The sequence below is a fragment of the Homalodisca vitripennis genome, chromosome 6, assembly GCF_021130785.1.
Source record: "Homalodisca vitripennis isolate AUS2020 chromosome 6, UT_GWSS_2.1, whole genome shotgun sequence".
Taxonomy (NCBI): Eukaryota; Metazoa; Arthropoda; class Insecta; order Hemiptera; family Cicadellidae; genus Homalodisca; species Homalodisca vitripennis.
Genome location: NC_060212.1, coordinates 89,692,992 through 89,765,080, shown reverse-complemented (window position 1 = coordinate 89,765,080; position 72,089 = coordinate 89,692,992). Strand labels below are relative to the sequence as shown.

General features: G+C 32.2%; 2 protein-coding genes and 1 long non-coding RNA gene across 4 annotated transcripts in view; 1 reads left to right on the top strand and 2 right to left on the bottom strand.

Annotated features, from left to right (window-relative positions):
- Nucleotides 1–32,905: 32,905 nt before the first annotated feature.
- On the top strand, nt 32,906–41,802 carry LOC124364543 (glucose dehydrogenase [FAD, quinone]-like). Its single transcript, XM_046820103.1, has 2 exons — nt 32,906–33,030; nt 39,234–41,802. Exons 1-2 carry the CDS (start codon nt 32,969–32,971, stop codon nt 41,125–41,127), a joined length of 1,956 nt encoding a protein of 651 aa, XP_046676059.1. The 5' UTR covers nt 32,906–32,968; the 3' UTR covers nt 41,128–41,802.
- A 1,043-nt stretch (nt 41,803–42,845) lies between these two features.
- On the bottom strand, nt 42,846–62,354 carry LOC124364544. 2 transcript variants are annotated; one of them, XM_046820106.1, is made up of 6 exons: nt 61,300–62,354; nt 57,346–57,557; nt 56,093–56,231; nt 47,872–48,005; nt 46,252–46,474; nt 42,846–43,427 (listed from the first exon to the last, which is right to left on the bottom strand). In XM_046820106.1, exons 1-6 carry the CDS (start codon nt 61,340–61,342, stop codon nt 43,351–43,353), a joined length of 828 nt encoding a protein of 275 aa, XP_046676062.1. In that variant the 5' UTR covers nt 61,343–62,354; the 3' UTR covers nt 42,846–43,350. The 2 variants fall into 2 exon arrangements, with proteins under 2 accessions (XP_046676062.1, XP_046676061.1); XM_046820105.1 differs by lacking the exon at nt 61,300–62,354 and adding an exon at nt 60,023–60,819.
- A 1,994-nt stretch (nt 62,355–64,348) lies between these two features.
- The window catches only part of LOC124364545, a 13,080-nt gene continuing 5,339 nt past the window's right edge, over nt 64,349–72,089 (bottom strand). Inside the window, exons 2-4 of the long non-coding RNA XR_006922626.1 lie at nt 67,814–67,988; nt 64,618–66,538; nt 64,349–64,512 (exon numbers count right to left, since the gene is read on the bottom strand). This is a non-coding gene — a long non-coding RNA (uncharacterized LOC124364545). The remainder of the gene's footprint in view (nt 64,513–64,617; nt 66,539–67,813; nt 67,989–72,089) is intronic.

The following is a 72,089-nucleotide window of genomic DNA, read 5'->3' as shown; positions in this document are numbered from 1 at the left end:
ATTGCGGTAAATCACTATCCGAGACTGTATTTTTTACCAAAGAATTATGAAACAGTTAAACGTTTATGCAAGCATAGTCTTTTCTAATAGTTATTAAGTAACTATTTATTAAGTAGTTATTATGTTAATGATTATTAGTAACATAATTAATTATGTTATGTAAACTATATTAAAATAAATCTAGTTTCAATTCAACATATTGCCGCAGTTAAACACAAAACATATTCTGTTCAGTTCCGGAGAAATTATATTTTTGATAGACAAGGTTGGAAAATTAAGGCTTCTGTCGAAGTCCAATGGTAAAGCCATCAGTATGTGGTGTAATACGCTAGGTCAATCATGTAACCTGAGAAGAAGAGGCATTTTCTCTATTTCATCTTCTACTAATCTAAGCACACTGTGAACCTGTAATCATGTTATATTTTAGTTGGACATAACTTTATAAAAAAATAATTTAAAACTTACAGTCCAAACTCTGGAATTCTGGTAATTTTGCTCAAAACAGTCACTAATGCATGTAGGATCTAAAACTTTGTCCAAAATGTTCTTTTAGAACTTAATGCATATTTTCTACAATTCTTCATTATATATCCAGTTTCACTCTCACTACGCTTGCTGTTATCTAAGTACTTGTGTCAAGTAAGCTTCTGTCCTACAATATAACTAGAGCTTAACCAAACTTCTAACTTCCAGACTGAGTAAGCCTATGGATCTGTCGTAAGCTCTTCTAAGAAACTGCGCAAGGCACTTAACGGAATTATCGGTTATCTAAGTGAAGGATTTACTGTGGCTCGAATAGAAGGTGGATATAAGATAAAATATCCCCGTAAAATAAACCAGAAGATTTAAACCAAAGGTTGTTTTTTACACGTACTTAATTCAGATTTCATGCATAAATAAAAAATAATTAGTATATAATTTCAATATTGAATCATGTTGGTTTATTGGTTAAGCGTTAGCGAACTAATTTCTGTTTGTCTGTCTATATATATATATATATATATATATATATATATCAGTCTGTCCGCAAGATGTCTCGAAAACGCACTTACCTACAGACCTAAAATGTTGCTCATATAAAACGTTTTAGGCATATGAAGGCAATACTTCTCAAAACTCTTAAGGCATTAGAATACTGAGGAGAAGCTCAGTCGAGGCGTATTTGTCATTTGAGTTCACCTCGCCCTCTTTAATAGTCGTAGGTCAGCTGCGAATTTATTCTCGTATTGAAAGCATTATTTGCCTGATTGGACTGTGAAGCAGTCGAATGATGTGGACTTGAAGATTTTTAGCCAAATAAGATTTTCGAAATTTAATTTCATATGAAATTGTTCAAACATCCGTTTCGATTCTAGTTTTTATTTTATTTTACACCCTTTTCTGTAAAGTTGTATCACTTGGATCTTTGAACACACAAACAATAAAATATTACAAAAAAAGTGAACTGTAAAAAGTAATTTTATGGCCATTGTAAGCTAAGAGAGAGTATATCCAGTGGAATCAAGTTTTTGGCTCAAACTCTCAAGAACGTGTCCCCATTCAAATGTAAATAAAGTAGTTATAAAGTGTTTATCACATAAGAGTTATATATCACTTTATACATAAATCAAAATATATAACATACACCATAATTTGTTAAAAAAAAAAAAACATTTTGTTTGGGTAATGACCCCATTAAATACGATCGCGTTTTATAATGCTAGTTCCTCTATAGAATGTGACTGAGCCTATAAGTGGGCTTACTGGAAAAAAATGAAATGATTTATTTAAAATAAAATAAATATTTATTTCAACCCAGTTAAATATACAAACTATCCATATATTTTTCTAAGGATTCAACTAATTATACGCATATTAATGTTGATACAAATTTAATTGCCACCACTGTTTATGTTACATCGCATCATTGATATTGTATAAAACTGATTATTGGAGTCTTAGGCAGAATCAATGCTGAGCAATTGTTGGAGTGGGGCCTGAGCCTGCATACTGATTGGAGCAATTAGAACCTTCAAGTGTTATGGGTGGAGTGGTGTTGGTGAGGAGCTGTGGAGAGGGGTGGTCGGGTTGTTGGTGGCAGGGTTATTAATGTCCAGACCAAATATATTGTTCATCTACCATTGGAACGTGATAACTCATACGGCGATATTATGATTTTCCTGTTCACTTTTAACCCAGAAAAATGTTCGTTACGAATTAAAGGTTTCACGCTTCAATTTAATATCCGTATTGCGTACCACTAAAGTTTATTACATAATGTTAATTTATATTTTTGACAAATCAATAAATTTTTAATTCAAAGTTGATATGCTTCGTAAATTTATAAGTATCTAAGGTATACTGCTCATTTGACTCTTTATTTTTATTTAATACTACAGTTAAGCTATTTATTAAATTATATTTAATTTCTGTGATTGAGTTTAAAAATAACGTATAACATTTGGCAATAAATTATTGTAAAGATAAAAAAAGTTCCAAGTTATTCCATCATAATATTATTTTACTATTTGAAACTATTTTCTTTTTTTAGGTACCGCATTAATATGAATAATACATAATATTGCACCAAATTATCTTCAAAGGTTAAAAAGTAAACAATACATGATGTACATTCCAATCAGATTGAAAATAGAAAACTTTTATTGTTCAACCATACAAGAAACTCTCCAGTGGTCGAGCACACAATAGATACATAGTGATGCAACACATCAAACAGGCTTAACTTATTTGTAAATACATATACAAATTAATTAATATGTAAAACTATTTATTTACCCAATTTAAACTATTCACATGAGGTATATGAACTCTTTTCCAACCTTTTGTTGAAAAGGATATCAATCTGCGAGAGCCTACTGGAACTATGTCCCAAGAGCTGTTCGTGAAACTGCGGCAACAGACACTCTTTAGACAGAACAATGCGATACCGAGAGAGTCGGTTGCCTAATTTCTACAGAAATCAACATTTTCAACATGAAGATCTCTGTTTTCAAGGAAGTTATACAAGGAAAATTCATACATGTTTTGAACCATTATACCGTAGTTTATTTGTTTATTTGTAGAGAATAACCTGTTACTGTGAATTTAAATAAATAAATAATGTTAATAAATGTTATAAAATAATATTATCAGTTACTCACATTAATTTAGAATCTGGTGTATTCCGACAAGAACATAATCAAGATACTCTGCCTACTCCTACCCAGTATTCCTTTCGGATTCTATTTTAGATCAATTTAGAGATTGCAATTATCGTTGTCCTGTTTTACTACTTTAGAGCCGTAGGTTTTTTACGATAAGGATTTAATCGGGAACCCCTACTTATACAACAATATCACTTCATGCACCCTGACACAATTAAAGGTTATAATGACCATTTATAGTATTTTAACTCATGTCAAATAATGTATTAGTTACCTTATTCTTTAGTGACTAGACTAGAGTTCCTGTACTTTTCGCATTTTACATATTTGTGATAAAAGTAAAAAGTTTAAACTATATTTTAATTAATAGCAATTGTGATCCCATGGTAAAAACATACGAGTTTCCTGGTGATTTGGAAATGCTTTGTAATTAGTGTATGCAAGCTTAATTGCTCTGTGAGTAAACACGTTTACATTTACACCACATAAAATCCAATTCATTTGGATACCTTACAAATTACTACAGGTTAACTGCTAAAAGCAATATACCCTTCGCAAGTGGAAGTTACGGATAGAACAATTAAAACGACTTTTAATTACTACAATAATGCTTGTTTACGTTAACGTTTACTCAGGTGCACTTTATGGCAATACTCTAGAAATGCGGAAACCTTTCCAAATGAGATATTATTTATAACATTCTTTGTTAGCTTCATTAGTTCTGCAACATTAAAAAGTTGCGGCTACTGGATTGAGGGCGTTCATAATAGCTTTTAGTGACTGGGAAAGAGTTACGGTTAATTGTATCGATTTATGTAATAGTTGCATACAATATTATCAGTTCCTCGCATTAATCTGCAAGCTGGTGACATCTAATAAGATCGTCATCAGGAATCCGTAGCTTGACTAGAGTTCCTAAATATATACTCATAATGTATATTTGTGAAAAAGGTGTTTACCTTAAAAAGTATCATTAAAATAAAAGTATTGAAGTACATTTCTATTTAATGTTAGTTATATCTCAGGACCAAAAACATACAACCAATATTCGTGTTTCCAGAAATTGGAAGGCGTATTAAATTTCTCTGTTCTTTGCTCATTTTTAGTGAGCACGTTTACATTTATACGATAACTAGTAGTTCTCATTTGGTTACCTTATACATTACAATAGGTTTTCCACCAAAAACTTCCTTCACAACTTTGCTTTATTGCCAAAACAGTTAAAATCAGTTTTAATTAATAGAATAGCGTTTTTTCATTGTTAACGCTTACCAATACACTTATCATCTTGTCTAAAATATTTCATATCTCTGCACCTGGTAAGACAATGAGAACATCTCTTCATTTAAACTACACTACTGCCCTAGTGTCTCTAATGTTCAATAATACAAGTATGTATGTTTTGAACGTCTTCGTCACCGATCTTTCATTATTCTTTTCAGGCAGACGGATATTCCACAGTCCAGGATTCAATCTGTAACAGTCTCAGATTTCAGACGCTACACTAACCGGAAGTTGAACCGGAGCCAACTCAATATTCACGTTGACACAACCATTCCACTATAGCTATGTTATAGGTTAGTTATTAGGTTACATTATTTGCAAATGCATGATAGAAACAAATAAAGACAAAATAAATTATAGACGAAATGTAAGGCGTCTGTGATGTATCACACACACTGCACACAAACAATCACAGACTTTGTTTTGTATATAAATATTAACGTTACTTTTGTTGGTATTAAAACCTTTATCTACTAATATAAATAAACTGAAATTTGGGCTTTTATTTCAGTTAAAGTTTTAAATAATATTCTAACTTTTGTTTGCATGAAACACAAAAAATAACCTAAGAGTATTTGTGGAAATGTTTTAACTTTTCTGTGAAACCTGATTTGAAAGGAATTTGATTGGTACATACGTGATAGACTACTCATACCAATATATTACTAATTTATAAATATAAAAATAATGTCACTTAATGTCATTTATGACCACGCAGTTAGAATGTTGGTTTGAAATGTCCTAAACGACACCTATCTAAGTAACAGTCAACTATATATTGCTATAGTAAACCCAAATAAAGCTGGAGTTGCTTTGCAACAATTCAGCTGATCGTATTTTATGATATTACACATATTAATTTTTTCAGATTTGATTTCTATTGTATAGACATACAAATTGGTCTTTCTTTAAAGCCGTAGAGAAATTTCCTCTGATAAAGTAATCGATCTTCAGGCGCAGGAGCTGTAAATAAAATTATATTTTTTTATATTATAAATTTTAGTAGTTTGGAATTCACAGCATCTAACCAACGTACAGGCCCTTAAAATTCAGACTTACAGTCTCTTCACCTGGATACATGATGGTGAGATAACTATTACCTCTGTCACCGACGCGAAGGTCCGTTTTTAGTCTATCTAGATATAATGTAAAAGAGAGAAATATTTATGTTTCAATCTTTATACCTTCCGGTGCACTTCCATTTAAACTCCACCAAAACTTAGAGTGACTGACGATCAATGTCAGTATTACTTTACCGATTTAAAGAAAACCCATGTTGTGTCCTTATACAGGGCAAAACATACCACATCAATTAGACTACATACTTACGCAGCATTCTGCATTACAGGACAAAATTGGTATTTGTACAACGTAAGTGATGCCATGCTGTATGTATCATCAATGTTTCCATTAAACAGTGTTCACATAATGTTTCATCTAGTTCTATTTTCAATATAATACATACAATAATTATTTCATTTTCAATTGCTCATTAAGCACCAGATATCAACTGCTTTCAAAATAGTTATCTAGTATATAATATTGATAAGGAATGAATAATCAACTATTATACTCTCCAGATGTAAGTGTACAAATACAATATGATCCATTCATTTCAGGATTTCATGTAGAAATTTTGTATGATAGCAGTTTGTATGCACATAAAGACACTATTTCGATAATGAATACTGTCCTTTCGTGCTAGATACGGCTGTTTAATATTTTGGCCAAGAATAGAAGGGTGATTAAATAAGAAAATTAATACAGTACATAGTAAAATTACTAACTGTAATAATTCCTGCAGTATTTTAAATTCATTTATTTGAGATTTAGCGATATGTATTAATTATTTTCCTAACAGCGAAAGATGGGTAAGTAAACAAGTATATGTTTCGAAGTGGGACAGACTTACATTAAAATATGAGATGTTGACCAGACGACCGGGTACCGATCTCTGGAGTCTCTCGTACGTAATAGTGGCCAATCTCGTATCCGAATTAGATATTACTGAGTTTGAGCTTAATTAAATCCCACTTATGACAATGAGTTTTTTTAGTTTTTAAATATAACTTAAAATTTGCGATGGAACAAAATTTATATACCTTGATAAACAATAAACCTCCAACTTTATAATACCTTATATTTTCAATGATTTACTTTACGTGAACTGAACAATATTCCGCTCTATGAAATAATTTCAAAATAATTATATATGAACGTAGGTTGCATCTGATGGAATAGCATACTCCACAAGAGGGTAGGGAATAAATCTAAATTTAAATAAATTAAGTAGTACTTATTCAAAGTGATCATATTAACTGTTGTATTAAAAACAAAATTACTTACTATTATACGTCTATTTTATTTATTTTTATAAATCTTGTGTGGGACTTCTACCCACTTCATCCCCCCGCTGTAGTTACAACACTGATTATATAACTACCTATACCATTGTTACCTAACACAGACTTTTGATTGCTAAAACAATTAAATTTTAGAAATAATTTGCATTACTTAAACGGAGTTGATTTACTAAATACATCAGTTTATTTTTGTAACTTTTGTTACTAAAATGTGTGAGTATTACATTTCAACCCGGAAATAACTGTACTACAACTACCGTAGTTGTATTTAGTAAACAATGTCATTTGCAGTAATAAAATATAAAAGTTATAATTCTTTTAAACTAATCAATTTTTTATCTAATAATTGGTATATAGTTAGAATACAAATTACACAAATTTTATAGATCAACTCGGCAAAACAACACGTTATGAAAAGAAACAAATTTTTATAAACATTAAGAATGCGGCAATAGTAAACATTAATTTCAAATATAAATTTTAACAAACTGGTGCTTATTAGACAGCAGTTAAACAACATTAATAACTGGATTAGTGTATTTTAAATGAGGGATGGCGCCCAGGTAACTTTTTTATTCTTCGGTAGTTATTTACCATAACGAAATATAGATTTGGAAACAACATTTATATTTTACAATTCTGTTACGAATTTCATAACTTTACCGATTCTTTTGAGTTAGTTCAGTTCTAATTTTTACCACTATTTTGAAATATAGTACGACATGTTTATGAATTTATATTCAAAACAGGTGACAATTAGACTAAACATTTCACCAAATGTGTATGCTATACCGATTAAACAAGTAAAATGTATATACGCTGTACTAATTCAAGGATAGTTATATAAAACATTACCTGTGAACATAGTTTAAAAATTATCGCAAAAATTACATCGCACGAAACTGTCTGCTTTAATATTGAGTGCAAATAGAGGATCTAGTTGGATTACTCCACCAGTTTTTGACCAAAAAACTTGTTTAGTTATAAGAGGATCGTTTTGCGAACGACCCGTGGAGTAATCGGACCGATTTATTTCTAAAAGTAAAACATAATATAAATGGTTCGTTTCGTTTGGACAACGCTCCTTATATACTAAGTAATTTAAACTCAAATTTCTTTGCCACTACGATTCAAAATTCATAAATACTAATAGTTTTAGTGGAATGTTGGGCATTTGAACAGCTGCCATCCTGTACATGTCAAAAAATCAGTACCAAAGGGTTTGTCAGTTAGGGCCAAAAAATTATGTACTGATAGTGCAGATTTTCAAAATTATCTAGAAAAACTTGGAAATGCATTTGTCAAAAGAAAATATCCTTCAAAATTTATAAATAATCAAATTAAAACACTCTAACGTTCATAAAATCCAAAAGAATGATGACGTAAAATTTATAACAAAATATTTTTTCTGGTTTATATAAAACAAACAATATTCTAAGAACGGCACACAAAATTCTTGAAACTTCACCAATTACTAAAAACTTATTTTCAAAACCACCCAGGCTAGTGTTTCGTAGAAATACTAACCTGAAAAATCTTCTGGTACGGCCCAAATTGCCACCTACCGACATTCAAAATTCAGAAAAGAAGAAAAATTTTAAGTGTCAACCCTGTAAAGACAAACGATGTAATACTTGCAAAATTATAAAATCGTCAAATTTTTTACCAGTAGTAATACAAAGAAAACTTACCCTATTAGAGGAGAAATTAATTGCAAAAGTAAAAATGTAATTTATCAATTAACATGTAAAAATTGTGCAATGGATTATGTTGGATTGACAACAAATCCATTGCACATAAGAATGAATAATCATCGTTGTTCGTCTAAAAAACAGGATGAAAACTTGGTTTCACAACACGCATTAGGCCACCAACAAAATTTTGAACAATGTTATTCACTGAAAGGTATTTGCAAAGTACCCGAAGATGGAAACAAAATTGACTTAGAAAATTTAGAACAGGCACATCAGTTAATATTAAAATCAAAAGTACCCTTTGGTCTGAATAAAAGATTAAATGATAAATTGCTTTTTATTATGTATTATTTTTTCTAAATAATTTTTCTAAATTCTTTCTCTGTTCATGATATTATTTATTTCTCTTTGGTGTTAATCACATGTTCAAAAATTCCTGTTTATTTATTTATGTTAATTTTTATTTATTAACTTTTGTAAATTTTGTTGCTGTGTTGTTATTTTTTATTATACCTTTTTGAAAACAGTAAAAGCCGAAATATTAAAGGAACTTTATATCAAGAAGTCTAATATTGATATAATAGAGCAATTCTGCTTTTATACACCCGAAGTGAATATATATATATATATATATATATATATATATATATATATATATATATATATATATATATATATATCACAGATACATTTTTAATAAGCACTGGTTCGTTGGGCGACCAAAGCTAAACTCAAAATTCAATCGAGTCTACTCTTCCTACTATAGCTACGTTATTTGTAGAAAAATTGGATGCTCCACCATGCTTAGAGATCGTGTCTATCACATCGCAGTGCTCTCAATTTTGTACCTGATGATACAATGAGACTACCACTTCATCTATTTAAAGGTGTCTCAGATTTCGAAACGATGTAAATATTTCGTTTTGGGCTTCTTCGTCGTCGGTTATCTTTGGATCTCTTCAGACGAACATGACTCCAGAATCCAAGAGTCAAGTCTGAGACAGCTGCACTAAAAGAAGATGAACTGGAGCTAAACTAAAAATTCAATCGAGTCATTTCTTTCTACTATAGCTACATTATTTGTAAAGGTTTTCACGTGTTATTGCCGTTTCTTTCTGGAAAAACAATGAAAGTTTTGTTTTAATATTACGTACAAAATTGGAACCCAAATAACTGTAACAGAAAAACAGCATACATAATTTAAAATAAAAATGTATTGTTCACGTGATTAGTACGTTCTTATAACATCAACACTAATGTAATTTGACAGTTTCAACTCACCTTGACAAATACACAAGAACACAATTAAGGTAAAAATCACTGTGCGAGAGCGTGTCGCAATCTTGCAATCACTTTTACAAAAATGTTTCTTAGATTGTTTCTTCCAAATATGCATTCCTAATAACATTTCAATAATACTCTAAGCTATCGATCATGTTTGATAAAAAATAATGGAATCTTATGTAAAAAGAATAAAATTCCAAACTTGTATCCAATTAGATTTCTTCCTTATAAAATTGAAATTAAACTTACTAACTTAAGCGGGTTTTACAGGCGTCGCCTACTTCGCATACAAGCTAAACGATATCAGAACGTCAGAAGTTGCGTTGCGACCAGTCTGAAATCCAAGCGAAAGAACATTGACTCTGTCTGGAGACTAAGTGAAAAGACATTGACATTGTCTGACTTTCACTTATCCCCCCCCCCCCACCTTCTCTATCACGTCACAGCAAGCGTAACCCCCCCCCCTCCACACTTATCACACAGGCCAATGAACTCCTAAATCACATTGACAGTCTTATCCAGTCCGCTGACAGTACCATTATTATAATGTTTTAGAGTCTCTTCCAAGGGTTGAACTGTGTCTTGAATAAATGTGTTTCGTTTCTTTTTAATGAATAATTTTCAATTAAATGCTTACGTGAAAAACGATCTTTATTTATGTATAAACTTTATAAGTTACCTAAATATAAGGTCCATGCAATCGTATTTTCAAATGCTGTTTATTTTTAAATGAGTTACAATAGCCAATCGAGTTTTCGTTAAAATTTCCAGAGCGCTTTACGTTCCACGGCAACACACAATTTTTTTAACTGTAAAATATTAAAAACTCTTAAGTTTCAGACATATTAATAATAATACCAGGTGAGGACGAATGCTATGGGGCACGCCATCTCAGTCTCCCGTAGCAACATTATTTAGTACTCTAAAACTAACACTACAAATATTCTGTGGCCTCAGACAAAGGGAATATTGTAAAGGATTAGAGCAGCAGGATGTAATCTTAACTGTTATCTCTTATTTGGAATTTTTATCTGTGTTTGTAATAATAAAAAGCTATTTCAATATTATAATAACTAAATGACACATAATACAAATCTAGCTGCATTATTTGTGAAGAAGTATATATTCTGCAATAACAGACCATATGGGTTTACTAAAACCGTTGTATGCTGTAACCCCTCGTCAGAAAAAAACAAAATATATGTTGTGAGGATAATTACTAACTGTGCTACGTAATTCCCAAATCTACTGACCTTTGTATCTATCACAACGTGAGCTCAATTGGCGCTAACTATCCTGTGCTCGGCTGGTGGCAATGAGCGTAGAATTAATTAATAAGGAAAACCCGTCCTAAGAGCGCGTTAGGAAATATAAACCAAGAATATTTAATATATTATTTACTAAATGCTCTTAAGGCAAATAAAACCTAAAATATTATTTTGTATTTGCTAATTTATTTACACTACTTCTCAGTTGCATTCTTATCCTATTGTAAAGAAATTAAGATTGGATGTGATTGGTCTGACTAGTTTTACAATACATCAGATGTTTACTAGTAACATTTCGATGCCGCCTTATTAAATTTTCTACAAAAGTTTCCTTGCATAACTTATACTTCACAGATATTGCCGTAAATTTTAACTTCCCACATTTTAAATTTAAACTTCAAATAAGTACCCTTTGTATTGGTAACTCCTGTAAAGCCTATGACTTTATTATAGTTTAAATTAAGTTGATTCATTAGTTTTTAAAATATTAAATTTTAAATAAAAACTCACACAGACAGATATGTGGTGGATAAAGGAGATGGCCATTGCTTGAATTTCGTTTCTGGCTCCTCTTAAAAAATGGAACAATACTATAATGTTTGCAGTGAAAATTTTAAACACTCTGTATCATTTTTATTATTATTGGTGTTATGTTGCACTTTATTATAATTGAAATTCATAACAAATAAATATTATCATCACTCTAATAAATAAATAGCACAATGATGTCTAAAGATTTCACTATTTTTAGTAAAATTTTTAAAGTGATATTGATGCATGTGAGTCCTTACAAATTGCATTTCTGCATACACCTGGCATTCTGTTCTAAGTATAATTTTATATACAAGATATGAGGAGTACGCCACACCACTTTATCCTTGTAACGGTATTACAAGGCTATAGATTATATCATTCTCGAGATGTCTTATTGACAGACAATCGTATGTGAAGGAAATGTTTACATCCTCTCGGCAGACAAAAAATCAAATTTGAGGATCATGCTAAATTTAAAGTCTGCAGCTAATATCTGCAGATAATAGCAGTGTTGAAAAAACTAATATTCCTGTGATGTAGGTAGGGTACTGCATTTTAAGAGGGTGCTAAGAAAACACATTTTGTCGAACTGTAAAAATGACAGTCGACTTGATTTCTTTTATTTTATGAATAAAATACAAGTGTTAGTACCATTAAAGTTTTACATGCTTGTTTATAATTTATTCTGAGAGTATCCCGTTAATATCATGGTTACTCTTAAGTCCAATATATGATAGTTAGCTTACTCTTTACCATGGGCAGGCATGAACCACTATCGAAAAAAAAAATTAAACTTAATGAAAAATTGCAATTCTATAGGTGATTACATTTTTGAGATACCTTGCGGACAGACAGACAAATAAATTTGTCAGCCCTACAAGTGATAAGCATCACTAAAGCTCAGCCAATAACGTTGTTTTTTAATAAATTCTTAAACTGTTAACGGTAGAAACTTGCTCTATGACAAACGCTGTGATTCATTTAAAACTGGAAGCAGCAAAGTATTCGTTTTAAAGTTCGTTAACAGAGGAAATCTGCACAGGTCAGGTATCTTAAGAGGATTACCTCAAATCCACTTGAGTCCAGATTTGTTGCTGATTCAATGTTAACCAGGATTCACCCGTGATAGTGACGTATTACAGGCTCTTTCTGAACCAATGTCTCCCACGCGTACTCACATACCTCACTAAGCTGTTATCTGGAACCCAAATCTGTACTCGGCATTTTTTCACTGTTCTATAATCACAGATCGACTTTTGATCACGGGTTTGTTAGGGAAAGCTCTTTACAATGTCACCGCTCGGCGCTATACAAACGAATCGACCGCCACCTAGGCCTTATTCTCCACTGCACCGTTAAGCAATGCAATCGGCCTGTTGCCGGGATTTCTTTTACGGTATTGAAGATTTGGTATTATACATTATAAATACGTATTATATTATACAACAATATTTAACATGAAATTAATATCACTCATATGTTCACTTTTAATCTTCGAATTGCCATTATTTCTGAATGGAAATGGACTGATGGAATTTAAACAATAAAGCATAAACCGTGGATTATGATACTGCCAATTTGCTAAAGTCACAACAAATATTATGTATCCACTGTAAAAAGTACTATTACCTCGTTGTAACACAAAGCACTTACAGTGAAGAACTGTTCTCTGTCACAGAAAGAAGTCACCTTTTATCACAGGTTCCAATCACAGATCACACAAACGGGCAGGAACGGCTATAACAGCTCACTTAAAGCATATAGGTATTCTGGACCATCAATTGCGTTCTCGATGTACTTTGAAGTTTTATTAATTGCCTACACTTTAACACACTTTATAGCAATTGCATTGCTGGGAAATGCCAGTTTTGTTTAATTATCTGTCCTAATGATATATCGTGAAAGAATTACCTTATAGGCTTATAATTTTGCATGACGCTTCATTTCTATATAATCACAGTTGAATTTGTTCATGGTGCATTTCAAGACATAGATTTGGCTGAGGTATGGTGAAACTTTTGGTCTTATAACCACGATAAATTCGTAAACAAACTGAGTACGACTATATGACATTTGACTTGGTAAAACATGCCATGTATAATACGCCAGTTTAATAAGCTACAATATTTAAATTGTACATGCACATCGGTGAATCCTTTGATTATTCTTTACGTAAGGAATCTCCACACGAAAATAAAGTTCAATATACTTATGGAATAATAAACGGTATTTTGAAATGTATAAGGCTTTGTTAATATATTGTATGTTAAGAAAAATCTGTATGTAAATAATGTTGAAGATTTGTTCCACCGCCTAAGTGGCGAAAGAAATGTATTTGAGTATGCTGTTCATCCGCATATGGAATTTAAATTACATTTTTAATCGTTGAACTGATTCTGCTCAGAATTTGTGTATATTTACTATTTTAATTCCCCAATAACTCTTTAATTTATGAAATAGTAAAGTGCTTTAATTCAAAGTACAGTTTTAAATTAAAATATGAGAAAAGTTTTAAACCATGGAACCAAAATTATTTATGAGTTTATTTCTAATTCACAAGTATATAAACATATTTCGTTTATGTTATAAAAGTATTTCGTTTATATCATATTATGCTCAAAACTGTAGTTGATAAATACTTAATTTTGTTTCTCAAAAAGGAAATTTTGACAGGGTACATCAATTTTTAGAGTTTAGTATATGGCTTACTGATATACGCCACAATCCCAAAATTATAATATATTTGTAATTGTATTTCCAAAAAAGTTACAACTAAACAACACTATCACCAAATTTAAACCATGAAATCTCAGATGTCCCATATGTTGTATCTATTTGTTTTTGAGACTTAATAAGAGTGTTAACTAAAGATAATCTAAACATAAAGAACACTTATTGACTTTATAGAATGTTAGAAAAAGAAGAAAATATTTATATTTATTGTCACAGTATTCGTTATATCAACTGTTTATTTAGAACGTGTTGACAAAGTAGGTCTAAGGGCAAGAAACGTCAATACTTGAGGCTGTGATTGATCTGCCTAAGTTAACGATACGGAACTGTTTACAGGCTGAGAAACATCTTTTATGTTGTAACTTTCCTTCGGAAACATACAATGACTTTCTGATTGACGATTTCAGTGATGATTTACAAAATGATTAGTTGATTATGGGATGGTTAACGTGTACTTTAAAATAAACCTGACCAAGTTTTTATAAAGTGAGACTCGGAATTGAGGTTGTTCTTTGGTTTTACTTCATTATACAAACTAGTAAGTACTGTAATTTTCCTACCTAAGTAAAGACCTACACTGTAATTACGTGTTAATTTGACAAAACGGATATACGACTTAGCGGAACTATTTTGAATAATGGTTTCTATTACACCAAACAACTCTTATTTTTACAATAATTATAAATCATAACGTTGTTAAGGACAGAATTAAGCCTACGAAGAAAAATTACTGAGCCATGTTAAAGAAATAATAACCAAATTTGTAAGAAAACTCACTGATACGGTAACGAACGATATTTCCGTTTTCAAATAAACACTATCACTTATACGTGTGATGAAACTATTTTTTAAATTTAATTTTTAGCTAAATTACTTCGACACTCAATTCAATTTTCGAATTGGCATTCTTCGAAAAAAGAAATTGTCTCTATATTGCTGACCTGAATTAAGCTCTAAATTTCATCACCACGCTGGGTAGTTAAAACATTGTATTTCAAGAATTAAAGAGTTTTTCTACAGACACGTAGTGATGATTTTCCACGGAAACTGTTTCGTTAGTAAATAAAGCCTAATTTGCAAAATCTAATCGGAAATCTCTTAATTTTAATAAAACTATTACACTTAGGCTACAAAGTATTATTAGAAGGCTATCAACAACCTGGGATTCTTAATAAAAACATATGAGGTATTCATTTTACTGTTCTCCAAAGATGCATATTAGTTATAGTTTCTCACGGGATGTCAGAACAAGTTGAGTAGCGTACTCCTCGTATCTTGTATATATAATTCTACCTAGAACATGTCAGAACATGTTGCAACTCATTATTAAAACTACTGTATCCTCGTATCTTGTATATATAATTCTACCTAGAACATGTCAGAACATGTTGAGTAGCGTACTCCTCGTATCTTGTATATATATAATTCTACCTAGAACATGTCAGAACATGTTGAGTAGCGTACTCCTCGTATCTTGTATATATAATTCTTCCTAGAACATGTCAGAACATGTTGAGTAGCGTACTCCTCGTATCTTGTATATATAATTCTACCTAGAACATGTCAGAACATGTTGAGTAGCGTACTCCTCGTATCTTGTATATATAATTCTACCTAGAACATGTCAGAACATGTTGAGTAGCGTACTCCTCGTATCTTGTATATATAATTCTACCTAGAACATGTCAGAACATGTTGAGTAGCGTACTCCTCGTATCTTGTATATATAATTCTACCTAGAACATGTCAGAACAAGTTGAGTAGCGTACTCCTCGTATCTTGTATATATAATTCTACCTAGAACATGTCAGAACATGTTGCAACTCATGATTAAAACTACTGTATCCACGTAACAAATTAACAACAATAACTTGTAAGGTAATTAGTCGTTAAATATTTCAATATCACACAATAATAATTTAACGTGTAACTGTCCAAATTTATTTAGCCATGAACAGTCAGAAATTAGTTTGGGTTCAACCTGATTTTGAAAATCTTTATGACAAAAATAAAGTGTCATTGCAATTATTTTTTTTATTTATATTGCTTATTTCTCAATATAATCAATTGGATTTGTTGAATGGTATTAAAAAGGTGTAATATTTATACTACAAACATTTGAGAAACTTCTTATTGAATCTCTCCTGCTAAATCTACAAATGTATTAGTTAAGTTTTGAATATTTTTAGCTTGAAACTAAAATAAACAGCATATTTTGTCCTGGAAAATTATAAAGAAACGTACAGCTCGGGAAGGAGTTCTCGACGAGTCATTAGCGTCCTACCACACACCACAACAGGTCATTTACAGCAACCTTGGCGAAACCGGTTCTCAGAGGACCTGCTTACACGCAGCGATCAACTCAGCCTACTTGTACAAGCGTCACTCTACTATCCTAACAATTGTTTTTGCCGGTAGATTGACCTATTCATTGTTTCTCATTTTATTTGTAGCTTTTATTTTTTCCATTTAATACAAATTGCGATTACGATTCCCATATAAACTGTTGGTTATCATTTTGGTACGCAGTGTGCACAAAAATGTGTAACAAATTATCTCAATCTAATACCTCATATGGGGATTAAAGTTTCATAGACGTAAACCTAAAGATATGCTGGAGAGGATGAATATCCAGGAATTGAATTCCTGATGAATCAAGTAGATATCAGAAGACTTGTAAGAGCAGTAGTTGTAATTGTGTGCAAAAACGTACAAATGCCGTCTAATATGAAATAATGATTTATTCCAATTTGTATACACATGATTAACAAAACTTAACAATCTCTGGAATGACTGACCACTTTTATAAGTAATTTGGTCAGTTAAAACAAAAATCTAAAAACCAAGTTACTTCTTGAGTCCATGTCTAATATTCATGTTGCTGCCAGTTGAGCCGCACTCTGTCAGGCTTAGCCGACTCTATTCCACTAGATAGGACTTAATACAAAACATAACTGCTTAGTGACTAAAACTGCAGTATATAAATTATTTATTACTCAGAGTACAATATTATGGGATTCGTACACATAAAGTAGAAAGATCGATTCAATTTAATTTAGCTCCAGTTCACCTTTATTTTTATTGCAGTGTCTGGTATCTGACGCGGTCTCAGACTTGACTCTTAGAATCTGGAGTCATGTTTGTCTGAAAAGATTTAAAGATAGTCACCGAGGAAGAAGCTCAAAACGTTTACATTTTGTTCAAATACTACCACACACCACAACAGGTCATTTACAGCAACCTTGGCGAAACCGGTTCTCAGACGACCTGCTCACATGCAGCGATCAACTCCGCCTACTTGTTCAAGCGACACTCTACTGTTCTAAAAGATTCTACTTTTGTACAAATGTACTAACATTTACAACGTTTTGACATCAGCGACACCTATACTACATAGGTGAAGTGGTAGTCTCATTGCATCATCAAGTACACATTATTGAGTGCACTACGATGTGATAGACACGATCTCTAAGCACGGTGGAGCAACAGATTTTTCTACATATAACTTAGCTATGGTAGGAAGGGTAGAGTCAATTTAATTTTGAGTTTAGCTTCAGTTCACCCTCATTTTATTCAGGATTACTCAGGATTATTCAGGACCCTCATTATTCCTATTATATCACCTTCATATACTAGACGCTGCAATAATAGGAGAGTAAGCGAGTCAGTCTAAATGAAGTGAAATATTCCTACTGTTCAGATTAGACAGCGTTACATCCGTAAGGTGACGGGATTTCGCACAAATCTAAAAGTTGTATATTGGATATGAGTTAATGGTGTGGTTAGCTAATCTTATGTGGGTTGTCCACCTTTTGGTTAAGGTTCTTGCCATTAAAATCCGACTCTCTTATATTAAAGGTGTTACTCCTATGGAGTATATTGAACCAATTAAAGTATCGATTATATCCGTTTATTCGAATTACAACTCTGATCTTCTTGGCTCTGTTGCTTTCCTAAACGTTTGTAGTTAGTAGTACTAATGATATTGCAAGACAATCTACTTCTATCTGTCGATCTGGCGAGTAACAATTAACTCCATCAAAGTTCCTTGGGAGAAAGTTCTTAAAACGTGTTATTATTTAAACTTTTTCGTAGGGTAATGTAAACCAACGTTATGTGGGAAATCCAATTTCGGAGGATGAAATCACTACTGGCGCTTACCGCACAATCACAATAAAAATATTAAAAGGCCGAAGGATAAAGACTGGAAAAATATCCATAAGACTTATATTCATTATATTATATTCATTTTATCCATAACTATTGGTTTTACAACAGAAAACAGAAGCAGTAACAAAAAACGTTCATACAAAAAAGAATTTGAAATATAAGTACAGAAAAAACGTTAATACAATACAAGCCATTAGAAAACAAAGCTATTTTACATTATTTTTTTACATTTTAAAAACAAAAATCTCCTCTTGATAAAATACATATTGGGAAAAGAAAAAAGAGATTAGTTAATTTAACAACTAAAATACACACACACACATAAGCAATTAAAAATGGCTGTACAATTCAGATGAAAATTGTTTGAAATTTTATAGTTAATAATAAAATAGCACTTTAGGTTGGATCTTCCCTGTACTTAGAATATGAAGATCAATATCACATTCCATATTAATAAATCTAAAGTATTGCATCTTGGAAAATAACACATAACTGGGGATATAAATTAAAATATGGAATGTAAAACTGCACAAGTAGGAAAAAAGAGCTATTAGCAAAGTCGTTTAGTAATAAAGAAGGAAATTAAACTTAAATCACGATTATCTTTCTTACAAAGAGCAAAAGTACTAAACGAACTTCTTAAATAATCCTTTAATCAAAACTGATTTAATATTTGAAATAATGACATGCGTTATATACCTCTTTAAAGGTGAGATGTTTTAAAGTTCATTTCAAAGGATACAGCATTGCATGTTTAGTAAGTGATATTAATAAACCTTAATTACAGGTTTTGGACACAAAAGCAAGAATACCTTTTTGATCGTACAAAACTGTAATGAACCAGTCATTTAGCAAAAATTTGCAGTTCTAATATCACGTCTTGTACAGTCAATTGGCCAAAAGGTAATGATTATAAACCCGATCTTTATTTTGAGTTAATATTACTCCATAATAGAGCAATGGAAAAGGTGTTAAATCAAATTTACATTATACTGTGTTTTATATAAGAAACCATTTCTTTCCCTAATACGTCCTTTTCTGCCCTTTCAAAGACTAATTATGTGTTGTAGACTTTAAACAACCATAATATGGAGAAGACTGAAGAGAAAAAGGCGGGCAGGTATAAGAAGATGGAACAGTTTCCTAGGTAGGATTTAAACTACACATCAACATCAACAACGGTTCCTTATTTTAGTATGTTAATTTGAGCATCGTGTATTTATTTTATATGATTTCGGAACCAGTAAAAAATAAATGTGTGTACTTTGAATAAGTTTATTTCTATACTAAAACAGTTATTGTTTATTTAATAATTATATTATACCGAAACATCGCTATAAAATTGTATAATTATACAAAAACCATACAGAATTTACATACACAAATTACAGTCATAGAGGATTACCAATCATTTAGCCATATATACATTTTTGTGTTTTCAATATAATATTGAAAACTTCCTCGCTTACACATTCAATTTCCAATCTTTTATATACATTCAGTAGCTGCATTACATTACACTATAACGGTGTGATTATTGCCACGCATTTAACATTATTATAAGAATAAGTTACAATACAATTAATGGTGTTTGAAGAAAGGAATTGCATCCGAAACACAACGAGTAACAACCGAAACGTGAAGGTAAGTAAATTTATATTTACAAACAATTCTATGGTTAGGAAATGAAGTATAATTATTTTAAATTTAAGGTAGAATGATTCGTATATTTATAGACCACGTTTTATTTGAATATTTTTATATCATTCGAGAGCAATATGGATTTTTGTACCTTGTTTCGTAAATTTTCAGGTGTTTAATACTGATTGTAAAATAAAATATGGGTCAATACCTAAAGTTTCTTTGGTACTTAATAACATACTTAATAAAATTATATTCGATAGAATCACTGAATATAACAATAAGATAAAACAATTATAAATATTTATCTAAATTTGCTATACTTATTGCTTTTGTTCCAAAACAATTATAGTTTTAAGTGTGTCATGCTTTTCTTGTAACATTATAACAGCTGTTGAGTGGAAATCACGTGATTTACTGTCTGCACAAACTGCTGTACTTGCGATAACAGTCCAAAGAGAGACCAAGTCAAGACAGCCTGATTGATTGATTCTGGTGCAGAGCAGCGCTCCTTGTCAGATCGACAGACAACAATGAAGTTCACAGACTATAGCATAGTTTAGTAAAATTTATGTTAGCAGATTGGTATTCAATAAAATACTTTTGATTATTCACCGACTGATAAATTATGTTGTGAAAACTATCTGCGAAATCGAAATGAGTTTGTTAATTCGGATAATTTAATACACTTTTTACTCATCGTATAGCACTATACAAAACAGAACTTAAAACTAAATGTTATTTTATTCAGCGATAAACTGAAAGTTCTATTGTGTTACCATATTATCTTTGGTGCAGTAAAACTGGGTCATGATAAGATCTGAACGTTATGATCTCACCTTCCGACACTGCATTGATCTATAATTCTTGATACTTTTTGTCATCCATTCAGAGAATATGTATCTGCTTTGTTTTGACAAAAGCAATTTGCTATATGCTTGGTATGTTTTATATAGTTTTTCTTAGTTGTTGGTATTTTTAGTAAACAGTTAAAACGACTTCATTTGTCTTCCAAGTTATTAGCTTATGAAATAAATATTTGGACCGGAAATATTTCGATTATTGTATCTTTAACTAAGATAAAAAACTTATAAAATGCACTTTTATTCCATTATTTAAATTTTTTTATTGGTAAATTTGTAACGTAACTGTTCGGTTTCAGGAGATATCTGGAGTAACTTTCTACGTCTGCCCTTGTTATTTTTTAAATTTTCTTAAGAATTTTATTTTATTTTTAAGCAATTTTACTTGAATATTCAATATGTTTAGAGTAAAGTTATATAGAAATTACTGTATTTATCATACTTAGTAAAGAAGATTAATAATAATTGTTTAAAGAAATGTTAGTTAAGTTTTATTTTGAAAATTAATTTTAATTTTTAAAGATAACCAGGCTCTATTTACTCTTTTGGTGTGTGAATGAATTTTATGTTTACAAGAAGAGTTTCAAAAACTTTGTAAGCTACCTTTGTTTTTCAAAATGTCTGAACCTAGTGTAAATGCCCGTATTTTAAGTGACTTAAATTTAAAATTCAATTTTAATTTAAAACTACACTTTTATTAAATTCAAATTACCTTATATCGTAATTATGAATATAATTATGCATGCAGTACAATGTGGTTATCACTTACTGGATATAAACATAAAAGTATCGAACCTTATCATGTCAGTTGAGAAGTCATTGCTTTCGTACGACCTTTGTGATTTTTATGGGTATAACCAGTGGTGTAGTGGGGCTGGAGCGGTCGGAGCGGCGCTCCGGCACAGCTATAAGAGACGGAGCTGTAAATTGGAGCACCACCCGTCTGTAAAGAGAGGTAGGCGGGTGACGAGCTCGATAATAAAAAGGCCAGAACAAACCCGCATCACTTATATGTCCGTTGAGTGGTATCAAGATAATTGTAGGCGCAGTTCAATAGACAACTCTTGTAACTCGCAACTAGCACCTGCATAAAAATTAGGGTGCTCTCTCGCACTCTCCCTCTACCCCTTCCATGACAGGTGTGCCAAACCCCCCCCCCCCCGCCACGACAATCACCTACTGACTGCAGGAAGTGTATACATATACAGACAGGTCGAGACTTGTTATTCGCGTTCCCGGTCTCTATGTTATTGTGAGTGCTTGTATAAGCTGTTATCGTCGACAGTCTTAGTCGTAGTGGTTGAGTTCAAACAGCGTACCGTATATACTGTTAGTTTTGTTTGAGTTGAGTCCTCTATAATACATTTGTGAAAGCCTATTACTAATTTTTTAATTATTGGTTTGTGATTTTTGTTATGTGATGGAACCAAAACCTAAAAAAAAATATATAACGTAATTTTTTAGTGCCCCTAATATGACTGACTCAAATCCTGTGCCTGGAACATCAAATACAAAAGCTAAAAATAAAATAAGTTACCTCGCTGAGCCTGAGCCTAATGAAAAGGATGTTCGATCAGATGCCCCCCCCCCCAGAACACAGTGGCCTGAAATATGGACAGAAGATATGTGGGAGAGAAAGAAGGCGGATTTCCCTTGAATAGACTCAAAAGAAGGTAAATTAGACTGTAAAATTTGTTTTGAAGTCGGTAATTTGGGAGCCTACAAAAAAGAACACGTTTCGCTTTCTTATGAGTGGCGTTCGTACAAAGTTTGTTTTTATGTCTCAAATAGAACAAATTAACTCAAATCTTTGAGGAAAAAGATTATTGAACATAAACAGTCGAAAGTTCACCAAATCCCACAAACAATTATTTGGCAAATCAAACAAACATTAGATGCCACAAATAATTGATCAAATGAATCAATTTCAGCTCGATTTAACTAAGGCTATTTAACAGAGGCACATTTTATTGCTTAAAACGACCGTCCGTACAGCGACCATTTCGGATTGCTTGAGCTACAAAAACTAAATGGGGTAGATATTGGCGTAGGCCTCCATTCAAGGTATAGCGTGGTCGAAATAATAGATCATATTTCAAAGGAAATTAAAATGCGCATTTTGAATCAAGTAAAGGAAATTTGTGGAAAACTGTCAATAATAATTGATGAATCCACAAGAATTAGTTCTAAATCCGTCCTCATTGTATATTTAAAATGTGAACTTGCAAGGATAAACCACCAAGTACTTTATTTTTGGACTTAGTCGAGCTTTCTGATCAAAAATCTGAGACAGTTTTTAACAGTGTTCACCAGTGCCTTGAAGGATATGTTTTAATGGCGAGTACTTAAAACAAAACTTGGTTTCCTTTACAGCGACGGGGCTAACGCCATGTTGGAAAAGCACTCAGGTGTAGCAAGGAGAATTTGATCTGTTTACCCTAATATTATCATATGGCACTGTGTCAATCACAGACTGGAACTGACTATTGGAGATGCCATAAGTGAAGTAGTCAATTATGGATAAACTTTATTCATTTCACAGCACATATTCAAAGAGTAAGCGAGAGTTAAAAGAATGTGCACAGGAGCTCGATATTGAAAAGAATAAAATCGGCGGAATTTTAAGCACGAGGTGGGTAGCAAGCAGTTTTCGTACTGTTTCAGCCGTGTGGTTTGGTTACCAAGCCGTAGCCAGCCACTTCTCTAAAGCAATGGATGTTCCTGAAAGAACATCCACTGATAGATGCAAATATAATGGTTTATTGAAGAGGCTGACTTCCCATAAGTTTTTGTTAAACTTAGCATTTATGTATGACATTCTTGCTGAATTGGATTTGCTGTCTGAAAGTCTGGAAAAACAGAAGCACGTCCCTTGTATTTGCAGACAAACTGTTTCATAGATCAATCAGGTATCTGGAATCTTTGAAAGAAAAACCTGGGACAAGAGTTAGAGTTCTGGAGGCACACGTCGCCATGAGGGAAGGCTGTTTTGCTTCTGTAAAGTTAAATGAAAACCCTAAAATCGTATCATTTAATGGTGAGCAGTTGATTTCTAGTGTAATAGCAACTTAAAGAAGAGAATGTTTACCGTTAGCTTAGGCGAAGAAATTGTCAAGAACGAGGAGTTTGTAGAGCAACTAAAAGTTTTGGAACCTGAATACTGGCCTACTGATATTCAACCAGGGTTTGGCCAAACTCAAGTGGAGCAGCTATGCAAAAGCTTCAAGTTGAACATCAACAGAGCTGTGACTGCTTACAGGGATTACTTGGACAACAGCAGGCGGGTACCTGATGGAATGCAAGTGCTTATAAACTGCACTAAAATAATACCCTGTAGTTCCGCTGACAATGAAAGAGGGTTCAGCAGTATGAATAACATACTCACACCATTAAGGAAGTCATTGACAGTAAGTCATGTCTCAGCCCTACTATTTTTTAAACTCCAAGGTCCCCCGCCCGCAGATGGAAGCCTGACCCCTATGTCATGACATGGCTAAGAAGACATCGTTCAGCAGCCGACACCCAAACAAGAATAGCAGAACCTCCAAAGAAAGGAAATGGGAATGGAAAAGAAGAGGAATTTTGGGACATACTTTAGAGGTTATCGCACAATATTCATTTTCGTGTTACTGTTCAAATATTTAAAAATATTACTTTTACAATATTTAATAGTTTTGTACAATGCATTTTTACGGTATTCTTTTTCAGGCTACAATAATGGATTAGCACGACAGCACAGTAATTTTTCAAAGTACCTATGTCTAAAACCCTAGCTTATCTGTTTGTCATTACAAATTGTGTTAGCTTTGTTTACGAAATAAAATGTCCTTTATTAATAATCAAAAAGATTTTTATTGCTATACCCAGCAACTCGCCGCTCCCATGGTGTAAGGGTGGTCGAGGGGGTGGGGGAATCTGCGCTGTAGTACACCTATTATACTTACACCATGGTCGCTCCGGCACAGCTGAATTCGGCACTACACCACTGCTTATGGGTGACATCCCTTATGGTAAGCCTACTTTGTATTCTTGTCTGGGTGTGAAGCTCTGCAGTTTCATACACTCTGAGAAGAACTACCAGAGAGTGTAGTTTAGAAATGAGCATATATGGTCTGTGAACTTGGATCGGATTAGAATCAGAAATTGTAGAGTTTAATCTAATATATTAATCGATTATTATTTGAATTTAAATTTTTAATTATTATCTGGACATTTTATTTTAATATTTAAGCATAAAACATCATCGTAGCAACCAAAGGTGGTATTTAGATTAAACTACGAGTTGCAAGGCTTTTTTGACTACGATATTTAATCGATTATATATCAGGAAAATCACTCAAATCACGTCATCAATTCTGGAAAACGAGGCAAAAGGCGAGAAGTGAGGCATAGTACTTAACTTTAAGAAATAATATTCTTAGATTGTCAGTTTATGCTACAAATAATTTAATTTAGTAGCTGTCAATAGGCACGTATCTTACTCATGTGGATATCCATAGCAAGAGCACCAAGTACAAATTGCTTTCAGAATATAGACTGCAATATTGGGAAGCGTGTTTTAAAACAACCTAAACGAAATATGACATTGCAATTTTATTGTTTTATCGTAGGTCATGGCCCTATTTCGGTTGAATATATTTTGGTTAAATATAGCAAAAAATTGTGAATTATTAAGATGAAAGCGGCAAATAAAGCGTTTTAAGGTTCTCTTTCTATGAAGAACCTTATCAAAAAAATTTGGAAATGACAACAGAACTATAGCCATAGAAGTTACAAATATACAATATTTCAACTTCCCAATGAACTTGCTTAGTGTAGGAAACTCGCCACTCTTTGATAATACTAAGCTAGCTTGATGAGGCAGAAGTAAAAACATTCTTTATACGGTGTACAATTTGATTTAGGTACTGGCAAAACCATTTGTTTTCTTAATTAAAAAATAATATCTATTATTAGGACAAGCTTTGAACTCCTGATATAATAATTAAAACTTTTAAAAGTTTACAAATTATTCATGAAGTTAATGTATCCTTGGGGGATTCAAACCTCCATTCCTTATTGTCAACGTTACTAAGTATTTTTAACAATAAGTGTATACAGGGTGAGGCAGACCTGTATCGTCTCTCTACATTTGTGCAGGTAGTTGCAATAAATTTACCCACAAACCCCTGATGTTTTAACGTTTTGGTGTACCCTGTACATAAGCGGCAAGATAGGTTCAAACTTTTTGCATCAAAATAATCAGTGAAGAAATGCCTTTAAAATGAGGTATAACTCATTATACCTTTACATTTGAAAATTTTCCAAAAACCACCCCTAAACCCCAAAAACTACCCTTTTGGGGAGTTTTAGAGGTTTCAAAATAATTTCTCCAAATTCTTTGGGGTGGAAATAGGGGGGTTTAAGTTGTTACGAATAATCTACCTCGTTTGGTTTGGCCGCTATACGTACTGTACGGGTGGTTTGCCTCACCCTGTATAGAGTTGTATATAAGTCCCTTCCACCACATTATTGCTGCCTAAGCAAGAGCTAGTTATTGCGTGTTATATATACCAAGGATATAAATTAAGTATTTACTTAATAATATTATTCATACCGACTTTTATATACCTACGGTTACTTTTACTCTCATTAAATTACTCAATTTCATAATAATATAATGGATATCCTAAAGTACGTTTTTCCCGCAAGCTAAAAATATATTGGTTTCTTTATACCATTTACTTTCTATGATCCACAACTATAACCAAAAAATCTCTATCTATCGTACTATAGAGTTAGTTAGTACTATTCTTGCTTTATAAAAAACTGTTTCCGGACGCAGGTGTTACAATCTCACCCTGAAAATGGCCAATAATTGAATCACTAGTATAAAAAAGAACAAAGTAATTGAAAAAAAAACGTAGACCTGACACCATTGTACAAAATTATCAATGTACCAAATATGAATCTACTAAGTATTACAGCAATTGTCGTGTTCACAAACCAGCATTGTATTGAATAAGCCGTACATACATATATATAAACATCCACACATACAAATGTGAACGTAGAATAAAGTGTACTTTGTATATGATAAGGTTTCCAATTCAAAGCATGTACGGAGTTTCCTGACTTTATATTTTAAGTTCGTTTGCCGTTGAGTAGTTTTTATTTTATGTTTTTATTTTCCTTTGATATTACATATATTTTGTTATTTCTTCTACAATATAGTAAGAAAAACGGAAGGATAACCATTGATTGAATAATATATATTGTCGTGTAAATTTTACATCTGATTGTACTAGAATATTCAGTGGAAAACAAAATGATCAAGTAGAAGTTACATTGTATGATTTGATACTCATCAGGGTCACAGATTCTGGTGTACTCGTATTTTGTCTATGATTTTTAAACATTAAGCAATCTTTACCACTGTCCTATCAGGTCTTTTACGCCAGGAAACATGGTTGAAATATTTACATATCTGTTAATATGTCCAAATGACAAAGTAAAAACTTACGAATAAAACGACTGCACAGTTTCTTCTTAGTGCCATATAAAGTCAATACGAATTTTCTTGTACCTCATGTACTTTACATTTTTTACTGTACTTTGTACTGTATCATCATGAAAGATATTTTATTACATCTTTCATGACACTTTTGATTATTATATAATTTATTATTATTTCAATACAATACATATTGAATTCCAAAATTGAAGACCCAAAGAACTCAACATGAAACAAAACTGAAAAATGAAAACATTTGTAAATACTTTTTGTAAGACCAAAAGTCATATCTTGTAATTTAACACAGTAATTACACTGATATGAAAAGTAGTGCAAAGTAGACAGTTTATCTATTACAAGATAACGAACGATATGAACTGCAAAAATGATAGGACGTTTACTGAAATGTCATGTGTGAATAACACGCTACAATTATAATTAAATTGTCTGAAGATAAACAATCTGTGTTATAAAACAGAGGTTAATGGAAGAATAGAGAAAAATAAATGTTCAAGTCAGCAGTTATAGAGTTGAATTCCTACCATAACTGGTCAAGGTCGTACAAGAAGGCCATGAGGCGGCACGGGCGGGCGGGACTAATTTCCTTAACAAGCTTCCTTTGCCAGTCGAACCCAAGCGATTTTCATATCAATTAGAAGAGACTATTTAGCAAGTAGGTTTTCCCGAATATGATACAGTACATTTTGCAATAATTTGTTGCTATAATATAAAACATTTATAAGTACACCCAAAATAATTAGTTACAAATTATTAAGTAATAGTAAATAGTAAAATAGTCTCCGCCTATAAGTGTATTTGAAATATACATATATACAGTATATTGGAGTGCAAAATACCACTCATATAATAATTTTAATTAAATCCAGATCATCAATAATTAATATTTCCTCACACGAATATTTATCATGTTTTGATTTTATTTTATCTTTTCTAAGATTTCCATGAGGGATGTTATTGTATAATAGTAATCTTTATTATTAATTCTTTGTATTTTCTCCTTTAAGTTTTAAAAAAATTTACCAAACTATATCGATTTAAACTATCAATGTAAACTTTAAACCTACCTTGAATAGTAAGTAAAAATAAGACTATCAGGACCTGTTTCATTTCAAAGAAGAACATTTGGACAATTTTTTTCAACGTGTACTATTATAGTTTGTTTTTTAAAGAAATATTATATCAACCAAAAAATAACATACGCACTCAAAATAAAGAGAAGATACAATACAACGTATATTTAATCAAAATAGACTGCTTTGAATACTATACATTAAAAAATATATAGCTAATTATTGACACAAGGGATGACACTTTGTCTGATCTGCTCTTTTAAAGTTCTGGGTTCTAAAAGTAAAATCACTCTTTACTGCGCTGTCCGGCTATACTGGCTCTTCTCAGTGTCCTATAACCCATCTCCGTTCACTATGTTGCCCTGTGGTTCACTACAGCTTTGTCGTTCCAACATCGATTTCCTGTTTACTGAGATAATAATTATTATAATAAATTTCAATTTTAGTTGTAATTTTTTAACTTTGGATGCTTTGTAATATGCCTTCGTTACTTTAGTGCACCGAAATGTCTCAGCTACCAACTTCTTGAAATATAAAACTATGTAAATACGAATGACGTGTTGTAAATTAAAATTAAGGTGTAAAATGCAGAATTTATAAATATTTACTATTAGAATTAATATACTGCAACATTCACTTTCGCTCCGTTCATTTTAAAATTTTGCCTCCTTAAGATTTGTTACTTCCAGATCCATGTAGTTAAAATCCTTTATATATTAAATATTCTACTTGGATTTTAAGTTCTATTCAATTGATTTGAGTAGTTCTGGAAGACGATATATACATCTGACAACCATCTCAGGCGGGAGACGGTCATGGACACCTATTTAGTACACTCCGGCTCATTGTATTAGACGTTGTATCTCTGTCAAGTAATTGCAAACGCATGAAACGGCAGAGCATGCTCGTTTCGTTGCTGGCAGCTCCAGTAATTTTAGGTCCTTAAACGACTCTTGGGAAGTTAGGTTATTGATGACGCGTACAGTTTCTCGTTTAGTATATATAATATATATATATATATATATATATATATATATATATATATATATATATTCTTTTAAAGTATAATACGCTCAACTACTCCAAAAACCTATTTCATAACGAATGTATAGATACATTAGTCCATAGTAGGTTATTTTCAATGAGGCGTTATATGTTTCTTAATAATTATATGACTAAGGATACTATTTGCAAAGCTTTAAATGTGTGCCTTCATGTACAAAAAATAACACGCAGTTGTTAATTACGAGTAATTTAGTGATATTTGATTCGATGAATAATTTGTTACAAATAACAAATACGGGTATCGAGCATTTATTACAGTTCTCCTGTTGTTAAATACTATATACGTAGATTTGGATTCATCTATCAGCAAATTGGTTTATTAAAAATACTAAATATATCAATTCAATTCCATATACGTAGGCTGTTAACTAAACTAGATTTTAAGATTTATATTTGATTGTGAAACTTATGTCATTGGCATATTGTCTAAGATAACCGGTTCGCGTAACTTCTTCGACATTACTCACCTAAAGCAAAAATAAGATTGATCCAAGGATTAAACCCTACGGTGCTCCATGTTCCGAATGCGGATGACGCAAACAAGACAACATTCGAACTTGCTGAGTACGATTAGAGTGATCTAGCAGCCGATCTAGATTCTAAATTCCTCTATTCTATAATTTTTTAACTTATGAAGTAAGTCTACTAGGTGAAACGTCTTTGTTATATCTAGGGAAAATATTGCGTACTAAATAACGTGTCTCTAAGCCTTCAGACAAAAGTTCGATGAGAATAATATTCGTATTTGCATTAATTATCATTCCCAAAAACCAAACTTTTGTTTTCATAGTGTATTATTCTATTATTCCAGTTTACTCCAAGCCAATAAAAAATACATGAATTTTATGTTTCTTGGTTTTAAAAAATCTCTGGTTTAAAACATTAAAATAAGTTTACCTATTTTCAACTGAGACGAAAATCTTCAGAAACGGCGATATTTAGAGCTACACTATCATGGTTCAAAAAGTATAATAGTAATTCAGACAACTATTTAGATGCAAAAACTAAATCTGGAGACTTGCTGCCATAAAAAAACCCGTTGTGTTTAAAGAGTACAAAGCCATGTAAAATATAGAAGTTTGGTTTTCCAAGCATGATTATTGCGCCTGTTAATTTATAGTGCTAGTATTTCTGGCAACTGTTGCAAAATAATCACGAAAAACATTAGCATTATCGGTTGCTTTATAATACGTTCCTTTTATTTGTTTAGTTGGGTTTTTAATGTGGATGCTTGCATTTATTTTTGCACTGTATTACTTTCCATACGCTTTAGAAATATGATTAGAATGTTTATACGATTCTGGATGATGTAAGTATTTTCTTCTGTATCATTTTTTAATAAATTTTCTTAGAATGGTTATTATCATTAATTATTGATGTTTTATTTTATGATACCTTTTTCTCATATACTAAAATTCTAGTTTTTTTTTATTTTTACTACATTATGTTTTATTACTTTTAATAGTGAGCAATATTTACATTATATCTAAAGCATTTTAACAGTCAAAACCAACAAAAGACATTGTCACTCACAGATACGAGTATTTAATTAAAAAGTCACCATTTCATTTTATTTAAACAAAAATAGTTTAGGATTTGCAAAATATTGGGTTACTTATATGGAAAAATTGGGATAGTATGAAATTGTATAATTAGACTTTCATTAAATATGAGGTTGAAATGTAAAAATTTGCTTACTCAGATAGTAATTTTATTATCATATCTTTGGTTAACAATAACATTATAATATGGCTTTCTGTTCATTGATACCATTATATGGGATTAATTGGTTTTGTATAATGTACATTAATTTATAAGATACGCTCGAAAATAAAACTTACTTATTCCTCACCGAAGAAAATATTCAAAAATAACTTAAACATTTGCATAAACTAAAATGCTTTAAACAATAAAGAGCAGTTTCATCTTGCACCTGTGTAAGAGTTTACTACAAAGAAACTTTATGAAAGTAATTAAAAACCAGTAATTCCGTTGTCAAGTCAAACACTGTTTAACTAAGGTTGAAGTAATTACAGATGTTTATTACGAAAAACTTCAGTTTTATGAATATTTTAATATCAAGTTCAGTCCTTTGTATACATAATTTATTATGTACAGAATCAAACACCTAAATTCTTTTTGTACTTTTACTATAGTATGTTTATTTTATAGAGAATCTCGTAAGGTGTCTTTTTCATGTAGATTTATAGAATAAAGTCAAATTATAGTGTGTTCGCTCATGAGAGAACATTATATATTGTTTTATCACGTATGCGTATGCATACCATGTCATCATTAATTGAACCCCCTTATACTTTTTGCTTCGTAAGTAGTCCTTAAAATACAATCAACGATATTACTCATGGTTATTTAAATGCAACGTTTATCATGTGAATTGTATCCCAATTTGTATACCACTTTAAGACATTACGAAGAAACTAATTTTTATACGTTACATATCAGAGTTTTATTTTGATGTACACATTGCATTTGACCACTTCATACTCATATGCACCTGACGAGACGATGATAACACCTATTCATGTACATTATAGCAGACTTGTGCAGGGTAAATCAGACGGAGCTATTTTATAGTCCAACTTTTGTGACTGACTTAAATGTATCACATCGTTTCACCACAACTAATTGCTTAACATAATATGCAGTTTGAATCACTTCTAACTTATCAAGAGTGATTTATATTTATAATATATCTTAAAAATTTATTTAATTAGGATATGATGTTTCTTTTTCACTATAAATGAATGGTCTGAGATAACGAGTCTTTAGAAGCTCAATGATCTATTTGAGTTTTTTTTTTGTATACAAATTATATTTTTTTACTGTTCTTTAATAATAAGTCAATGTGCAGTAATATATTGAATATATTTAATGTATCTTGCTGTGTGAAAGCAATTCTTTACAAAATATCTGGCCAGTGAACTGATGGTTTCATGTTACAGAATTAATACGGTATAATGACTCTACTGCGAATAGTTAAAATTACTAATTTCAACAATGCAATTTTTAATCAGTTTTTACAAGGTAGGAAAATGTTATACCACGTGACTCGTACCACGCGTACCACTCAGGTTGCAAGAAAAATTAAAATTACAGTCCCCCCCTACGTCGCAAGTTACAGTGTTAACGTTAGCGAATTATTTACCCATTAATTTAAAATGAAGAAACTTTCACTAATGATATTGATTATGTTGGCATCTCAGTTCACACTTCAAACTTATCTTATCTCAACTTTTCTCCTTTAACCTCTTTATATCTGGACTAGTTTTGTTTTGGTCAGAACTGTGTTAGTGAGTCTGATTAATAAACACATTTTGAAATATGTTTTGTGCAAGTTTAGCTGTATTACTATTATTATGCTGCACCATCTGCTACTGTGCGGTGTAAGTACATATTTAATTAAAAACAATTTATTAAAATTTATTGTGTAAATACAGTTTAAAAATCGATTGCCATGCAATTTTCAGAATCTAATGTGTTCGAAATTCCTCAATTCAGAATTGACTTGGATTTTTTCAACAGTAAATTTTATATGTTAACGTACAAAAATCTTGTTGGAAAACTAGAAATCCCAATCGTTAAACCAGTACAAGTAACCGAATTATAGACTTTGTCAGTAAATGTAGAGTTTAGCTCTGCTTTGTGCAGTATCTGAAATATGACACTGTCACAGACTTAAATCATAGAATCTGTACTCCACGTCTGTTTGTGGACATAAAATGAAGTCGGCAACGAACTCTCTGCATTGTTTTGACGTAAGACATCTAAACAATAAAAGAGGTCGGGCTGGTTTACCTAAAAGATTCTATTAACAGTAATGAACGGCATAATGTTTGTTTTTTAAATTTAAAAAAGGATTTTTATTCCGTAGATAGAAACATTCTTTTGAGTAAATAAAATGCGACTGAAGTTCATGGAACCTTATTGTCTTAGTTTACCTCTTCAACCGTTAATGGTCGGCTACAGAGTAACCCAAGGCTGCACTTGTGGACGTATATAGTAACTATAGTAGTAGACTAACTATAAACTAAAAATCTTTTCCCTTCGCGGATGATACATTAATTTTTCTAAGATATCATCAGATGGTAGAATGACGCTAAGTAAATGCTCAAAAAGATCTTTTAATATTTTATAATTGTTTTTATCAGATATCATATCTTCCTCTTATTATATCTAAAGGAGCAATTCCGCCAATTCATCAAAAATCTAAAAGTGAACATGCACTTTAAGACTGATTAATCCATAGTTAATAATAATTACGTTAATTATTGTTGTAATTGAGGCAATAGATAAATGAAATTGTTACAAATATTTAGGTGTATTTTTTATTTCTGAATGAAATACTTGGAGCATGATTGTTTTTTATGTTAAAATTAGAAAATATATTTATATTGTGAATACTAGACGACAAGGGTATCAAATTGGCTTATCCTTCAACCATTGTTATAGCACAAAACATTGCACGAAGCAGGTTTAAGAAAATCGAAACATTTCTTTATTAACAGTCTTATGTATGACATTTATGTTATACCTATTCAATAATTTTTTTAACCTATTAGTACATATCTATGAAACTAAATTTGTACATTTTTCTACATTTTAGATGTAATTGTCACACACGCAGTACTAGATACTCTAAAAACGCAGGAAATGCCTATATTCAAATAACTAAATCATTCTCAACAACTAATGTATTTTACATACACTAATCTCAGTTCTTTTTATTTCACTTCTCTATTTGGTTCTCAATTGTAATATTTGAGACTCGGATCACTGGTTGGCTGCTCCACACTGTTCTTTACCCCGAGACTTTGATCTTGCCAGTGTCGGTTTCGGAGTTCTTGTATATATTATTCTGACTGTAAATTTAATCATATCTACATCACAACAGTTTTTCGTTTATTACTCATTCACGTTTAAAAAATTACTCACGCATAATTGAATTTACATTTTTATTGTGTTTACTTGTTTAACAATATTTTAATCAAATCGTCCCTATACACTATAGTGCCTGTGATTTCAATCCCTTTAATATAAGTTATGTCTATAATCATAATAGTATTATATATTATGAAGTTTTTCTGTCATACTTTAAATATCTTTTCTTATGAGTTCTATTGTGCTCATAATAATGAAATGCAAAATTAAGAAATAAATTTAATTTTATTTAAGTGTAATAAAGATGCAAATGTTTTTTCAGTCTGTGGCAGTGTCATATTTCAGATGCTGCAATAGGAAAAAGGTGAACTTGAGCTAAACTTAACATTTGCATTGAATTAGCCCTTTTTACAACATATGTAATATGTACAGAACTCGGTTGCTTCGTTGTTCTTTGGAATTATTATATAATATGTAAATAGACATCGTAGTGCATTCAATTGTGCACGTAGAATACAATGAGAAGGTGACCTTGTGTGAGTTTTGAGTTTTATATTCAAGTAACGTAATCGGAAAGAGATAAAGAAAGTATTATTAATAATTGTTTAGGACTAAAGATTTAGAGATATTAGCACAAATTCCCAAATTTATATGTGTACTTCTAAATAAACTGTATTGTAAATTATCAAGCCTTAGGGAGCCATTGAGAATAAATAAATAAAAATTGTGAAATCTGAAACAAAAACAAAGAGGAAAATTAAATTTTTTATAAATTATATACGTCCAAAGTGAGAACAAGATCTAAAACCTTTGGTATAGTTTTTTTTTAGATTATTAGGTGGGATTTGGAAGCCCTGTTAAGCACATCTAGAATATTATATAGCACTAGGTAGGAAATTCTATACAAAATGTTTTTAAATATCTTAGTAGATGGGAAATTATTGTTTTCAAAAAGTTAGAATCGCCCGCATCACCAGCTACAAAAAGCGCTGTAAGGGGGGGGGAGAAGTTCCATACTTGCCCGTGTAACTTATAACGCAATAACTAGAGTTTTAAAGTCAGACAGTGAAGAAGCTGAGTAGTAATGTTGATGATTGAGCTTATATTAATATCTTATTTTAATCTGTACTGTAAATTCACAACAACCAAAATCTTAAGCTTTTCTATTCTGAAAGGCTTATTGATGAGTGAGAAAAAAATTTAGATTTACTCTTTTAAATTGTCTGACAAAGATGGTATTGCTCAAATAAAGACTTCATACCTCAGATCAACAATTTACAAAAGTACCCATACATTTATTGTCACAGACCTGTCTCCTAGAATGTGGAGATCGTGTTCGTCTGAATAGATCTAACTAAAAGTCGGAATGAAAAAGCTAAAAGTGGGTTTTAGATGGTTTTGGTAACAGGGGCAGGTGGACTACAAATTCTAGTGTAACTTAGACGAACGTATGTTCTGAAACAATGCATCAAGTGCACAATAATTGAGTGCACTATAATGTTGCTACAGTGTACACTTCGACCCCAAAGCACGGTGGAGTACAGTCCGAGTTTTCCACAGATAAAGTAGCTATGGTGGGAAGGGTTGATTCAATACGACTGTTGAGTTCAGCTCCTTTTCACCTTCCACTTAATGCAACGTATGTAATTTGACGCCGACTGTTTTAAATCTTTTTAGACGGAGGTGAACTCCAGATTCAGACGCACTAAACGGAAGTGAACTTCTTGAGCTATAGTTAAACACTTTTTAAGTGTAATAAATTTAATACTACAACTATAGAAAATTATGTACATATTTTTAACGAAGGGTTGTAATATAGTTGTTATTAATTTAAAGTATTATAATTTTAAAGAAATTTTGAAAAAGGAATAAACGAATTAAAATTTTAATAAGCAAACAAAAGAAGAAACATCTGATAAAATATGCATTAATGTAAATAACAATAAATTTTGACATTCAAGCAAGTTTTGATAAGTTGTTGATTTAAAAAATAACATAACATTATAACATCAAATGTAATTTTGAATTTAGGTACATTTGCAGATCAGAATCTAAGGATTCAAGTGGAAAACAATAAAAAAAAAAACAATAAACTTAGCGAATTTTAATTCCATGTGGTTGTTTTTATTTTAATATAAGTTGGTGTGCCAATTCATTATTCCTTAGATTCAAATCATTTCGAGAGCTATTTTTACAAATGTTTCATATTGTTTATAGCTTTGAGTTGTTTATAGCAATCATCAAAGCTTTTTATGATGAATTAAAGCTACTGGATTTTTCGTCCTTGTGATTAATTGAAAAACAGTGACCGATCACTCTTACCCGCAAATAATTTGAGGTTTGCCCAATGTAGTCCTTTGGACAAAACCTATAGGTTAGGTGGTAAATTGAATTGTTGGAGGTACAGTCCAATTTACCAGATATTTGATAAATTTTCTTAGTGACGCTACTTTGGAATTGATCGGTCATATCCATTACAAACCATTATTAAATATGCGTTTAAAATTCCTACCATATTAATCTTCAATCATAATTATCATAATTACAATACTGGATCTAAAGACAATACTGGGCCACATACATTACATACCACTGCAACTAACCATTTAATAATCTTATAAGATATATAACCAACTCAGATTTTTTGTAAATAAATATCCTAATATACGTTTTATGACCAGTTTTACCACTTTTTGCTTTTAAATTGACCTTTTCATTCATTGTAACTAGTTTTATTAGTTTTAATAATCTTGCTTTTACATTCATTTTAATATTTATCTATTAACATGTTAACCTGTTAATATGTAGTATGTGACAGCTTAATAGACTACCTTCTACAAAGCAGTGTTGAGATACCCATATGGAAAAATTACGTAAAGTATATTCTCGAGTAATGTTTTTCTTAGAAAACTACGAAACTGCTTTACTTTTGACATATTGGCAACTGTAACTATGTTTTTTTTCTTTCCTACATGAAATAAAATATATCTTTATGAGGCAATACTTTTATAGTGCAGCAACTATATTTAAATGGCATAGTAAGGAATTAAGAACACTTAATAATGTGTCGGGTAGGGAGTAGTGTTTAAAACTTTTTAAGGCATATTATGACTCTTATGACTGTCAAATATATAATATTTCGTATATTCCGTTGTGTACAGATTCTGAAAAATGTTTTTAATAAACTTGCTTGGAAAACAAACAGTTTATTACTATTCAAATCATCACGTGAACTTACTCTCAGTAAGATTAGAAAAAATGTGGAGTAGTTTTTATGGAATTTAAATTTTCCAAAATATTGCCAGAAAACGCATTGGAGTGTACCTTTCAAAATTTTGGAAGTTATAATAAAAGTTTTCTTTTATTCTGTAGGTAATTTTCTAGCCTGAGACATCGGTACCTTAATTATTTAGATTATATAAGTTAATTTATTTATGTTATTTAATGTTTTATTTGTTATTTTTGTTGTATCATTGTGTTGCAATTTATTTTTTTGCATTTTAGTTATATCTTGTTTCTTGTTCAATGTTACTTGTTTAAATACAACCTTTAACTTTGAAACCTTTATAGACTTACGACCATACTTTGTCATTTTATTACACCACATGGCGTCATTTATACGTGTATAAGTTATATGCCTATTGTAACATATATTTTATTTAACTGCAATAAAAAATGTTTATTTAAAAGTGTAATGGTATGGTATGCCTTGTTGGCATAAGAATTATTTAAGTTCCTGGACCCTCTACAATTCGTAATAATTTATGTAATAATCGTAAGTTTTTACTATTTTATTTTTCAGTTATGGTATAATAATTTTTAACAGTTTGTTAGTATATTGACTTAATTAGTTATCATAGACAATATTTTTACTTGACATGTGTCTGTGCAAACTACAGTAGCTACTTTGACTTTGTCAATGATTACAAGAAAATAAAGACATTAATTTTATTATAAATATTATATGTTTAGTGTTATCCTCTAAGGTTTGCATGATTTAAATTTAGGCGGTGAGTTCATGTGCACATTTTTTCCTGAAATGAGTGTATCCATTATAAGGGAAATTACCTTTCAAAAGTCATTTACTTTCAGCATCCTCATCAGCACCTAATGCAGCTTTTAATAAACATTGATTAAATGTATTTGCAGAATGAATGAAATTTGGATCTAATACTAATGTAGATGTAAATGGAGAATTCCAAACTGGATTTGCAAAAGTGTCTGATACAATAATTGATGGTAAATATTATTCTTAAATATTTCTCAATTCTAATTAAGAACAGAACAAGTTGTCTCTAAGTCTAAGAAAGACTGATATTACCTGATTTAGTGATTAATTCTTGAAAACAAAAGATTAAACTTGTGTAAAAATGTAGCTTTCATGATTGGAGTTGTTTTTAAAAATAAAATACTGCAGTAGATCATATAGACTTCAAAATAAAAAATATATTTAATAAAGCAAACTACAGATTCGTGTTTTAATTTTGATTTATTTTTTCACTTTTTACTTTTTAGCCTCCCGGTTTTTTTTATTGTCATCTCTTATAGTTGTTACTCTTTATGTAGACAGTAAATTTATTGCAGCTTCCAAAATCGTTCACATCAACTTCAAAACAATTTATTTATCTGCGTAATAAACTGAATTCCATACCAGTTATGTACACAATATATGCACTAAATATAGTTTAAACATGTATTTATTTTTTAGGGAACAATGTGGTGAGACACGTGAAAAGCACTCTCATTGGCTTCACAAAGAAAATACCTGCTCTGATTCTCAAGATGATAATGATTTTGGAAGTTCTTTAATTAAAGACATTTACACATCTGTCAAGAAGGCAGAGTGTGATTTAGCAAATCCATCAGATTATCCTCCCCACTACAGTCCTCGGGAGGGAGAAGAGTTTGATTTCATCATTGTTGGTTCCGGCTCAGCAGGGGCTGTCATCGCGAACCGCTTATCTGAGATCTCAGAATGGAACATACTCCTTCTTGAAGCTGGAGGTAATCCCACAAAGACTACTGAGATACCCGGTGCTTTCATGGCAAATTGTAAGTCAGAGTTGGATTGGCAATACCAAACAGACAGGTATGAGGATAACTGTCTCGGGATGGTCAACAGTAGTTGTAGTATGCCAAGAGGAAAAGTGCTCGGAGGTACAAGTACAATCAATGCCAACATTTATGTTAGGGGAAACCGAAGAGATTTTGATTCATGGGCAACTGCAGGAAATGAAGGTTGGGAATACGAAAATGTTCTAAAATATTTCAAGAAATCGGAAAACATTAAAGCAAAAGAAGTCCTTAAAACTTTGAAATATCAAACATACCATGGAGAAAATGGATTTTTAACAGTAGATTCTTGGAATGAATATGGATTAGAAGGTTTAATCAATGCATTTGTGGAAGGAATGAAAGAACTTGGATATAATACTAATATGGATGTCAATGGAGAATCACAAACTGGATTTGCAAAAGTGCAAGGTACAATTATTGATGGTAAACGTTGTAGCACTGCTAAAGCCTTTTTAAGTCCAATTAAGAACAGATCAAATCTGAAAATTTCTAAACACTCTCTAGTAACAAAGATAATGGTAGATCAAAAGTCTATGACAGCACATGGGGTGGAATTTATGGATAATCTAGGTAAAGAGATCCGAATCAGAGCAAGAAAGGAAGTCATTATTTCTGCCGGAGCTATAAACTCTCCACAGCTTCTAATGTTATCAGGAATAGGACCGAGGAAACACTTAGAAGAGTTAGGCATTGAGGTGATCCAAGATTTGCCTGTAGGTGAGAAACTAGAGGACCACATGATAATGGTAGGACTTGTTTTCTCTTTTAACTATACGAGAGAAGTCAAATCGATTACGGATTATATGTATGATTTCCTGAAAACTAATAGCAGCAAATTATCAGGAGTAGGTATGTTAGGGTACTCAACTTTTATAAATACACTTGATAACAAAAATTATTTGCCAGACATGCAGATACACCATGGTAATTATGACGTTAATGATGTCGAATCACTTGATTTATTTTTTGATCGTTTTGGTCTCAGAGAAGAAATAAGGAAGCAGTATCATGAAATAAATGCTAACAGACATATTGCGCTATTATTGCCAACATTGCTTAGACCGGCCAGCACTGGTAAGATACTGCTGTCATCTACAGATCCCACTGACAAACCAAGAATCATAACAGGATTCCTTACAAAGGATGATGATTTTGAAACATTTTTGCGCACAACTGAGTTCATCTCAAAATTTTCCAGAACAAAAGCAATGAGGAAACTAGACACACAGTTCCATGAGATAGCTCCACCTGCTTGTACAGTTCATCCTTTATCGTCAAAAGAGTTTAGGAAGTGTGCACTGAGACATCTTACATCGACTGCCTGGCATCAGACGTCCACGTGCAAGATGGGACCTGAAGGAGACCCCACTGCGGTAGTCAACCCCCAACTGCAGGTGAGAGGTGTGAGACAGCTGCGAGTGGCGGACGCTTCCATCATGCCTTCAGTTGTCAGCGGCAATACCAATGCGGCCGCCATCATGATTGGTGAAAAGGCGGCAGACTTGATAAAGGAAAGTTGGTTGTAGAATACTTGGCTCATGTAAATAATAAAAATGATAAACAGTGTATTTACTTACATGGAAATCTAAAATTTCACAGTTTTACCTCTAACTACAGTATTCATTACCACGGTTTTATTTTTTTTCTAATTATAATTAAAATAATCCAATGAATAAATGAAAGTATGCCACCCAAAAGATGGCCATTTTTGATTTTAGATATACTATATTTAGTTTTTATTAGTAAGTAAAGGTTCAAGAATTAAAGATCCATTCCCTATCATCTTCCAAAAAAATTTAATAAACATAATATTTCAATACTTTATAAAAGAAAATTGACTCTGTTTTAGTGCTTTTGTATATATATAAATTATTTCTGTAAATTTTATCTTATGAACGGCTAGAATACAATCCGTTCAGAAGGAGGAGGTTTATTCTCGTGTCGTGCTTTTTGGCTAGATTTAGACTACTTCGATTAGTTTAAATAATAATCTCCCACATCATTCATTGTACCTCCCGATTATGTTGAACCATGTACGAAATCTGATTTTTTGTAATCACTGTACTACCGTGATAAAATGGTTTTGGAAAAGTGTGCGGTAATAAAAATAAGTATACAAACATCATGTACAAAATAAAACTCTACAGGGTGCTACTAACAGTTTTAGTTCATGAATTTACGATTAAACTATTAATACATAATTTTGTAATCTCTCTTCTCGCCCTGCCATCACTACTACATTCTCGGTGTATCTGAGTGACAGTCTGCCTAACCCAACTCAGACCCCACCATTGTATTCCTTTCTAACCGCTTTCTATGCTATCCAGGAAATGAAAGACCACTACAACTAAAAGGTTTGCACGCTAACATTATTTGAAATTTAAACTAAAACAAATAAAAGTAGTACCATAACATTATAAAATGTTACAAAAACCTACTATTTTCTATCAATTTTTTAAAAATATACTATACATATAATATAGTGGTCATATTAAACAAATAAATTTATTGTGTTTAATGAATTAGAGTTAAACATTATTTATTATCCCCATTTTAAAATGAACTAAACGTTACTAAAAGTAATGATTATTACAACAAACTTTGGTCAAAACTCGTTGAATCGTTGAGAAAATATATTATTAATGAAGCCTTGAAAATTGTTTGCCATAACTAAAAAACTGCACCTTGTAAAACTTTTGATGTTTTTATTTTGATAACATACATTTCGGAATCAAAGAATCCATCTTCAAGTACTGTAGGTTAAATTAAATAAATGAAATGAACAATTATTGAACCAAATTTACATATGTTACATATGTTAGTAAATAATAGTTATGTTGTTAAAAACATAAAATTTTGGTCTTACAAAATATAATTTTATATTAAAAAACTCGAAGTTGACGGAATAAAAAACCATAGTTGTAAAGCCAACACAACATTTTTTACCTTAAATTTACATTTTTCTTGAAATATTATTATTAAAACTTAAATTCAAGATAATGTTAAAACAATATAGTATTATGTACAAATCAGACTAATTATACGAATGTTTTTTATCTTGTATAAAGATTTTGCACATAATAGTAAAGAATTTGCTATAAATTAATATATGATGTATAATGTATATATGACATACTAATATATCACAAAAGATACGATTGTTTGTTAAATCTGGTTTTAAAATTAATGTAAAGACACTCTTTTTGAATTTACTTTCACTTTGCCGGGAAATGGAATGAAAAAGTTATTAATTTATTATTTATTTCGTCTGCAGCATTGATACTACGTACAACTACAATATAACAGTATTCAGCGATATAATTACTCGTACCGTACATGTAATAGAGCATGTAGGCTTACATAGAGGCTTCCTAATATACGTGATATTTATAACAGTATTTTATAACAGACTACACACACATCGTCTAAATACAGTAATCTATACTTCCAGAAACTATACTCTCTATGTTGTTGTTATTCAGTAACATGAATAATTCAACATGCTTATATATAGCTAACAAGTTATCTAACTTTGATAAGCATACTAATATGTAATTTGAAACTATAAGTATGTAATCACATGTGCAAAAATTAACATCACTTCATTTTATACTGCCATATTCACAATTTACGGATGATTGTGGGAAATTGCATTAGCTTGCATGAAAAGCGGAATATTGGTAATGAGTAAATAAAATTTATTTATTCACAGCCATCACTTCCAGAAGAAGGTTAGGTGAGTGTAGAGTTTATGACAGGAATCTTTGAAGTGAGTGATGGATGACAGACATTCCCACCGCCACGACTACACCACCTCCTATACGACCTGGAATCAGATATAAATGAATATTTTCAATGTCACGATTCTTTAAATTTCTATTCCAAGAAAATGTTGCTAAATTATTAAGTCACTACTTTAAACGTAATTTCTTATTTAATAACAGGTATATCATAAGAATATCCTTTTTAATGGCATATTAAACGCTTCTGAAAATAAGTGATGATCACTGAAAGATATTTTAAGCTCCTGATTCCATTTATGTTTATATGAGTACCAATGATATGCACAAAATTATCTGCAAAATTCCATAGTTGTTTTAATGAATAGCTCCAACAATTGTAACGTTAGTTAAATTATTTTAAGCCATAGTAGATAAATACCATGTCCGTAGGTAGTAATTTTGCGAGAGCACTTATTATCTAAGCTTTAGTGAAGCCAATCACTCACGTCAAAAAAATCATATCTGTCTCCTTGTCTGCAACTTATAGGCACGATATAAAAAAATATTGACTTAAGACTTGAAATTGTGCATGAGGCTTCATTTCCATACGATAAACACTGATTTCAATGATGGTGCATGTCACTCAATACTTTGGCTTAGTGTTAGCGAGTATTTTTACATTGGTCTAAGGGTATCCATGACGGCAACGAAAAATAGGATATAAATGAATTTGTAAGAAAACTCAGGACAACCATAACATATTTAAACATTTGACACATTTAGCATAACTATCCCAACACATATAACCTTTATATTTTTATTTATTTACTGTGCAGACGTTTATTACTTAAACTTTGCTATGAAACCCAATTCCATGAACAGAAATCTAAATGTATCATATGGTCAGATATTTTGAGAAAGATTCCATGACACTTCATTAATACAGTAATAATTCTATGATATGTCATATTTGTTCAAAACAACATCTCGAGAATGAAATAGATGCTATAGATTTGAATTGTTTCATTTAACTCGAGCAAAGCCAGCTACGACACGTGGTGTGGCGAACTTCTACCTTTTTCTTAAAAGCTTCAATTGCTGAAAACGTTATAGTAGAGTTTGTCTTGTTACCACTTCCAAAAAGACTTATATGCTCGGTCATTGTCTATTTTCGGTTCTTTCAAACCTCTTCCTGTCTAATTTATGTCCAGTGCCCCAGTAGCGTTTGCATTGTTGCCTTCATCAAGAAAATATAAACAAACTTTGCTTTCAAAGTCTACTGCAGTAAAAAGCGTCTACTTCTAATCATTTTAATCTATTTCTGGTCTAACATATTTCCGGTTCCGTAGTAATTTTTGCATTGTTTCCCCAAATAAGAAAGTCTACTTCGTTCTAAGCATTTCTGGCGCCATAATAACGTTTTCCTTGTTATCCCAAACAAGGAAATATATGGAGTAAATAAGTTGGTTTTAAAAGTCCATTTCGGTCAAAATTAGAGTACTTCCGGCCCTTGTATTCAACTTCCGGTCTAAGGTATTTTCGGAGCCATAGTAGCATTTGCATTGTTGCCCTAATTAAAGAAATTATTAATACATAGAACTGGAAAAATTTCTTCAGTGAAAAAGCCTCTTCATTTTCATACACTTCCAACATTTATAGCGCCACAGTAGTTTGCCTTGCTGTCCCAATCAAGAAAGTATAAACATAAGTTGGTCTGAAAATCTACTTCAGGGCAGTATAATCTACTTCCGGTATTTCCCGTACCTGAAGTCTGGTGAGTGTAAAATACAAATGTGTGACAACTGTCACCTTTATAGGACAGCAGAGTGTTCAAAAACAAAATATAGTTATTTATAGGGGTTGTCAACTCATTTCTACCCCTATGGGTAAGTTTATCGTTAAAACATTTTATATTTATCTGTTGAGAGTTTAAGCCACGGGTATTTTAAATTGTAATATTCTGGCTGGCCATCGGGAAGTAAAAATGTAAAATTTTTCTGAGGGATGCAACCCTTTTTAAATCCCTACGTGTGGTTGACTATTTCGGAATGCATTTTTTGTTTTTATACCATGAGGCATGTGTGTGTAAAAAATAAATTTTCATTTCTGGACAATGCACCTTCTGGTTTTGATCAAAATTTGCTAAAAGAAACAAAGTTTTATATATTGTTTTCGTTTTCTTTAAATTTATTAAATAAAATATAATTTCATACCTCGGTCTTTATATACGTTGTATAACGGGGTCATAATTATAACACCTTTTTTTAACACACCCAAGAAGGACTTTCCTTTATTCATTTTAAGAAAAACTATTAAATTTTCATCCTTATTTATATCCTTATTTCAAGTGCTATACATGTTCGGTCCCCGCTTCTAATATACTATAGATAGATTCAGATGTTTTAATACATAATAACAGTGAATTTAAAAAAGGAACTTTATTAATGAGGTTTCAATGTTAAAAGAGCGTGAAAACGGGTGAATAAAGTGTCGCATGTTTGTCAAAGTGGTCACAGCGAATCTATTCACCGACGTGATTGATAACTTGGGTCGAAATCAATATCTACTTTAATCATTTATTCACTTGTGTATGTACAACTTACCGACAGTAGCAAAGTACGTGAAAAATTATAAAGTTTTAATCGATGGTGAAACTAAAACTAATGGGACGGTTTTCGCTATTCTTGTCGTATAACAGTTTATTATTAGTGTTCAGAGATTTACGTTACACAACAAGAAAGATAAGCCACAACCTTTGTTTATATTACCAGTTGATGGCGTAAAAGTTCACAACAACTTTATTCTGTCAAATACTTTATAATTAGTAATACTAAACCTTACTAAAGGGACGCACCTATTATTATTGGATTAAAAATATTCAAACAATTTTTCAAACCACTAGGTATAGAGCGTGCATTAAGTGGATACCTGAGAAAGGAAACTGTAGTCTGCTAGAAGAAGAACTGGCTTCTTCCTCCAAAATTATTTCTGTCGAAGCGTTATACACCGTGTACTGAGTAGCATCACACCGCAGATGTATGGTGCCATTGTATGTTCCAGGTACTACTGGCAGTGTCAGTTCGCTCACAGAAATGTTTACGTCACCCTTCTCTGTGTACTGATTGATTCTGCTTATCTCGTTGTACTCCACCTGTAGACGTATTGCAACTGTATACTATACATTATGTACTTGTCGTAACAAAGTGATAAAACTCTCAGAGCCTGAATAGTAAGATATTAAATCTAATATAAGTAAATTCATGTTTGTGCCAAAAAAGTGTTTAACAATTTAAAACTTTAGTAGAACTCAGATGCTATAACATTAGATTATGGAACCTATTGCCAAGCTAACTAATAATGACTTTCATTCGATATATAATATAGCAATACCTCAACTAATATTTTGTCAATGATAAGTTAGCCAGGATTTCAATATCGTAATCATACTTTTTTGTAACACATAATGATGGATCATGCCCAAAATACTAATATCCCGTCTAATCATCCACCGTCAATAAGTATAAACAAAGGAGTATATTGTAATGTGTAGTTTCTTGTTTAATATTCACTATTCTCAATTTATGTGACACTACGTTATTGAGATAAAATGCAAATAATAAATTGTCAAAGAATTTAAAGAAATGGTACTACCACGTATAAATTTTAAACGTTTTTTTCAATACTTTTATTATAAAACTATGCTGTACATTTTACATTTCTGTAAATGAACAGGTTTGTAATGAAGTTACCAATAATAACATATGAAGATGCCACTTGGAGGACTAAAGAGACTTGTAATAACTTTTTTGCATGTTCCACACCAATTAAAGTCAATTATTTTGTTTCTATGCACAAGTGAAAAAATAACGAATTATAACAAGTTTTAACTTTTAAAATCATATTTCTTTTGTTACATAACCTAGATCCCCGGAATTATTAAAACAAAAACTCGTTCTCACCGACCCAAAATACATGAAAATAGTGAAAAGTATTTGTCACAGATATGTATGTGTTGTGTAAGGGAAATTCTTTGATTGTGAAGTATTGTTTTTAAAATCGTTTGCATTGTTGATTCCAGATTCCAACTTCTAATAAATTACTACGTTGGCCGTGTCATCGGCAAATGATGTAACTTTACCACGATATGTAGATAAATCATGGATCATTTACATCAATTATGAAAAGGGTTGCTCCCAGCACATAAAATTGACAAACCCCTTACTTTGTTAACCTTAACTAATTAACCTAACTTTATAAACTAATTTCACTGAAGTAAGAATTTACTTTTAAATATTGCGTTATATTTCCACTAAATACCTTCTGAAACATTTATCACTAACAACTCCTTATCCCAATTTTATGTACTTTGTCTAAAAAAAATATCATGATCAACGGTGATCAATGAAAGTTATCTGATATATAAAACAACAGACATAGGTAGTTTTTGTATACGAAATCGGCTTATTGCAGTAGTCCTCCTTTCTAAATAACTTCACCGAACATGACTCCCTGATTTGTGAGGTTTTGACACCGGGTTGTTCCACTTACCTCATCGCCATCGACGTACCAGGTTAGATTAGCCAATGGGGTGCCTCCTCTTGAAGTGCATTTAGCTTTTACTTTCTTTCCAGTGTGGAATTTCTGACTTTCCAGAGTGATATTTGGACCGTCCTGTGGTTCTTCTGTCATTATAAAAGAAATAATAATATTAGCTTTTGTATTTGGCACAACACATAAATAATAATTATAACTACCATTACTTATACAGTTATATTAATAGCATTTTAACTCACTAAATTGCCCTGGTAAGTTTCATGCCATTTTGTCTATAATTACTATTAAAACTTAATAAAAATTAGGAACAAAATATTCTTACTCTAAATAATGTTTTTGACTGTACAAAATGTTTATTTCCCAACTATAAGATATTAACTCTTACAGAGGTGGAGGAAATCTGTTTCCTATGTAAAATATTCCCAGTGCTATAGCAATGCTTCTTTCCCCGATTAAAAGCATGAGTCTTGAGCGTCAGAAAGCGTTTACTTCAATCGATTCTCAAAACAATGTGCAGACACAAAAAAACAGATAGACAATACCATTTCGGACAGTCTTAAATTACTAATAATATTAGAATGTATAAAGAAAATAATGGTACCAACTTTATACTGTTGAAATATGCGCACTCTGATATTTTGAAGTTGCTGTCATTAAACCTCGGGCTCTCTTTCATGATGTGACATGTGAGTGATCTGTGTGGAAGTATTCACCCAAGAAGTGGGCGTCTCTGTGTAAAGTCATGTTTTACATACCCAGCATGTATTTTAAGCTACAGGAACGTGCAGCAATTAAGTTTTGTGCTCTTTTGAACACATCGCATCCATCACCATGGTAATGATTCAGGAAACATGTGAGGACAAGGTTTTATACAGGACATGTACTTTTTAAGTGTACATAAAGTTTACGGAGGGAGTAGAAATCTTTATAGATGCGCCACGTCCTGGTACGTTATAAACATAAACATAGGGTAAATACCAACACTATTAATGACATGAAGCGGAAAGATTTTCGATTTACAATAGGAAAGATTTTCGATTAACATTAAGAAAGATTTCTGCCAGGATGTGTATTTTAAATTGCTGAATAAAGGCTACATTTTACTCGAAATGGATGGATTCTGCAACAGGAGAATTTCCTGCTCAGAGTAAAAGAGCGAAGGTAACAAAACACCCTAAATGATCTAAGCATTAACATTAATGTCTATCTACTATATTCACCATATCTGATATTCAACGACTATCATTTCTTTCCATAGCTAAATATAGGAGATGGGGAACACAGTTTTCATTTATATAGTGAGATGAACCATGCTCTTTCGGCTTTAATAAACACTCTCAGTAGGGGCTTTAATGTATTTTCGATAAGTAGATAGAGCGTTGGAATCTATGTTAAACTTCAGAATGAAGACGATTCCTGGCATGAACACTGTATTTACAGTATCCTATGTATTGATTTGTACTTTTAATTGTTATGGACACGGATTCACTGCGCTCACTTCTCTCATTATAGTCAAGGCAGAAATGGATCGTCGAATTGTGTTAGTGGCTTTCCCTCAGTTTTTGTTCCTTCAGCTAGTTTAAATATGCTCTCTCACAATCTCAAAGTAAACCAATTTCTAGTAACTTACATGTAAATATTCAATTGATTATTCTGTACACTACGTAAAAGTACAGAATACATTGGTTTAATTGGTTTAAATTTTCACTACTTACATAACAGTTAGGTAATACCTGTCATTACTATTTGCATCACTTGATATTTAACCATCCAATTACAACATTTTGGGAATCTGCGTGGCATTTATTTACTGTAACACTATTGCAGTAAAAAAAATCTCATTTTGATAATTGACTGGTGTTACTTTGAAATAAAAAATATACCTACGTTTTTATTTTATATAATTACTATACAAGCCAAGTTTCGTCTTAAAATATTTAGTATTGAATTGGTCAAATGTTTCTAAAAGCGGTATTTATGTAAGATTTTCTATACAATATTTTAAGACTCCATAGCTATGTTTATAATATACACTGAATCGCCTTTTTGAAATTTGTTACATAAACGAACAGATTTTTGGGTAGGGGAAAAGAGGGCGCTCCAAAAAACCTAGCAAGCTTCTTATATGTATATGGTTTTATTTTGACAATTAAACTAAAAGGGAATACCATTTTATGGTTAATACGGTTAAAATCTATGTTAAAATATGGATGTATAAATATTGAAATTTGAAACAAGTGGCGTTGTGTAGAAACGGTTCTTGTTAGGATTTCGGTTAAATTTACCTTAAAGGCCTTTTGTATCAATACTTTATCAAGAAATCGTAATAGGTTGAATAGTTAGAGTTTTATTCCAAACATTTCCTCAGTGATGTTAGTATCAAATCTCTGTTCATCTCTGGGTTCCTAACAAGAATCTGTTTGAAGCTATATGTAATCTGTATTAATAAAACAGTATTGTTATTGCATGAGTTTCGAATAGTGCCCATGTTTTGATAAAATATGTTCTGAAGTAGTGGTGCTTCTTAACGAGAATCAACTCAGTAATGCAATTAAATGTTTTGAAGTTCATATCTGTCTGATGACAATGTTGCAGAAGAGAATTCCAACATTATCTGGAATAACTAAGGAACGTACTAAGCAGGCAAATTTTTTGGGTGGGTCACATGGACATGGGTTGTAATAATTTCTTTTTTTATTGTCTGCCCGTATGTATGAACGAAGGATGCCTCGTCAATGAAATGCATAAGACCTCAACCAGCCTGCTACGGCCTACCGGGCATGTGTTGTGTGTTTAGTAGCAATCACTTCTAATTATGCGACATAGTGTATTGGTTTTATTATTACGACACCAATAGACAGTAACTGTTTTGTGCGAAATATATTTTGCCTAACCATCTGTGTAGGAAGTATTGATGCTCATAGTCATTAATTTCATAGTGTTTTTACTAATTTTCGATAACCAAGTAATTTCTAAAGCGAATTCAGATCACGAGAGTGACTATACTTTGTCTGAATAATTTTGATGATTCAAGGTCCTAGATTATACAAATGTAGTGTCAGCTGGTCAGCTGATTTAAAAATATAATTTATTTTAATATTGTAAAAGATATAGACCACCTGTTTTGTTTTGTTGTGGTTATTATTATAAAGAGTTAAAGTAAAGAGTTAGAGTAGTTAGAGAGAGTCATCCTCTCTCTGTAAATATAATACTATTATTTTGACTAATTACATATCTTTAATTTCTTAATTAGGGAATTATTTAGTAACATATCATTCCCTATATTGGTGACCCCGAAAAGAAAAGGACATATTATTCAAGACCCGCTTTTATTCACATTCAATGGAAGATTTGCAAAGGCAAAACGACATTTTGCGGACTCAAGTTGAAGATCTGCAACGTCATCTTCAAGGTCAGCAAGAAAACAATGCTGAAGAGATTCACCATTCTGATAACCAGGACAATGAACATGCGGAACCTGATATACAAACTGCAGACTCTCCTCAACGTGTCGTCAATCGGGTAAGTGTCAAACTTCCACCCTTTTGGCCCGAAGATGTGGAACTATGGTTTGCACAAGTCGAAGCTCAGTTTACCATCGCCCATGTTACACAGGAGAATACAAGATTTGCATACGCTGTAAGTCAGCTAGAAGGTCGCTACGCTCATGAGGTAAGGGATATAATTAAAGCTCCTCCTGTAGCCAACCCTTACACGCGTCTCAAAACCGAACTTATCCAAAGGCTCTCTCTCAGTACCAATCAACGACTAAAACAAATTCTGACTGAGGAAGAAATGGGATCTCGTAAACCATCTCAATTCCTTCGTCATCTACTATCGCTTTCCGGTAACACTCCAGTACATGAGGATCTTATTCGTCAACTATGGATCACTCGCCTACCATGCCAAGTCCAAGCAATACTGCAGGCACAACCTCAAGAACAGTCACTAGAGCAACTAGCTCATGTTGCTGACAAGATATTTGAGGTAAGCCCATCAATCCCTTTGAGTACAGTTCAAAGCACCGCAACTCCGAATGTAAGTGTATTTACTTTGCCATCTACAGTGTGTTCTCTCAACCGTAAAACTGTAAATATTGACTCAGAACTCACCTTGGTCATAAAGGAATTGACGGATAGGATTTCTCAGATCGAGACAGCACTCTCAGCTCATCATCCTGGATCTCGCTCAGACTTACACGGCCAGGATGGTTCTAAATCATTATCTAGCTCCTCCGATATATGTTGGTATCATTTTAAATATGGTAAAAAAGCTAATAAATGTATCAAGCCCTGTAAATTTTCTTTAAACTCCAACAGCAGTCAATAATGGCGTCTACTGGCTGCTCAACTGGAGGACGACGCCTTCTCATCAGTGACCGGGTTACTGGTACTAAATTTCTCATAGACACTGGTTCTGATCTCTGCTGCTACCCACGTCACCTACTACAAAACAGACCACAACGCGTGGACTACGACTTGGTTGCAGCGAACTCATCACAAATTCACACCTACGGTTTTAGAAATTTTGGTCTAAATCTAGGTTTGCGACGCATCTTTGCATGGAAATTCATCATCGCTGATGTCACCATGCCCATCATTGGATCTGATTTTCTTGCTCACTACGGACTTCTTCCTGACTGTCGCAATCAACGCTTGATTGACTCAACAACTAATTTAACAGTAAGATGTCAAACTTCTGATGCCTCTGTTCCTAGTGTGAAGACCCTCACCGAGTCTTCTCTATTCCACGCTGTGCTTGCTGAGTTTCCTACCCTCACTCGTCCGGCTGGAACACCTCGTGAGGTGAAGCATAATACATTACACTTCATCAAGACGACGCCTGGCCCTCCAATCTCTTGCCGACCTCGCCGTCTTGCACCTGATCGCCTTAAAATCGCCAAAGCCGAATTCGATAGTATGGTCCAAGAAGGGACTGCCCGACGCTCTGATGGACCTTGGTCGTCTCCTCTGCACTTAGTTCCTAAGAAGACTGATGGTTGGCGACCGTGTGGTGACTACCGTGCTCTAAACGCTAGAACCATTCCTGACAGCTATCCGGTACGTCACATTCATGACTTCAATCATCAAATTCGTGGGTGCACAACATTTTCGGTCATTGATCTAGTAAAAGCTTACACCCAAATACCAGTAAATCCTGACGACATCCCTAAGACGGCCATAACCACACCTTTCGGTTTGTTTGAATTTCCCTTCATGGGGTTTGGACTCAGAAATGCTGGACAGACATTTCAGAGATTTATCGACGAAGTGGTTTCAGGACTTGATTTTTGTTTCCCATACATTGATGACATACTTATTTTCTCACAAACATCCGAACAACATCAAGATCACCTCCGTATCCTTTTTCAAAGACTCACAGACTATGGAATCCTTGTCAACGCTAACAAATGTGTCCTTGGATTTCCAATAGTTACCTTTCTAGGCTACGAAGTATCTGCCAGTGGTACTAGACCTCTTCCCGATCGTATCACCGCTCTTCAGAACTTCGCTCGCCCGGAAACTGCCAAGGGACTACGTCGTTTTCTGGGCATGATTAATTTTTATAGAAGATTCATTCCTTCTGCATCTCAACACCAAGCACCACTTCACTCTGCTCTTGCAGGCCTCAAAGGAAATCAGAAGATAACCTGGACCACCGAGTTAGAACAGGCTTCATCAATTGCAATGAGAATCTCTCTCAAGCAACTCTGCTCAATCACCCTGACCCAAACGCTCCACTCGGACTTTTCACTGACGCCAGCACCTCATCTTTTGGGGCATGCCTTCAACAACTCGTCAAGAATGAATGGCAACCACTTGCTTTCTTTTCTCAAAAACTTACTGCAAGACAAATAGAGTGGCCCGCCTACTACCGTGAACTCTATGCGGTCTACTCATCAGTACATCATTTTAGACACATTTTAGAAGCTCAACGTTGTACTATATTCACTGATCATAAACCATTGACATTTGCTTTCCAACAGAGAAAGGATAAACTTCCTCCTGTTCAAGTCAATCAACTATCATTTATTGCCCAATTCACTACTGACATTCAGCACATATCTGGATCTGCAAACATCGTTGCCGATACTTTCTCACGTGTCGATGCCATTTCAGGAATCACAACTGTCGACCACTGTACTCTTTCGCAGGCTCAACGAGAGGTCACTGAACTTCAAGATCTTTTGAACCGTGACACAGCATTGAAGCTCAAGAGAATCACAGTCCCTGGTTCAAACGTTGACCTCTTCTGTGACACTTCTAATCCTTCACTCCGACCATTTGTACCTGCTCCTCTCAGACGACTGGTTTTTGACTCTCTACACAACTTAAGTCATCCCGGCATCAAAGCTTCAGCTCGCCTCATATCTCAACGTTTTGTTTGGCCTAATATTCAGCGAGATTGCCGCACTTGGGCCCGAACTTGTCAGCTCTGCCAACGTGCCAAAGTTTCACGCCACGTTCACAGTCCACTTGGAACAGTCAATCCACCATCCGCTCGTTTTCGTCACATTCATGTAGACATAATTGGACCACTCCCACCAGCTGGCCCGTACCGATACTGTTTGACCGTTATTGACAGGTTTACCAGATGGCCAGAAGTTCACCCACTTCAGCAAATCACTGCTGAGGAAGTCGCCGAAGCTTTGGTGAACTGTTGGATATCCCGTTTTGGATGCCCAGAACGTATCACAACGGATCAAGGTCGTCAATTCGAATCTGGACTTTTCAAACGTCTCACCTCTACATTTGGGATTGAACGTCTACGGACCACCAGTTATCACCCACAACCCAATGGTATGGTCGAACGTTTTCACCGTCATCTAAAAGCGGCCATCATCTGTCACCCGGAATCAAGCTGGCTCCAAGCCCTCCCTCTAGTTCTGCTTGGTATCCGAAACGTATACAGAGAAGATTTAACAACGTCCTCTGCTGAACTAGTATACGGAGAACCCTTACGTCTACCTGGATCACTCCTTGCCAGCCCTCCGGGGTTGGGACGCAGTGAAGACATCTCTGACCTTGTTGTCAGGCTGCAACGTCAAACATCTCGCCTTCAACCTGTCTCTGGCTCAGCTCACAGCAAACCTCAGACATTTGTCTTCCAGGAATTATCAACATGCACTCATGTTTTCTTACGTGACGATACTGTGCGTCGAGCCCTGCAACCTCCCTACAGCGGACCTCACAAAGTGCTCAGCCGTGACGACAAAACTATGACCATCCAGATCGCAGATAGAAGCTCTAAAGTAAGCATTGACAGAGTGAAGCCTGCTTACATCCTACCTGACCCTTCCCCACAGCCTCAACCAAGAAGCGCCCACACACCGGCACCCAGCATCGGTACACCTGCTGCAGACCCGGACAACGCAACACCAGAGTACGCTACCAGATTTGGTCGCAATGTGCGTTTACGGCTTGCTCCCTGACTTCCAGTCTCCCTAGGGGGCTCATGTAGTGTCAGCTGGTCAGCTGATTTAAAAATATAATTTATTTTAATATTGTAAAAGATATAGACCACCTGTTTTGTTTTGTTGTGGTCATTATTATAAAGAGTTATCATCCTCTCTCTGTAAATATAATACTATTATTTTGACTAATTACATATCTTTAATTTCTTAATTAGGGAATTATTTAGTAACATATCATTCCCTATACAAATATAGAACTAATGACGTCATAACCACAACCATATAATGGTTGAAGCTGCTAAGTCACATAAGAACGGTACGTAATCTAATTTTAAACGCAATTACTTAAGTTTTGGTTCATATTTAAATGAGAAATATAAGACTTTGTATTATTATTAATAGATCCTCAGTTGTGTGTTTGAACATTATGTTCACTTTGATCTTTATCTCAGACTAACCTAATCTTTACGTCTTGTTCAAGACATTTTATTATAATTTGAAACTTACATTGTTTGTCAAGTACTAATTTTATTGTTTATTTTCTGTTAACTGTATTATGTTATAGGGTGTCTCCATTGGAGCAAACCCACTAATGTTAATATTTCTATGTTCTTCTGTTCTCTATGATTCAAACTTCTGTGTATAATTATTTACTTGTAGTAATTGAACCAGAAATAAAGCTTTTGAAAAAAAAAAAAAAAAAAAAAAAAAAAAAGTAGTTAGCTTAACAATCAAACCAAAATAATAATTATTCAATGTAAATTAAATCAGATTAAACCTATATCATATCTACTGCTTTACCAACAACGGTAACAAAGGTTGAATCGGACAGGACCGATGACGTGGATACGATCCCAGCTTCTGTGGATACCACACACTTTATGACACCAGTTGAGTCAGTATTCACGCCTTTAAGTACCAAAATTCCACCGTCGTTTATCTGAAATAAAGCAACCTTCATAGTGTGGCATTTTCTTTAATTTTGTAAAGTGCCGTTTCTTCTCTTCTTTTAAAACTGTTAAAGACTTATGAGGTACACACTCAAACACAATTTATTTTGTAAATTCGATTAAACATGACTGCTATGACAAGTGACTCAGTCCAATCACCATAAGTATTAAATATTTTTAATGTTTTAGCATGTATTTACGTATCCACTTATTTCTAATACAATGTCATTTTGTACCATATGTATCAACATTAATCTATTGCACCATAATTTAAACACTATAGGGTGCAGGTGTATCACAGAAGCCAGCCAGTTCGGCCTCATATTTCAGAATACTGTTAAAACACTGGATTGTGAAAGAGTTCTAACCCTGTATTTTGCTATGCGTTTTTAATACATGTTTTTTTTATAGAATTATGTTCTTAATTTTTTTACGGTAGTGATAAATTAGCATGTCAATCTGGATAAATGGAAATATTCTTTAATTCTATAACAAAAATTTAGCAGGCATGGCTACTGCTTGAATGGGGGACCGATGGACGATCTTGTTCTTGGAAGCTGACAGCCAGTCTGGGCGTTGATGGTGAATCGGAAGTTACTTTTAAGTCGTTGACCCCGAGTTTAATGTTGGAGGGGGCGTATTAGCCCTAACAATCACTTGATAAAATAAGATATCCTTTGACTTAAAAAACAACATAATATTGCTAAAATAATCATTCGTTCAAAAAATTATACATATAACCTCATTGTCAAAATTTACATGATCGTCACAGACTAGTCAAGTGTATAATGTTTGCACAAACGGATATTTACCTTAAGTTTAATATGTAATCATTTCAGGCGAAAGAGATCTAAAAATTTATTTTATTTATTGGCTTCAAAAAGATTTTTGGGGAAAATAGCGATCTGAAATTGAGTGAACTTGGTATTGTTTTAGGTTTCATTCCTGATATTGCGATATATGCCACATTTTTAGATTTAAATACAACTATACTATTACTATAGGTTAATTTAATCTTGAAAGTATCGTATTTAACTAAACATAATAAATTATATTTAATTATATAGTTTTAAATACTCTAGTTAATTTAGAAACCGAACTTACAATGTGCGTTTCCACTTTTAAAAAGGCAATAACATGAATAGGAACTTCATCACTGGGAGTATACCTATAAAGTTCCCTGTCATTATGTAGGTATTTGACGTTTAGAAGCGTTTCATTATCCAAGGTATACGAGCAGCCAATAGTAATGTTTTCCCCAACTTTTAGTACAGGTGGCTGCGCACTCACATTAACATCAAAAATGCAGAAGTATCCTAAAAAAAGAAAATTAACAATTTAAATATATTATTAGCAGGTATATAAATCAAAGAAACTCTTTAACATAAAACAATACACCTCGTACTCCTCCTATCTCATTAACCATACGATCACTGAGGGATTTAGAAGTCAACTATGTATGACTTTTTGTGTATTACAATTTATGTGTAACGGATTAAATTTATGTATTAAGGGGTTTTTCCAACATTGAATTCTTGCGTGTTGCGTGTTTTCTAACAGAATTTTGTTAACGCTACTGAAGGCATTTTAAAACTAACTTTCCTAAATTCCACAATTTTTCATTTTGAATTCTAAACATGAAATAGGATGAAACAAATACAGTTAGAAGCAGGGATTATGAAATTTTATATTTTATTCAATTTAAACTTCCATATGTAATCATGGGTGACATGTATGATTTGTTTACAAATTTACAAAAACATCTGAAAGTTTTGATACTTGGTGTGAATTAGTTCTTTTGTGCCTGCTTAAGATTAACCTGTTTTTGTACTCCAAAAGGATTGATATAACTTGTTATGTTAAAAAATTAAGTGATTGGGTCTTCTTATCCCCCTGGTTAAAGTACACATAACTTTAATAATTAAGTTAAAAATTAATTTCTCTATATTTTAATTATAAATTTTCGTTTTTATTATCTCCCTTATTTGTATGTTTATTAAGTATATTGTATTGCCTTAGCTATTGCTTGAAGTATCAACGTGATCCCTTTCCATATAAATTTCAGTAGTATATCGAAATTTATAATATTTACCAAATTAAAAACACGATTTTTGTCACATTTCGAAATTCCATGTAACATTTTTTTAACGGTGTTTTTACATTTTATATAAATGTTTAGTTCTTTTGTAACCAGGTCTGTCTCACAAGGTTACACAAGGAAAGAACACTCCATATGATTAAACGTGACAGTTAAAACTTAAAATTTTTAAATAGTGCTAAGTCTTATTGTCACTTAAAAATACTATTCCACGAAAAGCTATTGTAAGAGTAGGCAATTAATTTGGATTATATTTCGAGCAGCTATTTCTATTACACAACAGAACTTGAATGTCAATAAGATTTAATAGGCTATATGTTTGGAATATTTCTGTAATCACGTGAGCGTCTCTGAAATAATCGACGAGAATAATTGGCTGAATGAAGTGAAGTGGACTCGACATGCAACAGTTAAGCTCAAAGTTAGTCCCTGAGTTAATGCTATGTATACCAGATTGTTACTAACTTTTGCCAAAATCTTTCCTGTTATAAATATTAATGGAATGCAGAGCTTCATGATTGAAGCTGTTTTCAACAAATACAATTCTGAATGCCTTTTTTTAGAAGGGGTCTATGGTATGAGTTGTTATATGCTAGGACAAACCATCTCTGTGTAGGGCCTTATTACAACAAAATACAACAAAAAAGTGAACCCGTAGGGCGAAAGTGAACCAAGAGACAGGCATGGGTATTTTATTTTTGGATCTTTTCTTAAATATTAAACCATCACGTACATGTATATGACAGTCATGACAACGACCGAGATAAGTATAAATAAATCTGCGTAGAATCTTGGTTAAATACCTAGCAAGTAGGTGCCCAGTTTTAATAAAATGTTAACAGTATAAAATTAAAACTCATTGGCTTATTTTTACTCCTAGAAAAAAAGGGTTTAACAGGTTATTTTTAACTAGGAACTCCTAATTTTTACATTCACACACATTTAGAATGTTTATGTTCTTGATGTATAAGTTAGGTTTTATATTTTACGTCACTTGAGTACGGTATGTTTTTCTCATCCAGGAGCCAGGTACTGCCACTGGAAAAACACGATATTCAAAATTGTTTTTGGAATTTGTTTGTGTGCTGTCTGTTATATATTTTGATTTTGAATTAGCGGTTTCATAAGTTGTAAGAAGTATCTTAATATCGTATTAGAGAATCCTAATTTAAAATTAATTGTCTGAAGCAACTATTGATACTCTAATAAAAGTTAAATATGGTTAAACGCTAAATATAATGTATGTATTTTAGTGAGTCATCAGAAACACAGTGGATGCCACAGGTTCTAGTTGGATGGCACTGTGATTTACAGTCCTTGCTCACGTTGTACAACTGGTTTATCGGGGAATTTCTGCCAGGAAACCAATAGGAAAAACCTCTGATATGAAATCTCGACTAATTGTGATCAATCTGTACATAACCACTGTATACACTGGTTTTTTTTTCTTTTAACACAACCATGTATAGATTTTAACGTTAATATTGATAGGAATGTAATGCTATTATTCTTAATGAATATCATAAAAATATATATACAAATGGTTCATGATCATATTTTGGTTCACAGAGATTGTATTGTAGTGTAGCGAATAGGCAACACCAGTTTGACACACATTGTACAATATAATATAATGATAAATATTGTAACAGTGAATAACAATTAATTCCAAAGATAATTTACCTGAATCACATAGCTTATGTGTTTTATGTCGTGGTGTCATGAAATAGGATTCCATGTAATGTTATGAAATCTGAATCTAAAAGAAGTTTAGTTATTTTAAAATCCTTTTATTATTACTCTTAAGATTGTTGCATGCGTTTTCTTAAAAATATTTGCCAGTAAACAACTACATTTTTCCTTTATTCCATTACAATGCTAGGTAGGATGATATTAAGAGCATGCAAACTGTCCTATAAAAACTGCACTGTTGGTAACTTTGGCGTTACTTTTTATTTACTAATTAGTAATGAACAAATAAAACAGGGAAACTATCTTAGCTCCACGTTGTTACATATGGGCCATTTGAAGATCATTTAATAGTGCTATAAGTATAATCCCATTATATGATAAATAAATGTAATATTTTTGCTGTGTCAATTTTCATAGTGGGATAATCTAGTAGTTACCCTGTCACAAAGTCACAAATCAGGTATGTTCCATTTAAGTGTTTCAGAACTGGCCAAAACTGTTAGGAAATTACAGGTAAATAACGAAATATTAAACTTAAAGAAATAAATTATTTTGAATTTAATATAAGTTAAAGAGTTAAAAGATATGACCATCTGGTAATTGGTTTTTAATATCTTTACTTGTAGTTAGAAAAGATTTTAAGCCTATTTTTGGTCACTATTGAACAGCCTTATATTTCTTTAAATGTTTAGATTTATTGCACTTATCAATATCTTAATTTTAAATAAATTAATACGAGTAACTATACAGAACTTATCATTGTGTAATATCAAATTACTAAAAGCACATTAGTTACTTAGTCGCTACTTGCTTAGTTGGAATTTCTTGTTAATTTTAAAAACGCTTTAATCTTTTAATTTTTCACATTATATTTAAAATTTTTAAAATTTACGATTATTTTTTAACACAATATTAAGTGTTCTAAATAAATGTAAATAAGTATTACAATTAATTACAAATAACTCTCTGATAACATATACAAACAGCAACATCTCTAACTGATATTGTTTTTTAAATAAATTTTGATAAAATAGATTATTAAAAAATATATTTTTTTATAAGAAGATTTTATACATCAACCAACTAGCATCCGATAAATATAATACCAAAAATTTCAGTAACGTAAAATTGAATGTTGATAATATACAGACCCAACAGATTCATAATTGTGAATTAAGTTATGTTAAATGCATAGATAGGTAAATAACGCATTAGCGGAATATAAAGAAACTAGATTACTAGTAAATCAATAGAACATTGAAACTCACCTTGAATATTGAACAAAAAGATGAGTATTGCAAGCAGTACCATTTCAAAGGAGGATCCTCGAATTGTCTCTCGTCTTTGTAATGTGTTATTAAAATCTACTCCGTACCAAAAAAATTTAAAAAAAAACTAAATCACTATAACACTGAAAGAGAATGTCAAACGGAATAAGAATATTACTATTCAAAAGTAGGTTCAATCAATAGAAAATCACTCGTAACTACTGTATAGAGTGGGAACACGTACACACAGGACATATGCGTGTCACTGACCTACCTCTACCGATCTATATACGTAGTATAAGCTCACTCTTTGCCGTCTTTCAGCAGACTGTCATACTCACTATACTCTACCCCCACTCACTCTTACTATGACCTTCCTCTCTGACTGTGTCACTGCCGCTCTTTTATTCCAACAGCGGTTTCCTGTTTGATGACATAATAAGTATTTGATGTACGTTTGTAGTGGCATGACTTTATCAATGCGTTTTCATAACATTTCATTTCACTAATCTATTCCTTTCAATGGAATTTGTTCGTGTCATGGTTTTATACCTCAGGAACGTACATGGATTTATTATTACATACAGATAGCAACTTATGCATTTATGTCTATTCTTTAAGACTTCAAATATAACAGCTACACTTTTTGATGTTAAAATGCCAATTTAGGCCCATTGGAATGTGTAAATCTATCCGCCAGGTGTTAAAATGTAAAAACAAAAACAAACTACATAAAACCAAATGGCACATTAAAAAAGTCAGCTCTCTTTTAAAACAGACCTACCATAACACGCAAAACCCGCTCAAATATGTTCGAACAGGGTCAAGTTGACTGGGAGTGATTTGTCCAGTTTGTTAGCTACTGATAACGGATAATGGAGGGTCAGGTGGGTTCAATTTCTACTGGAGAATAGTGTTGAACACACATATGTGACCTACATTCCACACACTATTTTTTTCTCGAGAGTTTTTCGAAGTTTTTTCTATGTTATAAACGAATTTCTCTACCACATGTAGAATTTTTCTTTCTTTGACATACGTGGTATATCCATATTGTTGCAAATATTTACTGAATAATAAGCAGATTCAATTTTGCTCACCTATTCTTGGTTCAGAGTGATGTTCTTTGTAACGACCTTGACCTTGACCTTGATCGGTGTAAAAATTGGGTTGGTCGTCGTATACGTTTTGTACACATCTGCCCCATCCGTATCTATGCAAACTAAATTTAGCCCAGAATTATTATTTTTATGATTGCTTCCAGTTATTTGTACACTATGCTGCAAGTATACCATTTGCAGTAAAGAGCATATAAATGCTGTGCTATTCCATATTTTCTCGAGGTATTTTTGGCTTTTATCACTAAACTTTAGATTAATACATAACTTTTAATGACTATCGTCACTCTAACCAGATTTTGTATGCTTTAATATCTGTATGTTCAATATGTTCAAGATACGTATAATACAATATATATTTGAATGATGAATTGAGCTCCAGTTCACTTTCCTTTTGTTGTACCGTCTGGTATCTGAGGCTGTCTCAGACTTGATTCCTGGAATCAGTTCTGCACCTGATGAGACAATAAGACCACTACTTCACTTATTTATAAGTGCCTCTGATGTCGAAAAGATGTAAAGATTCGTGTTGACTTCTTTGTCGCTGACTTTCTTTAGATCTCTTCAGACGAACCAAAACAGATTCCAGAATTCAAGTCTGAGACAGTGTCGGATACCAGACGCTGAAATAAAACAAAGGTGAAATGGAGCTAAATTAAACATTCAAATTGAATCAACTCTACCTACCATAGCTATTTTATGTGTATCATATAGTTAAAATATAATAGAATTAAATAAAATGGAGTGATAAATTAATTTGTTTTATTGATTTGACAATAAAACAATATAAAATAAAAGTGACGTTTCTTTTTACTAGTCATTGTTAGTAGAACTATTTTTCATTTGTATATTTATAAGAATTATAATGCGTTATTTGTAAACTTTTCAAAATATCTGTAACATTATCTCTGTTGTTATGTAAAACATGAAAACATTATTTCACTCTCATTATTACTTTATTGTTTTACAGATTTTCAATTTTATCATTAACAATAATGTTTTGGAAGCTATTACGCTTGTATTTAATAATTTAAATGAACTAATACTGCGAACAAAACACATTAATATCGATAAAGCAAACACGCCTTTACTGTTGACATTTTATTAAAATAAATATCAGTGTGGTTATAACTAAATACTAATAAAATAATAATAATACTAATAAAAACTAGTGTAAATTAGATATACCTATTTGAATAACATGACTGTGATCAAAATTGTCGGAGTATGTACCCGTCCATATCCATATCCCGTCATCTCTTTTAACATTACAACGAATCTAATTCAAAATCATAATGAATAGATTTTATTGTATCGATTCGGATGGGGTCAACCGACAAGACAGTAGACAAAGTATAAGAATGTCAAAGTGACATTAAAACGGAAAACAGGTGAGGTCAAAAGACCAGATTTCAGCGCATAAGATGGACGCGTAAGCTTCGGGTGGGGTCAACCGATAAGACAGTGGAGAGATTGGAAGAACGCCAAAGTGACATTAAAATGGAGAACAGGTGTAGTCAAAAGACCAGCTAGCTACGTATCGCTTCGGGTGAGGTCAACCGATATGATAGTGGAGAGAGTAGGAGAACATCAACGTGCCATTAAAAAGGAGACCAGATGACGTCACTGACTTTTGTTGTCCATCTACTTTTCATTTCATTTCATTTATTGAGTCAACGGTAAACCATTTCGTACATATAAGGTAACAGATGGCATGCCATACATTAACAAATCCAAATAAATATCGCCAACACTTAATTGTAGATAATAGAAAACAATATTATCAAATATCCAAAGTTTAACATAATATAAATTCAAATTAATGCCTACATTAAAATAAATATCAAAATCGATTAATTATAAATAATATGAAAAATATTAAATAACAGCTGAAGTTTAATTTACAACCTATTAATAAATAACTAAAGATACCACCTAATAAATAATCATTTTAAATAACATCTAATAAATAATACATTTACCACCATCCAAATAAACAAAAAATTGTAACATATGGCATGCCAGACATTAACAAATCCAAATAAATATCGCCATCAATGTGAAATTAAAACTGGGAGCAGTGACGTCACAAGACCTCCTATCAACTTATCGCTACGGGTGAGGTCAACCGATATGATAATGGAGAGAGTAGAAGAACATCAATGTGAAATTAAAACAGAGAACAGTGACGTGACAGGACCAGCTCTTAGCGTATAAGATGGACGCGTAAGCTTCGGGTAGGGTCAACCGGTAAGGGTGTGGAGAGATTGAAAGAACGCCAAAGTGAAAATTAAAGCGGAGAAAGGTTTTTGTTGTCTATCTACTTTTGTCACGTCATTTTGATGTATCTAATACATAGTTACTAACAGTCAGCCGTTATTCATTCAGTAGCTCATGCTACTGTCTTCTATCATTATCCTATTTTGTCTTATTCTACCCATTTATTAGAGTCTGGTTTAGCAAACAGTTGTATAAACAAAATACATGTAGTTCTAAGTACTATACAGAATACAGAGTTACAGACTACCACCGAAATATATATAGTAAAACATTGTAATAAATGCACTAAGGACTAATTATTAAATATTTACTTTATATAACTTAATTTATTCTTGGAGGATGTGATTGTCTGGCCAACGAAATATTATCTGACGATAATATTGTATTTATCACTGACTGGTGTAATTTAGGGGATACTGCGGCTATCGCAAAATAAACTTATCAAAGTCAAGCGTGCCTACTCCTTTAATGGAAGACCACTGAGCGATATTGCTGGTACCTGTCACCCGCTTTACCAGCCATTGAAGGGCATTGTAAAACCATACAAAGGTTCTATAGTCCAGGATGGTTGATTTAACACTACTTTTAAGCCATTGGTCTCCAGGTTAAATTTAAGAAATAGCTTCAAAACAACAACTTCACCTATTAAAACAAAACATGTTTTAGCTTTACCCCTTTCCTGTCTAATCTAAGCTTCTTTCAACAACTTATTACAGGCTTATTATTTTGTACCTTAACTGTATTTAAAAATTAAAAACTAAGCAAAATACAACTTAAATCTAAAAATATTATATTTAACATTTACTAATTAATTTCAATATTAACTTTTAAGTTACTAAATTTAATAGTGTAGTAATTACGTACTTTGAATGATTCTTTTAAAAATTATTAGAATTATAAGAAATTATTAGAATTGCGCATTCATAACACCTCCCCCACAATTAAAACGGATAAAAAAATACACTAAAATAGTACCTACAAAAATAAATTTTGCCAAGTTTGTGAAAAATAATTTAGCAATAAGAGAAAAAATTTCAAACTCGTTGCTTAAAATACAACGTGATTAATACACGACAATATTTTTAATTTTGTTTCATTGTTCGAAAGACAACTGAGACTAACTAATTAATAAATCATTTTAAATAAAAGACGGTGGCTATATTTACAATTAATATGTGAAAAATTAAACATGTATAGAAATTTTACTCTAAAGTATATATTGTTTACATTAGTATTTAATTCATTCTATAATTAATTCTATATTCTCATAACCAGCAAGCGATATAATTTTTATTCATTTATTGGAAACTATAAGTTGTTTTATAGTATCTGAAAATCTAATATTTTCATTTTTACTGCCCCGTCAACAAGTAGTACAGCGTAGTAACATGCTTCGATTGCCCTGAGGACCATATATTGCAAGTAAAAGGATCAGCATTATAACCTAGCTAATAATGCACTGTCAATAAATGTATTGCTTCACTAGTGAGTAAGGTATAGCAGTGTATTGATAAGCCAAATGCTAGTGTTAAGACACAGATGCCACAGAGAGCGACTCGGCTGTTGAAAGTACATTAAGAAACTGGACTCTGACACAAACAGTGTATTTTATTTTGCTATGTTTATACTGGCCACAATACTTGTAAAAGTGGCCAGTTAATTCCAAGATCTTCATTCTTTCAATATTAACTTTGTTGTTTGTGGAAGGAATAAAATCATTTATTCATTCGTTGCTTTCAGTAGGTTAAGAAACGAGGGTATAATGGCAAGTATTCCCGTATACAATGAGAGATGCATGGCAGACTCTTCAACAGATGTGGCCACACCACATCCACCAGGGCCTGGAATCAGATATGATTACAGTCTTTTCACTTCTTTGAATTTCTATTCCCTTTTAAAGCTGCTAAATTATTAAGTAATTTGTTACTGATAATGGTATGAATGGATTTCCATTTTATAATTGAATCTGTACGCAATTATTTTAGAATAAAGAAAATAATAAACACGTTTTCCTAAAGAAGCAGATCAGCATTTGTAAAAGAAATATATCAACCCTTTAAAAGAGGGTTCAATTTTACACGTTAAAAATTGATTTGAATATGACATAACATAAAAGTACTTAAAGATTGTTACAGCCACTTGTGGGAAGTCTACACGTTAAGCTCGTCTCAATAGAAATAATAAGTTTTGCAACGGAGCTTTAGGTACACTCTCTTTGATTCGTGCAAGTGCTGATTTTCAATTTCTAAAATTTCTAGGACTAGTTAAAGACTAATAATTTTATTGATTGATAAGCTTTTTTCCAAAACATTTTACAAAATAAAAATGATTTATTACAGTGATCCTTGAATGATAACACAGTTTTAAAGTTTGATACTTATGTGCATGTATTGTTGATTAATTGTGAAGAATACAAAAATACAGTATAAGTTGTCCCAATCAGCGATATGAATAATAAAACTTAGTTACTAATGCTCATCTTTTTAAAAGTTATAACTAGGTTTGATATAAATAAAAAGGTAACTATACCCTAGTTACAGGTTATATTCCCCCTGACTGGCTAGATATTGCTTGACTTTGAAGTGAATATTGAATAAAGAGTAGTTGGAGTAGCTGATAATCCTTAGGTCTGGTTGTAATTTATAATTCTGAAGCCTTCAGAAAATACCTTTTCTTGGCACTATTTATTTTATACTAGATTGTCTAAAAAAAATTTACTGCTACAATTTCATAATTAGTGATAATTTTATATTTAAATAATATGCTCCGAGTTGTCTGCAATAAAATTAAAACCCGAAACGAGAAGCCCTTACAGTACTCTAATATAAAATGAGGTATAGCAAATTAGGAATATATCCTTATAGCCCAATAATCTATTTTTAACATATTTATTCCCTTACTCGGTATCAAAATTCAAACAAAGTGTTAACGATACAAAAACTTAAACTTATTTCAATGAAACAAATGCCCTTTCCGACAGTTCCAAAAATATACACTAACGGTACAAAAACTGTACACTAATATCTATTATTATTCAGATTAATACATACGTAGACTACATGTTCATTTTACAACATTTCAAACCACTAGCTTTAGGTCATGCTTTTTATTCCTACCGCTGCAAGTAACGATTGAAGATGATCTGGAATCTTCTTGCAAAACAACTTCTGTAGAAAGGTTACAATCATTGTATGTTCCAGGTACTACTGGCAGCGTCAGTTCGCTCACAGAACTGTTTAGGTCACTCTTCTCTGTGTAGTGCTTGATTCTGCTTATCTCGTTGTACTCCACCTGTAGAAGTATTACAGTTAAAAAAACGTATTATATGTTTGTCTAACAAGTAATACAAATATTGAATAAAATTTATATTTTGATTTTTTTTAAGAACGGTTTTTATGAAATTTGACAAAAATTAGCATAAACAGAAATTACACGATATGTTGCGAACCAATAAATATTTAATTTTCAAGCAGTAATTTTTGTAGTCTCTCTGTGAGGTTTTATACCCCTGCACATACAATAAGTGTTTTGTTAAATTTTCTTGGTAAACTGTTCTTCATTGTTGCCAATTTTTTGCGGATTCCCACTTTGAATAACTGATCAACGCCACATGTCATATACGAGTAATAGAGCAATAAAATACAACATTTGTAAAAAATGTTTTTTTTTACATTCACACATTAAAAGCCTATTTTCAATGAAATATATACAATGATGATGTTACTTAATAGGTGCTCAAATAGAGTGAAATTAAAAGTGTCTTTTTTAGTGTAAAACATTTGAACTACCAGATATATTTTATTAATCACAATCCATTCACTGGCTGAGTTTATATTTTGTAACTTACTAGTTTACCCCGTAATATTTTGGAAGAATAGCGATTATGAAATTCAGTTCCATCTCGTGAGTAGCTGAGATAATAAAATGTGTAAATGTGATAGGAATGTCAGAACTGTGAAGAAGTGATGAATATAGATGGCCCCCTTTCAGGGTATACTGACAACCTACCCGCCCCAGTCGATAAAGAATCCATAATGCTTTTGTAGTTTACAACGTACAACTAGGCCATATTTCACTGCAAGTCACAAGGGATAAGGCTTAATACGGGTATTCTGCCCGTTAATACGGGTTTCTATGATAATACAACGTTACTAAAAGTGCTTGTCAAAACTTTGAGTAGTTGCTTCTATCTGGAGATGCACATCCAGGACTTTACAATAAATGAGCATAATTTCTACACAATTCCGCCATATCGTGAAGCTTGATATCTAACCAATGCAATTACCGGCATACTGGGGAAGTGGGGAATGGGTAACACCGGTCAAACAGCATAAAACGTATGCTTGACAACGTCGTCGTTATTAGTAAGCAGGCAGGAGCTGTATATTAATCTTAATGGGAACGAATATTGCTAAAACTGCATAGCTAACAATCTGCGCAACAATGATTTAAATCCTTTTAATGCATAAAAATCTGTTGTTAGAGACACGTACAAACTAGTTGATCAAACTGAGACGACTTGACACCTAAGGCACAGTTGCTATGTCGTACTTTGCTACATGCATTTATGAACTTTCTAAGCGTTTTTGTTTGGGGTCAAATACTATCTGTCAACAAATGTTAAAAATTATTAGTACAATATTGGTATTGAAAATATGTCTTTTGAATCATAATATATTGTGTTTTTCAAAGTTTTATATTTGTAAAAAACGCAAAGTGGAAAATGTCACTCATTAATTTAGATTACGTCACAATTAATGTGAAACAAAGACAGTGAGAGACCTTTATGATTTTATTTCATTCAATAACACTTTTTTCAACATAGTTTTCAGGACAATTTCTTCTAACATCGGTGTATTTAGCATAGCAATACAAACGACAGACATACCAATGTTTTACACGTGATCGATATTTAAGTTATGGCATAGCCTTTGATTTTATTACTTACACAGGAGCTAATCATTCATGTGTATGGGATGTGGTAAGGCCCGAGGTATTAGTTCTGCTAGATCTGACATCCGACGCTATCACGGCTGTGCCACGACCACCGCTTGTGCATGCTCAGTCTCCTTTCTTTGACATACTCCAGCTTTCAAGAAAAACAACCACCCTCTGTGTTAATAGTTAATGAAGTGTAATACCGAATGACAGTAACGATTGCGTCCTTAATTTGTATTTCACCAACAGCAGTGCTGCACTTGGAAAGCGGCCTTCAGTGGCTTCAGAGACAGAGACGTCACCTAATCACTTGCTGTCACTTTGTTGTTCATATAGAAAAAGCTTCTTGAAAAATTTCAAAATCATAACTCAGTTCATTTTTGAGATATCGTGCTGAATGAAATTGTATCAGCCTCTTGAGTGACCTGCACCTCTATAAAACTAAGCCAATTCCGCCCTTATTGTATTGAGAAGGTGATTTTCACTTTTATCAGTCATGAGCATAAGTTAGCTTAATCTCCAAACACGTAACCACTCTTCAATCGAGAGAAATCAAGCTTCTTTCCCTGGACTAAAACGTAATCGGAATATAGATATTCCATACATTACCAACAACTGTGACGAATCGGACAGAACCGAAGGCGACTGTGACGTGATGCAAGGTTCCGAAATAAATTAACTTTTAAATCATTGCATAATTTCGTATATTGTACAAGTACTTTCTTATGATGGCTCAGGATTCCCAAGTGCCTTTTATCTTTTCTATAAAATCTGTGATTAAACTAATCTGCACAGAAGTAAAAATAATATATATTTCCAAGTAAATTATATACAATTACGGTTTATTCCTCCATCCACTATGCTAAATATCCCCTCCTTGCCGGAACTAATCTAGAATTAGGTGAATAGGATCTAAAATATCTGTGTAATTACTACTTTAAAGATGCATTGGTAAGAGTTCTAATTATTCTGTTACTATTCCTCTAAATTTAATATTACGATAATTTGCTGTATTCAAGAGTGGTCTTAAGGGTAATTATTATACTTCAGTCATTGAGGTGAATCGAGTTCTGGTTTAACAAAAAGTTTTACTAGGGGAATGAAAGAATTTTCACAAGTTGGGAAAAGATCTGTTAGATACATCCGATGACTATGTAAAAACTAAATTAATGCTTTAATAACTTATGATTGTTACTTTAAATAAATCTTTTCCCAATCATGCAATTTTGTCTACGCGTAAAAGGGCGCTCAATTAACAAGTGTGACTAGTCTGCTATGAGCAAATAAAAATGTACTATTCCATTACTTGAATAGTATTATTATCATCCGTCATAAAATATAGTTATATTTTGTACCATTCACCTATAAATATGGTGTTAAAACCTTCCATCAACAGCTATGTATATATTAACACGATAATAATGTATGTTAATAATAAAACTATGTTAGGAACAAACATATTAAATGGTGTGATGGCCAACGTGTAGTTACAGAACGCTACTTCCTGTATCAGCGATACAATTTGCCACCTGAAAAGAGCGCCATCTGATACAGTGGTGAAAAAGTTAATTTAGTAACACATATTGTATATATTTCCAGCGATATGAGCAGGCTGCATATTTTGTAAAAATAACATTATTGGGTGCTACACAAGGTATATGTTTTACAAATATTACTGGCCTCAAATTTAATAAATATTATGATTTATAAAGATCTAATATAAGCAGTATTTGTCAAGTTTAGTGGATCCAAAAATGTTTTCTGTTCATTTCGGGGAGGAAATGAACCTAGATTTAAAGGAACTCAACAATATTCAACACCATTTTTTTGCATTACAGAAGATGTCTAGAAAATTAAATAAATTTATATCATTACTCTCAGTTCATTTATTTTTCAAGCTAATATTTAATTAGAAGGTTTTACTTGAACGTGGAAATTAAGAAGAGAAATACATGTTAACTCTAATTTGTGCTAATATGTTTCAATTTAAAAAGGAATAAAAAGAAGTATATACATTTTTTATTACAGCAATTAATTAAAGCATTAAATTAACTTCATTTTTACTTACAAATCGCCTTTAGACTTTCAGTAAAGCAGTGACGTAAATAGGAACTTTATCCTTGTGGTTATAAATAAAATATGTTTTGCCATTGTGCAGGTACGTTACGTTGATAAGTGTTGCATTATCCAAGGTATACGAGCAGCCGATAGTAATATTATCTCCAACTCTTACTATAGGTGGCAGCACATTCACTTTAACAACACGAACGCAGAAGTATCGTACAACAGAAAATTATTATTGGTAGGTAAAAAATAACAAAACGCATTTGCGATCCATGGTTTTATTTCACGCTCTTCCCTTCCTGTTAACCCCCAAAAAATCTAATGATTCAGAAGTATAAGAGGTTAAAGCGATTGAGGGATTCAGAAACCTAAAGAGTTGAAACAATTAAC

What these genes read in the sequence shown, in the direction of transcription:
- LOC124364543 (XM_046820103.1), top strand. Translation starts at nt 32,969, where the DNA reads ATGTTTTGTGCAAGTTTAGCTGTATTACTATTATTATGCTGCACCATC. An exon ending in ACCATCTGCTACTGTGCGGT is followed by an intron (nt 33,031 to 39,233) that starts GTAAGTACATAT and finishes TTTATTTTTTAG; the next exon opens with GGAACAATGTGGTGAGACAC.
- LOC124364544 (XM_046820105.1), bottom strand. Translation starts at nt 60,077, where the DNA reads ATGGAATCCTATTTCATGACACCACGACATAAAACACATAAGCTATGT. An exon ending in ACATAAGCTATGTGATTCAG is followed by an intron (nt 57,558 to 60,022) that starts GTAAATTATCTT and finishes TTCTTTTTTTAG; the next exon opens with GATACTTCTGCATTTTTGAT. An exon ending in TAAAAGTGGAAACGCACATT is followed by an intron (nt 56,232 to 57,345) that starts GTAAGTTCGGTT and finishes GCTTTATTTCAG; the next exon opens with ATAAACGACGGTGGAATTTT.